This window comes from Bufo bufo, chromosome 3, assembly GCF_905171765.1.
Source record: "Bufo bufo chromosome 3, aBufBuf1.1, whole genome shotgun sequence".
Classification (NCBI taxonomy): domain Eukaryota; kingdom Metazoa; phylum Chordata; class Amphibia; order Anura; family Bufonidae; genus Bufo; species Bufo bufo.
In genome coordinates this window covers 131,490,623-131,554,008 of record NC_053391.1, presented here as the reverse complement: position 1 = coordinate 131,554,008, position 63,386 = coordinate 131,490,623, and the positions used below count along the sequence as shown (strand labels likewise).

The 63,386-nt window shown below is 45.5% G+C and overlaps 1 protein-coding gene across 2 annotated transcripts; it reads left to right on the top strand.

Annotated features, from left to right (window-relative positions):
* The first annotated feature begins 6,527 nt into the window (after positions 1-6,527).
* TRIM50 (tripartite motif containing 50) lies at positions 6,528-42,661 on the top strand. Of its 2 annotated transcripts, none has more exons than XM_040423590.1 (6): positions 6,528-6,932; positions 9,688-9,783; positions 26,819-27,049; positions 30,325-30,347; positions 30,426-30,550; positions 42,060-42,661. In XM_040423590.1, exons 1-6 carry the CDS (start codon positions 6,528-6,530, stop codon positions 42,623-42,625), a joined length of 1,446 nt encoding a protein of 481 aa, XP_040279524.1. In that variant the 3' UTR covers positions 42,626-42,661. The 2 variants fall into 2 exon arrangements, with proteins under 2 accessions (XP_040279524.1, XP_040279525.1); XM_040423591.1 differs by lacking the exon at positions 30,325-30,347 and adding an exon at positions 27,395-27,424 and having other exon boundaries at positions 30,433-30,550.
* Positions 42,662-63,386: the final 20,725 nt, after the last annotated feature.

Below are 63,386 nucleotides of genomic sequence, written 5' to 3'. Positions count from 1 at the left end.
CCCCCCCCCCCCCTCCCCCAGTGCCAATTTCTTAACCTAACCCCTTTGCCACAATGAAAGCGCTCATTGCCCATGGCCCTTCTGCTGCCCCCCTCTTGCCCCTACCTGGTGCTGCCTGAGGTCTCACCTGGCCTCATTGGTGGTGCACCCCTGGCCCAGGGGCCACTGAAGCCCTCTTGATGGTCGCAGGCCAGGTACATAATGATGATCTGATGTTCAACAGCTGCAGGTGCCCTCCTGAACTCAGCTGTATTACCGTCCTCATGGTGGTGATACAGTTGAATACTATGGTGAGGGCGGCAGTATGTTGTGCTGTCCTGTGGTATTTGGTTCTGCTGGAATGGTATTCTGCACTTCACTACAGTCTAGCAAGCCCCGCCTACTTCGGTTGTCCCCACCTACTTGTTTTGGCCCGTCTTCTGTCAGTTTGAACCCACCTACAACATGGGGCCACTTTTAGGTTTTTTTCCAGGGCCACTTTAAGTTCCCAATCCGCCCCTGAGAGGAACTGTAGGTGAAAAGTATATTTGATGGAAGTTTGCATGTACACGGCCAAGTCTGTATTTTGTGGTCTGCAAACTGCGGATTTGCAAAATACAGATAACAGCTGTGCGCGTGCCACAACTTCTTTGTAGAAATACCTGTGTTTGTCTGCCAAACGGACAAGAAGCGTTAATTTTAACGTATATTTGTTTTCCCTTAGTCCTAACAGCAGCACAAGTGGGGAGTTCTCCCCTGTCAAACTGGTAGGACAGGTGGAATTTTTATTGATAAAAATTTTTACTACCAAGCTAATTAAACAATTAACCCACCCCCTATAAAGGGACGCCTGCCCTTCTACCAGTGCTTTATCACCAAGTACACAAACAAAAACTGGGTGGGAAATTTGTGTGCTGCTGTTAAGACTAAGGGAAAACAAATTTATGTTAAAATTAACGCTTCCCTTACGTTCTAACCAGCAGCACAAGTGGGGACCTAGCAAGAAGCAACAGACAAATTGGGAGGGTCCCACCATTTTCTTTTTTTTTTTTTTTTTCGTACGTTCAAATGCCACTCCCTCAGAGCACCTAGAATCTAGGCGGTAATGCTTCATAAAGGTGCTGTGGGAGCTCCAAAAGCTGCAGCACAGATTTGTTCTAGCGGAACCTGAGCTAGAAAAGCTTCATGGATTGCCTCTTACCCATCTACTCAAAGAGGGTTTAGAGGCTTTTAGACCTTTGCTCTTCCCTGACAAGGACAGCAGGAGGTGTTCGGATCTTCTGAAGTCCGCAGTTCTGTTCAGGTAGCTTCTGAGATTTCTTGAAATGTCCAAGGAATGGAGGGCTTCTTCCTCCGGAGATGAGGGAGAGGGATATAAAACCGGTAAGGTGATGGTCTGGTTAGTATTTCTGAATGATGGCACCTTGGGGAAAAAGGTCGGTAGAAACCTCAACAGAACTCTGTCCTGGAGGAAGAGGGTATAAGACTCAGCGGCTGCCAAGGCCTGAAGTTCTCCAATCCTCTTGGCCGAAGTTATAACCAGTAGGAATGTGACCGTCAAAGATAAAAATCTAAGGTCCACATTTTCCAAGGGTTCAAAGGGGGGAGAGGATAGCCCCTTCAGAACAACAGATAAATCCCATTCAGGGATAGGTCTCAGGATTCTAGGTTTTAATCTTTCGGCTCCTTTGAGGAACCTCCTGAGTAGGGAGTCTTGAGCTAAAGGTCTGCCTAAAAAGGCAGAAAGAGCACTGGTATGAACTCTGAACGTTGACGGGCTTAGACCCTTGTCCAGGCCGTCCTGCAGAAACTGTAAAATAGCTGAAAGAGGAGGATCTGAGGGTACTACCTCTTTAACAGCACACCACTGGAGGAAGACCTTGTATATCCTAGAGTAGGCTTTGTTTGTAGACTCCGCCCTGGAGTGTGAAATGGTTCTCAAGACCTCCGCAGAAAGCCCTCTAGCTTCTAGTAGGGACCTGTCAATCTCCAGGCTGTCAGATTGAGTCTCCTCAGATCTAGGCAGGGACCTGTGTCCTGATACACTAGGTCCTGCGTTAGGGGAAGTTTCCAATATGTGCCCTGACTCATCTTCATGAGCTGGGTGAACCAAGACCTCTTCAGCCAGAATGGTATTATCGCAATGACCGGGGTCTGGTCTTGTTTGATTTTCGTCAATACCCTTGGTATCATGAAAATTGGAGGGAATATGTAAGCCAGCCTGAACCTCCATGTTATGGACAGAGAGTCTATCCCCAGAGGCATTCAAGCGGGTCACCATCAAGTCGATCTCTGGAGTACCCCACCAGAGAGTGATCTGGGTGAAAACGTCTCTGTTCAATGACCATTCGCCTGGAACTGGCAGACCCTGACTCAGCCGATCTGCAACTATGTTGAGATTCCCTCTGATGTGAACAGCCGAAAGGTGGGATAGACTGGTTTCTGCCCAAGCAAGAATTAGACCAACTTCCTGGAGGAGAGGTTGAGATCTTGTGCCTCCCTGTCTGTTGATGTAAGCGACTACTGTCGTATTGTCCGAGCAGACTCTTACCGCCTTCCCGCGGCTAAGAGGAGCAAAATGGTAGAGAGCGAGACGAACTGCTCTCAGTTTTCTCAGATTGGATGAGAGAAGTCTCTCCTGCTGGTTCCAGGTACCTTGTACTGGATTCTTCTCCAGATGGGCTCCCCAACCTAGAAGGGAGGCGTCTGTGGTCAACGTGATCCAACGAGGTTGAATCAAGGACCTCCCATCTAATAGGTTCCTCCACCATCTGAGGGAGGAACGGACTTCGGCTGACAGGGTGTGAGTCTTGTTCTACCCCTTGGGGTTGCAATTCCAGACTGCTAACACTTCTTCCTGAAGTCGATGTAGGTGCCATAGGGCCCAAGAAACTTCTTCCGCAGATGCTGACATGTTGCCTAACATCTTCATGAGAGTTCTGATGGACACCCGCCGAGGTACCATGAGGAAATGCACGGCTGTTATCACTCGATCCTTCCTCTCTGGAGAAAGAGAGAGAGTCATCCGTTTGGAGTCCACAATAAAACCCAAGAACATCCTGGAGGTAGACGGAAGGATCTCAGATTTTTCCCAATTAATGAGCCAGCCCAAGCGCTGGAGAGACTGAAGAGCCAGCTGAAGATGAGATAAAAGAACGTCTAGAGTAGCGGCTTTTAGAAGCCAGTCGTCTAGGTATGGCACGATCTCTAGCCCTTGAAGCCTGAGTTGGGCAACAACCGGAGCCACAACCTTGGTGAAGGTGTGGGGAGCGGAAGAAATGCCAAAAGGCAGCACAGCAAACTCCTCCTGTGAGCTGGGTGAATAGGGATGTGAAGGTAAGCATCCTTCAGATCTAAGGTGATCACGCAGGTCTATAATCATGCGCCAATCGCCCGACGGCTTCGGGACTAGTCTGGTGTCTCCAGAACTGACGTACTAGACCAGTTCAAAACCTTACTCCTAGGAACTGATTTTCTGTGTGACGCTTCCACACAGCACCTGAAGTTAGCGGCTAACTTCAGGTGCTGTGTGGAAGCGTCACACAGAAAATCAGTTCCTAGGAGTAAGGTTTTGAACTGGTCTAGTACGTCAGTTCTGGAGACACCAGATTCCAGGTCTGACTGGATTCTGAGAATGCGGGACCGAAAAAACTCAGCGACCTCTGAGGAAGCAACTGAAGCAGAGGCTGCAGCTGCGGAATAGCTGCGCCTCAGAGTACATTCAGCCCTGCAATCTAATGGATCCTGAAAGTTGCTTCCATCATCAGAAGGAACTAAGGTCCTTTTAGATAACTTGGAGATCGCCATATCAACCCTCGGAGGCGGTACCCAAAGTTCTGATTCCGACCCCTGGAGGGGAAACATCAGCTTAAATCTCTTAGTGAGAACCGGACCTTTTTCAGGATGTTTCCATTCTGTTAGCATTAGTTTCCTTAAATTTCCATCCGCTTTAAAGGCCCTTGGCCCCCTAGAGGTGGACGGTGGAGCTTCCCCTTGCTCAACATCATGATCCCTTGATCGGATGGAGCGTAGAAGTCTTTGCGTCTTCTCGGCAGGAAAAAGGTAAGTGGCATCATCTTCATCCGAAGAGGAGGAACGGTCTTCTATAGAAATGATGTCTTCTGCCATTGGTACAGGACCTGGCGATGAAACTCTGGCCCTTTTAGAAGAAAGGGCACTTTTGATCTCCATAATGGAATTCCCCATAAATTCTTTCATCCAACTGAACATGTCACCCAAAGTGGGTTGCGTCGGGGAAGGACGGCATAAAGGACACCTATTATATTCATAGGAGTCCGGCATCGGCATCTCACAGTTGGCACAGGTTAGGTGCTTCTGTTTATGGGAGGATTTCCCATGCTGATCACCATTCGGAGACGCCATCTGAAAGAAAACTTTGAAGAGAGAGTAAGTACTGAACAACTCACTGCAGGGCAGAGAGGGAGAGTCTGGCGTCTGACTTATATAGCTGACAGACCCCCCACCCTAGCATGGCTCCCCCCCTCTGCAAGTGACCCACGGTCACTACCTTATAATTAAATTAAAAGGGGGCCCCCCAAATAGGGTATGAACCCTGCCAGGTAAGAACCTGCAAAGGAAGAAAAAAAAAGGGGGGTGCACGCAGCCAGAAACTAGGTCAGATGTACCGCGCGCCGACCCGGAAGTCGTCATCTGAACGCTGAGCGCGGCAGGACGGAATCCGCGCACGACATGCCGGTGATGACAGCGCCCTCTGCCGAAGTGCTGGGCTGTAACCCACAAGTGCGGGACTTGGCAAGTAGACTGGAGCTGCGTGCTCCATTCAGGATCGAGGCATCCCCGGCCGAATATAAAAAAAGGACAAAAAGGGTCCAAGTTGGCAGCAAAAAAGAAATATCAATAAGGTAACCGGCAGGTCCACCTGAACCTGTCCTAAGTCCACAGGACAGAGAAAAAAGCACTGGTAGAAGGGCGGGCGTCCCTTTATAGGGGGTGGGTTAATTGTTTAATTAGCTTGGTAGTAAAAAATGTTATCAATAAAAATTCCACCTGTCCTACCAGTTTCACAGGAGAGAACTCCCCACTTGTGCTGCTGGTTAGGACGTAAGGGAATAGGACATGTTCTATAATTTGCAAAACGGCCGCACGGAAGTGGACAGCACACAGATGACATCCATGTTCAGTCCAATTTTTTGTGGCCCCATAGAAATGAATGTGTCCATAAAAAAATGTTGTGTGCATAAAGCCTTGCTGCAGTCTTCATTTAGAAAACCAAATCAATGATAGGGTTAATAAAGCTGGTGTTCTACTAATGCCTGGTTCCTCGCAGTACCTCCCCGCCACTATTAGCTTACAAAACAACTGCGCCCGCCTCACATGACTGCTAGATAAGGAGCACACCAGTACAATACGTACATTCCCAAGGACCATGCTGGGGGCTCGCTGACCATACAGCAGGTATGCTCTTAAGATTAGGGGTAAACCATGTATTTCTCATAAATGTCACCAGTTTGTTATGTAAAGTTGATCGACAGATCACATATACATACACACTGGGAACAATGGAAGGAACTCTGGGGGCAAACTGCGAATGAATATTCGTAAAGAAGTCTGTCACTGGCGACTCTTGTTTCAAGGCCTCTGGTCTGCTGGCGGTACTGTTGCAATTGGGGGTCCCATGCTCCAATATATTTTTCAATATGTTAAAAAAATATTCTACATGTGAAATTAAGTGCTGCACGTGTACTGCTACTAGTGCTTTTTATGTGTAGGGGAAGTGAATAGAAGTTTTTTTTGTAATATACTTTCTTAGATGATTTTGTTAACTTCTATAAAAAAACAGGCTTTAAAGTTTTTAATTATCAACGTTCTAAATGAGCAGGAAATAAGGAAAATCCGTCTTTAGTGCGTATTGTACACCCTGAAGACTGCTCACTGTTACATGCAGAGGTAGGCTTATGCAGCGCTCTTTTACAAATTAAAGGTGTTTTCCGGGAGGAGAATATTGATTGTCTATCCTCAAGATAGATCATCGATATTTGATTGGTGGACCCCCGCCGATCAGCTGTTTGAAGAGGCCACAGTTCTCAGACCAGTGATGTTATGTATATCGGTCACGTGGCCTATGTGAATGTGTGAATGGACCTGGTCTGCAATACCAAGCACAGCCACTATACAATGTGCAGCGCTGTGCTTGGTATGTGTGTAAATCTTATTTAAAAAGGTTTTCCGTGATTTTGATACTGATGACCTACCCTCAGTGCCTTCTCAAATAGCTGATCGACGGGGGTGCCGGGAGTCACACCCCCACTGATCACATATTGATGACCTATCCTATCAATATTGTACTCCTGGAAAACCACTTTAATCCTTTAAACCCCATTAATCCTGATGACAATTGAGACTGAGGCTCCAAACTGGACCTTCGATGGAAATGAAAGAGACACAGGAATTTTTCTTCTTATAATCTAAATAATCTTAGAATTCCTCTTCATGTACTATTTTCCATTATTATCTATGGAGGTTATGCCATGTTTGTAATGTTCTGTAACAGATCCATATTAAGAAGAATGGCTTGTAATATAAGGCTTCCTGTCCTGGAAAACCAGTTGACGTGTCCGATCTGCCTGGAGGTGTTTAAGGACCCCGTTATGTTGCAGTGTGGCCACTCGTACTGCAGGCACTGCCTGTTGGGACTGATGAAGGAATCGCACATACACCTCCTATGCCCTGTGTGTCGGCAAGAAGTGGACTACAGCTCCTCTCCTCCTAACGTTTCACTGAACCATCTTATTGAGACCTTGAAGATACTGAGCGAGGAGCAAACCACAGCAGAGATGTGTCCTAATCATAATAACCCACTCTGCCTATACTGTGAACAGGACCAGGAAGTCATCTGTGGCTTATGTGGAACTATTGGGGACCACCGACAACACTCAGTCACACCACTGACCAGTGTGTATAGCAGAATGAAGGTAAATTTGACATTTTGTGACTTGCAATACACTGGAACACAACTTTTTACTTGCGGTAACAAATCAAAGTACTCTTAAGGGGAACCTGTCGACAGTGACCCCCCCCCATTCAGCTATTTCCATAGACACATACCTGTAGATCATCTGATTAAAATCATGCTTTTATTTTGTTGATCTGAGGCTCTATTCCGGAGTTATGATACTTTTTCTGAATATGCAAATTGGGCTTTTGGTGCAATGAGGACCAAACTGTTGCTCTTGTTGCACCCTACCTCCACTCCTTTCTGTAGCCAGTCCCCTCCCTGGCTGCTTTACCACTACCTGGCCCTGTTAGGTCTCTTGCACACGACCGTATGGCTTTTTTAATATTTTGCAATCCGCAAAAAACGGACCCGCAATAAATACGGATGACATCCGTGGGCATTCCGTAATTTGCGGAGCGGAACAGCTGGCCCCTGATAGAACAGTACTATCCTTGTCCGTTATGCAGACAATAATAGGACATGTTCTATCTTTGAACGGAAATACAGAAACGGAAGGCATACGGAGTACCTTCCATTTTTTTTTTGCGGATCCATTGAAATAAATGGTTCCGTATACGGACTGTATATGGAAAGCTAAAAACGTAACAGAATCGGAAAAAAAAAACGGTTGTGTGCATGAGGCCTTAATCAAAGCAGCCAGGGAGGGGTTGGCCACAGAAATTAGTGAAGCTTGGGTACAAGAGCAATGGTGACGCCCTGATTGCACCAAAGGCCTAATTTGCATATTAAGAAAATGTATCATAACTCTGGAAAGGAGCCTTGAAAAAACAAAAGCAAATATTGTTTTAATCAGGTGAACCACAGCTTGATAAGGAGGTCACTGGTGACAGATTCCCTTTGAAATAATTTTAATATAAATAGAACCTTACTTACAATTTTGTGAATAACAAAATCAGTAAGGCTATGTTCACATTGCGTTGCTCTACTCCATCCTAGAAGCAGAACCAAAAAAATGACAAAGTGCTGGATGTGACCCCAAAACCAAAGGTACCTCATGGACTCCATCAGTTATAATGGGTCCGTCAGGGAGACTGGCATTTTTCCAGACAAAATAGCCCAGAGGGAAGGGCGGGCCCAAGTTGCTCTGTGCACCTCTTTTCTAGCCCCTCCCTCTCCAGATGAGATGCCCATTTAGGAACCTGGCCCTGTCATTGAAGCAGAGGGAGGGACTGGCGAAGGAAATAGGAGGTGCAAGGGTGCACAGAGAGACTTAGGTCCGCCCTCTGTGCACTTAACTGCTCATTTGCATATGGATTAAAAGTACTTTTTTCCTAGAATGAAGCAAAGGATCACTAGGTGAAAGGTATCGTTACATTCAGCAGACCTAGCCCTACAAGGCAGAGTGCACAGTTTACCAGTGAATCTCCTGGTGACACACTGCCTTTAAAACTGCAGCCTATAGGAATTTTTATACTGTGATGATAAAACTATAACTATGTTTTATATCTTAGCCTAGCTCTACAGTTGAAGGCCCCATTCAACCAGTGTATGGGTTATGTATTCATTGGAGACCGTCGATCTTCTCATCTGTAGGAACAGTAACAACACACGCTGGATGTGTGCCTACAAAAATGGCCGACTAAAGACCTCTTCTCCCATGAGAAAAAGGATCTGGCATGTTAAAGTTCAACATGCCTGATCCTTCTTCCCCCCAACATCTTCTGTTGGAAGAAAGTCTATACACATTAGGGTACTTTCACACCTGCGGCAGAGGATTCCGAAAGGCAGTTACGTTGCTGGAACTGCCTGCCGGATCTGGCAATCCGGACCAAACATGGCATTTGTCAGACGGATCAGGATGCGAATCCGTCTGACAAATGCATTGCAATGCCGGATCCGTCTCTCCGGTGTCATCCGGAAAAACGGATCCGGTATAAAAAAAAATCTGCATTTTTAAAGGTCTGCGCATGCCGGACCCGTTTTGCCGAAACACTTAATGCCGGATCCGGCACTAATACATTTCAATGTAAATGAATGCCAGATCCGGCATTCCGGCAAGTGTTCAGTATTTTTGGCTGGAGATAAAACTGCAGCATGCTGTGGTATTTTCTCCGTCCAAAAAACTTAAAAAGGACTGAACTGATGCATCCTGAACGGAATGGTCTTCATTCAGAATGCATTAGGATAAAACTGATCAATATTTTATTTTTTTTACTTAAAGGGGTGGTGCATCTTTGGGGGGGTTGGCAAACCCCCCGTCTTATGCAGATCTGCATAAGGGAAACATACCTATCTGCTTCCCAGCACTGGCTCCCCAATCCTTCTCTCCCCAGCCTCGGCTGCTCCGCTGCGCTCCCAGGATGTAAAGTTCCGTTTTGACGCTGCTGCAGCCAATTACTCTTGTGTCATGTGACACAAGGGCAGCAGGACACTGCTGCGGCCAGCAACTGTCTCCAGCGGTGTCAAAACGTAAGTTTACAGCCTGGGAATGCAGTGGAGCAGCCATATCCAGGGAGAAAAGTAGCGGGGAGCTAGTGCCAGGAAGCAGGTAAGTATAGTTCCCTTCACAGGTCTGCCCAAGAGAGGGGGGTTGCCAAAAAACCTCCCAAAGGTTCACAACCCCTTTAAAATTCTTAACTTCTTGGGATGTGACAACAATTCATTAGTATTTGTTAGCCCAGAAGATCATGGTATCGCTGCCCTGTGCTGTTATGACGTTGCTTTTTTTCCAGTTGCCGCAGAATACATTATTCTGTCATGATGCTTTACAGGAAGAAGTGTCTGCACTGATGACCGAGCTGCAGAAAGAGAGAAGAGGTCTGGAGGAACAGATAAGCAAACTTACCAACAACAAGACCCGGATCTTAGTGAGTGGGGCGCATTAACCTGGGGTACAAGGACCAGAAGCAGCAGGGTTTTGAACAGATGACTTGTTTTTTTTCTTTTTCTAGTCATAATTTTTCTTGGGGGTCGGACAACCCCGTTAATTACACCCAATAACCTAAGGGAACATGCACATGAACGTTAAAAATGGCCGTGTGACGGTTGTTTAAGTAACGGACGTCACACGGCCATTTTTAGTACCAATTAAATTCTATGGGGCTATTCACATGGCCATTTTTTTAATGGCCAGTGAATGGTGGCGGTCAAAAAATAGGACATGCCCTGTTTTTGGCCGTTTTCATGACCAGACAGACCCTATTGAAATCAATTGAACAATTTTTAAAGGGTTTCTACCACCTCATTTGGACCTAATTAGCTGTCAGACACTAGCGATCTGCCAGTGTCTGCTCTACCTAACTATGCTATTCTAAGACCTTTCTCTGCAGCCGTTACACTAAAAAACCAACTTTTATTGCTATGCAAATGAGCCTCTAGGTGCTATGGGGGCGTCTTTTCAGCACCTAGAGGCTCCATCTACTCACCCTGTATTCCGCCCCGCTCGTCCGTCAAGCCCGCCCATTTCTAGATTGCCAGCCTCCATCTCATCCATTGGCCTTATTCTCGCGCCTGCGCCGTGTGCGTCTGTATTCGGCGCAGGCGCAGTGACTGTCTGACCGGCCGGGCGTCATCTGTTCGGGAGCGGTGCTGAAAAGACGCCCCCATAGCACCTAGAGGCCTAGTTTTTTTTGTGTAACGGCTGCAGAGAAAGGTCTTAGAATAGCATGGTTAGGTAGAGCAGACACTGGCAGATCGCTAGTGTCTGACAGCTAATTAGGTCCAAATGAGGTGGTAGAAACCCTTTAATGGCTGCTTAGACAGGAGTGCACCCGTCTAACCGCTGCTAAAAACGGGTACACTAGTTCAAAATGGCCTTTTAGGGGTTGAAAAAAAAAGTAGAAATCACTCACCTCATCCATTTGCGCGCACAGAGGCAGTCGCTCCTTTCTTGATTGTGAAGGGTCTGCACTCAGTGTGATGACGTCACCACGCGATCATGCTGGGAGCGTGCAGTGACGTCATCACGCTTAGCAGAGGTCCTTCACAATCAAGAAAGGACTGGATGAGGTGAGTGATTTTTTTTTTTGCTAAAAAAAAACATTACAGATGAGGACCACTATAAGAGACATTGGGGGCACTATGTGGGACATTAATCCTGCTAGGGCCACTATGAGGAACGTTGGAGGCCACTATGGGGGACATTATTACTGCTGGGGCCACTATGGGGGACATTATTACAGCTGGGGGCCACGATGAGGGACACTGGAGGACACTATGGGGGACATTATTACTGCTGGGGCCACTATAGGGGACATTATTAAAGCTGGGGGCCACTATGAGGGACATTATTTCTGCTGAGGCCACTATGGAGGACATTATTACTGCTGGGGCCACTATGGGGGACATTATTACAGCTGGGGGCCACGATGAGGGACACTGGAGGACACTATGGGGGACATTATTACTGCTGGGGCCACTATAGGGGACATTATTAAAGCTGGGGGCCACTATGAGGGACATTATTTCTGCTGAGGCCACTATGGAGGACATTATTACTGCTGGGGCCACTATGAGGGACATTATTACTGCTGGGGGACATTATATATATTGAGGGCACCGCAGGGGCTGGGATTTTATTAAAAAAGCCAATAAAATGCATCAGTTTTTGATGGCCATTTTTAACGGCTATAAAAAACAGATGCAAAACAGCCATTAAGAACGGACAGACAGACAGAAAATAAATGGTTGAAAAACAGCCGTGACAAATTGATAGTTTGTCTGTTTTTAACAGCTATGTGTGTGTGAGAATTGCTCCAATTACAAGCTTCAACATATCTAATAGCTTGCGTGTATTCACCAGCACACATGGCAGCCTGTATTTTATGAATGGTAATGTAGAGGGTAACGCAGACAAAAAGCTGATTTTGTACTCAACTGTAAAATGTGTACATGTACACACATGGACAAAATTGTTGGTTCATAAAGGATGAAAAACCCACAATAGTCACAAAAGTAATAATTAGGAATGAGGGAATCGACTTCGGATGAAACGCTCTGTACAGTAATAGAATGTATTGGCTCCGATGAGCCGAAGTTATTGCTTCACAAAGTCTTGCGAGACTTTGCGCAATAACTTCATAAATTAATTTGTACTGGAAAAAAACATTTCCTTGGAACCAAACTAATGAAACTGGCCTGGACAAAAATGGTGGTACCCTTATGCCTCGTTCACACGTCAGTTTTGATCAGTGATTTCCATCAGCCAAAACCAGGATTGGAGCCTCCCCAGACATAAGGTCTAAGGCTGGGTTCACACATGAGCGTACTGGATGGAACGCTCTGTATGCGTGATTCTACGGGCGTCTCACATACGCGGCTCCTGTGCAAGCGAACGCCCATTGTCGCGCGTTCCTGGAAGTCTATGTACGGGAACGCGCGACACTACGCCCCAAAGAAGCTCCTGTACTTCTTGGGGCGTAGGGCGTTTTACAGCGCGTTCGTACGCGCTGTAAAACGCTCAGGTGAGAACCATTCCCATAGGGAATCATTGGTTCTTGCCTGTTGAGCGTTTTACAGCGCGTAGGAACGCGCTGTAAAACGCTCAGGTGTGAACCCAGCCTAAGGCTCAATTCACACCTGAGCGTTTTACAGCGCGTTCCTACGCGCTGTAAAACGCTCAACAAGGAGAAACCAATGCTTCCCTATGGGAATGGTTCTCACCTGGGCGTTTTACAGCGCGTACGATCGCGCTGTAAAACGCCCGACGCTCACACAAGTTCGGTAGCGTTTTTTTGGGCGCTTGTCGCGCGTTCCCGTACATAGACTTTCGGGAACGCGCGACACTGTGTGCACACTTGTCTCTGTATGCGCGCTTGTAAACGCCCGTACAATCGCGCATACAGAGCGCTCGTTTCAGAACGCTCAGGTGTGAATTGAGCCTTAGGGAAAGATCTGCACCTGTTCTGTGTTTAGAGCCGCACCTGGTTTTGGCTCAAAATCACTGGCTGAACACTGACATGTGAATTAGGCTTTGAGGCTTTAACTTAATATTTTGTTGCACAACCTTTTGAGGCAATCACTGCAATCAAGCAATTTCTGTAACTCTCAATGAGACTTCTGCACCTGTCCACAGGTGTTTTGGCCCACTCCTTGTGACAGACTGCTCCAGCTGTCTCGGGTTTGAAGGATGGCTTCTCCAGACTGCATATTTCAGCTCCTTCCACAGATGTTCAATAGGATTTAGATCAGGGCTCATAGAAGGTCACTTTAGAATAGTCCAATGCTTTGCTCTTAGCCATTCTTGGATGTTTTTAGCTGTGTGTTTTGGGTCATTATCCTGTTGGAGGACACATGACCTTCTACTGAGACCAAGTTTTCTGACACTGGGCAGCACATTTCGCTCCAGAATGCCTTGATAGTCTTGAGATTTCATTAGACCCTGCATAGATTCATGACACCCTGTGCCAGATGCAGCAAAGCATCCCCAAAACATAAGCGAGCCTCCTCCATGTTTCACAGTAGGTACAATGGGGCACATTTATTAAGGCCAGCGTTTTAGAAGCCGGTCTTAATAACCCCTAAACCTGGCGGTGGATCCGACAGAGTTATAAAGAGTCGCCGGCCTCTACATAACTTCGGTGGATTCACCGTCGCTTGTAAATGTAAGACAACTTCTTAGCTGTCTTACATTAAGACCATTTTCTACACCTAAAACAGGCGTTGAAAATGGTAAATGAGACCGGCCTGCGCCATAAATACGCCTCATTCGGGGGTATTTCTATTTGATAAATGACCCCCAATGTTTTTTTCTTTGTATGCTTCATTTTTGCGTCTTTGAACATATAGCTGATGTGATTTGCCGAAAAGCTCCAGTTTTGGTTCATCTGTCCAAAGGACATTATCCCAGAAGTTTTGCGGCTTGTCAATATGCATTCTGGCAAATTCCAGTCTCGCTTTATGATTTGTTTGTAACAGTGGTTTCCTCCTCGGTAATCTTTTATTAAGTCCACTTTGGCTAATACAGCGACGGATGGTGCGATCTGACATTTATTATTACTTTCGTCAGTTTCAAGTTACTTCAGTGACCATTGTGGGTTTTTCTTTGTGTGTGTGTGTATGTATATATATATATATATATATATATATATATATATATGTGTGTGTGTGTGTATTTGTATGCAATTTCACGACTGGACTATACTAGAGATTATAATTTCTATATATACTGTACAATATTACATTTAGGAATACTTTGACTAATGTGAACTACAGTAAGCTATAAGATATTGCCTAGTTAAGGCTACTTTCACACTTGGGTTTGGTGCGGATCCCTCATGGATCTGCACAGACGGATCCGTTCAGATAATACAACCGCATGAATCCATTCACAACGGATCCATTTGTATTATCTTTAACATTGCCAAGACAGTTCCGTCTTGAACACCATTGAAAGTCAATGGAGGACGGATCCATTTTCTATTGTGTCAGATTGTGTCAGTGAAAACAGATTCGTCCCTATTGACTTACATTGTGTGTCAGAAAGGATCCGTTTGGCTGAAAGCAGCGTTTTGGTGTCCGCCTCCAAAGCGGAATGGAGACGGAACGGAGGCATTCTGAGCGGATCCTTTTCCATTCAGAATGCAAACTGATCCGTTTTGGACCGCCAAAGCCAAAACGCCAGTGTGAAAGTAGCCTTAGAAGCCCATCATTGTGAGAACATACATGCCTGCCCTGCCAGGGTGATGTCTGTAGCATCATCTGCATTTCTGAATAGCTCTGCACAGGTAGTCATTACCATTATATACATTTTATCAGTGTCCGCACCTGGCAGGCATACACCTTAGATAGCGGTTTGCTGAATGCTCATCCGACTAAGGGATACTCCTTCGAAAACACCCCATTCCCCATACACATGTATTCTCGGCCAAGCATGGGTGCAATCTCAATTGAGAGAGAATAAACTGCTTCCAGCTGCTGCTAAAAAATCTGGCATTGGCTTATATCCCCTGAGAACAATAGGATCGGGCATGTTGAAATCCTTTCCTTACTGATTCCTTTTTTAATGCCACACCTGCAGTTTTGGGAGAGTTGGGATACTTCAATACACGAAAGATGTTTGCCGAGTCCTGCCAAAATCAGCCCCCCATTAGTGATAGGTAGCCTGTATGTGTTATTCCATTACATTGTACTGCAGATATTGTTCATACCACATATATATTTCACCTTAAGGTTCATTTGCATGGAACAATTATTCCGTCTTTGCATCTCCAATGCGTGCAGATAACAAGATCCATTGGAGGGGGGTTTACAACCAATGGCACTGATCTGCACCAGCAAGTAATTTTTTAATGGGAAATGACATAGGTGTCTCCCAAAAGCTAATAAGACGATGTACAAGAGGCATTATTGTGGGAAAAAACACATTTCTCAGCTTATATTTACATTTGAGCAAAAAGTGTCCAGTCCAAAAATATTCATACCCTTCTCAATAATCCATAGAAAAGCCTTTATTGGCTATTACAGCAATCAAACGCTTCCTATAATTGCAGACCAGCTTTTTGCATGTCTCCACAGGTATTTTTGCCCATTCATCTTTAGCAATGAGCTCCAAATCTTTCAGGTTGGAGGGTCTTCTTGTCATCACCCTGATCTTTAGCTCCCTCCGCAGATTCTCAATTGGATTCAAATCTGGACTCTGGCTGGGCCACTCCAAAACGTTAATGTTGTTGTCTGCTAACCATTTCTTCACCACTTTTGTTGTGTGTTTTGGGTCATTGTCATGCTGAAATGTCCACTGGTGCCCAAGGCCAAGTTTCTCTGCAGACTGCCTGATGTTGTCATTGAGAATCCTCATGTATTGCTCTTTTTTTCATGGTGCCGTTTACTGTGATTAGGTTCCCTGGTTCATTGGCTGAAAAACACCCCCAAAGCATAAGGTTCCCACCACCATGTTTGACAGTTGGGATGGTGTTCTTTGGGTTGAAGGCTTCTGCTTTTTTACGTCAAATGAAGGAAACATCATTGTGACCAAACAATTAAATTTTTGTTTCATCTGACCATAAGGCCTCATGCACACGACCGTTTTTTTTTGCGGTCCACAAAAACGGGTTCCGTTTTTCCGTGATCCGTGACCGTTTTTTCGTCCGTGGGTCTTCCTTGATTTTTGGAGGATCCACGGACATGAAAAAAAAAGTCGTTTTGGTGTCCGCCTGGCCGTGCGGAGCCAAACGGATCCGTCCTGAATTACAATGCAAGTCAATGGGGACGGATCCGTTTGACGTTGACACAATATGGTGCTTTCAATGTAAAGTCAGGAGTTAATATATCATAGGATCAGAGTTTTCTCCAATCTAATGGTATATTTTAACTTGAAGCGTCCCCATCACCATGGGAACGCCTCTATGTTAGAATATACCATCGGATTTGAGTTACATCGTGAAACTCAGATCCGACAGTATATTCTAACACAGGCGTTCCCATGGTGATGGGGACGCTTCTAGTTAGAATATACTACGAACTGTGTACATGACTGCCCCCTGCTGCCTGGCAGCACCCTGGGCTGTGATCAGCACAATTAACCCTTGGCCTATTGTAATATCATTGGTGGCCAGTGTGCGGCCTCCGTCGCCCCCCCCCCCCCTCTATTGTAATATCATTGGTGGCCAATGTGCGACCTCCCCTCCCTCCCTTTATTGTAATATCATTGGGGGCCAGTATTCAAACTGGGGAGGGAGGGGGGTCTGCCCCCTGCTGCCTGGCAGCCCCTGATCTCTTATAGGGGGCTATGATATGCACAATTAACCCCTCAGGTGCAGCATCTGAGGGGTTAATTGTGCGGATCACAGCCCCCTGTAAGAGATCGGGTGCTGCCAGGCAGCAGGGGGCAGTCATGTACACAGTTCGTAGTATATTCTAACTAGAAGCGTCCCCATCACTATGGGAACGCCTCTGTGTTAGAATATACTTTTGGATATGAGTTTTTCTCTGAAAAAGCTTTTATGCAGACGGATCTTCGGATCCGTCTGTATGAAAGTAACCTACGGCCACGGACGCGGATGCCAATCTTGTGTGCATCCGTGTTCTTTCACGGACCCATTGACTTGAATGGGTCCGTGAACCGTTGTCCGTCAAAAAAATAGGACAGGTCATATTTTTTGGACGGACAGGAAACACGGATGCAGCTGCAAAATGGTGCATTTTCCGATTTTTCCACGGACCCATTGAAAGTCAATGGGTCCGCGGAAAAAAAACGGAAAACGGCACAACGGCCACGGATGCACACAACGGTCGTGTGCATGAGGCCTAACACAGAAGACCAGACGTCTTCTTCTTTGTCCAGATGAGCTTTTGCAAAGGCCAAGCGAGCTTTTGTGTGCCTTATCTGGAGAAGTGGAACCCAGCAGTGTGCAGTGTCCGTTGGATTGTCTGCCTTGAGACATTGCCACCAGCAGAGCCCAGATTCACCAGGATGACCTTGGTGGTGATCCTTGGATTCTTTTTCACCTCTCTAACTATCCTCCTGGCCAGCACAGGTGTCACTTTTGGCTTCCGACCACGTCCTCTGAGATTTTCCACAGTGCGGAACATCTTGTATTTTTTGCTTAAAATGTAAATAAAAGCTGAGTAATGTTTTTTTCCCACAATAATGCCTCTTGTACATCGTCTTATTATCTTTTGGGAGACACCTATGTCATTTCCCGTCAAAAAATGACTTGCTGGTTGAATAAAAGTAACTTTAAGTCAAAATTTGCCTGGGGTATGAATAATTATGGACAGCACTGTATATGGAGATGAGCGATCACAGCAGCGATTGTTCTTCCCCATACAGGGGAGGTGATTGCTTCATGGAAATGCATCTCTCTCCTCCTCTTATGAGCTGACAAATAACAGGTATAAGAATAGTTCTTTCCTGATAACTGCCTGGACAGTTGTCCTGTGTAAATGGGATTTTAGTGCTCAATACCTAAATGACTGGTAGATTTGTAGATTCATTAGGTTGTATTTCCAGTTGGAACTTTCCATTTCACCGTTTCCTGTTATTTAGCAGAATGCCTTGTTTGTGCTAGTATAACGTGAGCTCATTGTGTGCTTTCTAGAAGTTTACACAATCGTGCTCCCACATGGTGATTAGGTTACAGTCACACTGAATCAGGGAGGTAAGTGTCCTTGTGGCTTGTCCTTCATAGGGATTGAGATAAGGCTGCTCTGGTACATTAGCAGAGGTCCTACACACAGACTGACTCCCCCTTTCTAAACTCAAGACTATAGAAGAACAAGCAAATCAATGACTCATGTCCTGTGCTAGCTGATATCATTCATAATATCATCTCTGGGCACGTGGTCACTTGAGGAAAGCAGTATCCTCATAACAGCGCATTTAGTTACACCTAGATTACCTTTATACAGGGACAGGTGGAAATGAATGGATCTACTGAGATCTGTGGAAAAAGCTGATGATCTTATGGCATCTGCCCCAATGGGAAAGAAGGATCGCTGGGTATGATACATTTCAGTCTACCTGAGCCTCTAAATGTGTCTGGAATCACCTCATTCACCAATTAAACAAATAAGCATGCTCGGCTGAGCTGAGTACGCATGTTAATAGTGGAACTGCAAGAAATAGTAGTCAGCCGACAACTATTTCATGTGTATGGCTGTCGGACCTCAGAAATGTCACTAGTCCTTCATAGTTCTGCCATCCTCTTATTTGACAGAAAAAAATGTGTGTAGCTGCAACTTCTGCTCCCCTTAGGCCAGATACACATGAGCAAGTTCAGTGCGCGAAACTCAAAAAGTATGAGTGTGAGGTCCCGTTCTGACCTCCGCTCCTCCGACAGGATTACACAGCATTATGCCTCATTCACACGTCAGTGTTCGGTCAGTGATTTCCAGCAGTCATTTTGAGCCAAAACCAGGTGCGGCTCTAAACACAGAACAGGTGCAGATCTTTCCCTTATACCTTATGTCTGTGGAGGCTCCAATCCTAGTTTTGGCTCACAATCACTGACCAAAACACTGACGTGTGAATGAGGCTTTATAATGATTTATAATGCTGTGTGTCCCTCCGAGACCTGGAATGTATTCTATTACACTGATGGCATTATGTCAGTGTAATTCAGTAGATTTCAGGACTCTTAGGGTCACAAAGCAGTATAAATCGTTATAAGGCCTCATGCACACGACCGTAAGTCAGGACGGGTTCCGTTTTTCCGTGATCCGTGTCCGTTTTTTCTTCCGCGGAGGATCCACGGACATGAAGAAAAAGTCGTTTTGGTGTCCGCCTGGCCGTGCGGAGCCAAACGGATCCGTCCTGACTTACAATGCAAGTCAATAGGGACGAATCCGTTTGACGTTGACACAATATGGTGCAATTGCAAACGGATCCGTCCCCCATTGACTTTCAATGTAAAGTCAGGAGTTAATATACCATAGGAGTTTTCTCCAATCCGATGGTATATTTTAACTTGAAGCTTCCCCATCACCATGGGAACGCCTCTATGTTAGAATATACCATCGGATTTGAGTTAGATCGTCTAAACTCAGATCAGACAGTATATTCTAACAGAGAGGCGTTCCCATAGTGATGGAGACGCTTCAAGTTAGAATATACTAAGAATGTGTACATGACTGCCCCCTGCTGCCTGGCAGCACCCGATCTCTTACAGGGGGCTGTGATCAGCACAATTAACCCCTCAGGTGCCGCACCTGAGGGGTTAATTGTGCGTATCATAGCCCCCTGTAAGAGATCAGGTGCTGCCAGGCAGGAGGGGGCAGACCCTCCTCCCCTGTATTTAACTCATTGGTGGCCAGTGCGGCCCCCCTCCCTCCCCTGTATGTAACTCATTGGTGGCCAGTGCGGCCCCCCTCCCTCCCTCCCCTGTATTTAACTCATTGGTGGCTAGTGCGGCCCCCCTCCCTCCCTCCCCAGTATTATAATTATTGGTGGCCAGTGCGGCCTACCCTCCCCCCCCCCCTAATTAAAATCACCCCCCCCCCCCCATCATTGGTGGCCAATTTTAGAAGCATTATACTTACCTTCGCTGTCTGTGACCGGCCGTGCGCTCCTCCTACTGGTAAGTGAAAGGTCTGTGCGGCGCATTGCTTATAGCACAGACCTGTCACTTACCAGTAGGAGGAGCGCCCGGCCGGTCACAGACCGGCCACGGATCACGGACGCGGATGCCAATCTTGTGTGCATCCGTGTTTTTTCACGGACCCATTGACTTGAATGGGTCCGTGAACCGTTGTCCGTCATAAAAATAGGACAGGTCATATTTTTTTGACGGACAGGAAACGTGGATCACGGCCGCGGATGAACAACGGTGCATTTTCCGAGTTTTCAAGGGACCCATTGAAAGTCAATGGGTCCGCAGAAAATCACGGAAAATGGAACAACGGCCACGGATGCACACAACGGTCATGGGCATGAGGCCTAATGCTGTGCAATCCTGTCAGAGGAGCGAGGTCTGAACGGGACCTCACACTGACACACGCTGCGAGTTTCACATGCTGAACTCGCTCATGTGTGTCTGGCCTTATAGCTGCCGGAGGTGTGCTTAATTTATGACGAGGCGCACACCTCGTCATTAATGAGGTGCATCCTGTGGCAGCGGCTAGAGGAAATCAAAGACCGGCATAAAACGCAGTTCTTTGTAAATGACCCCCACTGTCTTATATCTGAGTTAAAGGGAACCTGTCACCGGGATTTGATGTATAGAGCTGAGGACATGGGTTGCTAGATGGCCACTAGCACATCCGCAATACCCAGTCCCCATAGCTCTGTGTGCTTTTATTGTGGAAAAAAAATGATTTGATAGATATGCAAATGAACCTGAGATGAGTCAGAGCTTGAAAATATGACTCTTCTCTGGTCACACAAGTAAGATATGACTCTTTTATGTTAATTTGCATATGTATCAAATCACTTTTTTTACACAATAAAAGCACACAGAGCTATGGGGACTGGGTATTGCAGATGTGCTAGTGGCCATCTAGCAACCCATGTCCTCAGCTCTATACACAAAATCCCGGTGACAGGTTCCCTTTAAGGTATTTCCAAGACCCAAACAACACCACCATGGGAGAGCGCAACATGTGACTGAGATTAGCAGGCGGAGAGAGGTACTGGTACAATTCTAGGGGTGTGGTACACACACCTGCAGTGACAGAGGGTAATACACTGATTATTTACATAGGAACTCACTTAGAATAATCTCTCCCAGATGACTTTGAAACTTTACATGGTTGCCAACTTTCCCTAATTTCCAGGGACATTTCAAGGTTGCAGAGACTTATTTCTCTCATCCTGTATATAGATTTTAAGGAAATGTCGATATATTTTCCAGCAGTTTAACACCACTTTGTTACTATCCTGCCGGGTGATTGTATCATATACAGCTTTACTACTTTTGTATAACAAACTCTGGTTGGCATGATGTAATACAATTTTCTCTACAAGGCTTCAGAGGATTGGTAACCGACAGCTCATAATTTTTGGGCGATGTTCACGCCCGGATGCTGTGCAAGTGTAGTAAATGCAGCACCCGGACTGCACAACTGACACATTATAGTCTATTCATATGTGTGATTATGCACCATTTAGGTCAGATTTATAGGTCCGACGATGCATGGCCTCAGTCTGCCACGACATCTGTCGGTGTCGCTATAAAGAATTGTCCTTGCCCATGATGTAATCTGTGATAAGATGATCAGTGAAGATGTCCTTCAAGGATCCGTGTGTCTGTTTTTTGCTCTCCGTGTTTCACGAACACTGTACAGCTCAAAATAAATTTTCATGGCATCTCCTCCTAATGGTCTGTGAAACGTGGATGAAACACTGATGGCATCCATGTTTTTCATGGATCCATAGACTATAATGGGCGTAATGGATCCGTGAACAGACAAAATAGAGCATGCTTCCGTGTTAAAACCACGGACTGTGCTAAAACACGGATGTGTGAATACACATATTAACATGAATAGGTACATGTGCTGTCTGTGGAGAACACGTACAGCACACGTCCATGATTCACTGGCATGTGAATGAGGCCTATTGAAGGGGGTTTAACAACTCTCAGAGCACTCCTGCACTAAGAACGAAAAGTTACTAATAGCTAGGATTCCTAATGCAGGCCTCTGCTTCACAACTCAGGTTGGCTGTTAACCTTTTGATTGCTGCTGTCATACATACTTTGGGGTGATCAAAGGGGACACCCTCTTACAATAAGGTCACTGGGTTTCCCCCAGGGCTGTCTGTGCAGTAGGCTTGCTGTTAGGCCTCTTTCACACAACCGTATGGCTTTTTCAGTGTTTTGCGGTACGTTTTTCACAGATCCGTTGTTCTGTTTTTTGTTTCCGTTGTGTTTCCGTTTCCGTTCTTCCGTATGGCATATACAGTATAGAGTAATTACATAGAAACAATTGGGCTGGGCATAAAATTTTCAATAGATAGTTCCGCAAAAACGGAAGGGATACGGAAGACATACGGATGCATTTCCGTATGTGTTCCGTTTTTTTTCAATGACCCATTGACTTGAATGGAGCCACGGAACATGATTTGCGGGCAATAATAGGACATGTTCTATCTTTCAACGGAACGGAAACGAAATGCATACGGAGTACATTCCATTTTTTTTGCGGAACCATTGAAATGAATGGTTCCAAATACGGAACAAAAAAAAACGGGCCGTAAACGGGAAAAAAAAAGCGGTCGTGTGAAAGAGGTCTCAGGCTTGTGATGTCCTAACAACAGCCTGTGTCATAGAGAAACAAGGGGTCATTTATTAAAGGGGTTTTCCAAGATTTTCATGCTGACTGACCTATCCTCAGGATTGAGGTGAATGGGGCTGAGTGCGATACCATGCAAAATCGCTATATAATGTACGGTACTGTGCTTGGTAAGCTGCGAGAAGGCAGTGGCACTCACAGGAGCTCCGCTGCCTTCTCAAAACAGCTGATCGGCAGGGGTAACGGGTTTTGGACCCCCACCGATCAGATACTGATGTCCTATCCAGAGGATAGGTCATCAGTATAAATGTCCTGGAAAACCCTTTTAAGGGCTCATGCACATGACCTTTTGCCAGCCGGGCCCGTGCTGTGGACCGCAAATTGCAGTCCGCAATGTAGGGTCACCGACTGTGGGGCCGCCGCATGTGGATTGCGGACCCATTCACTACTTTTTTGCGGTGCGTTCCGCACCGACCTTCCGGATTGCGGACCCGTTCAAGTGAATGGGTCCACATCCGTGATACGGGCCCCAGACATTCTGGCACTGCATTTTGTGGACCCGAAATATGCGCCCGGCCGGCACACGGTCGTGTGCATGAGCCTTAAAGGGTTTCTGTCACCCCACTAAAGGGATTTTTTTTTTTTGGGCTAGTTAAATTAGTTATATAGCGATATCTGAAAATATAATAGTGTTCCTTACTTTGATCCAGCAGTTTAGTCAAAAAACGAAGTTTTATCATATGCAAATTCGGTCTCTACCAGCAAGTAGGGCGTCTACTTGCTGGTAGCTGCTGCAGAAATCCGCCCCCTCCTCTTGTTGATTGACAGGGCCAGCCGGGATCTCCTCCTCCTCCGGCCAGCCCTGTCGGCATTTCAAAAATCGCGCGCCCGTGTTGAATCTGCGCAGGCGCTCTGAGATGAGGAGGCTCGTCTCCTCAGAACTCCCTCAGTGCGCCTGCGCCGATGACGTCTTCTATTTCGATGATGTCATCGGCGCAGGCGCACTGAGGGAGCTCTGAGGAGACGAGCCTCCTCATCTCAGAGCGCCTGCGCAGATTCAACACGGGCGCGCGATTTTTGAAATGCCGACAGGGCTGGCCGGAGGAGGAGATCCCGGCTGGCCCTGTCAATCAACAAGAGGAGGGGGCGGATTTCTGCAGCAGCTACCAGCAAGTAGACGCCCTACTTGCTGGTAGAGACCGAATTTGCATATGATAAAACTTCGTTTTTTGACTAAACTGCTGGATCAAAGTAAGGAACACTATTATATTTTCAGATATCGCTATATAACTAATTTAACTAGCCCAAAAAAAAAAAATCACTTTAGTGGGGTGACAGAAGCCCTTTAAGACCTTCATTTTTCGACTATCTTTTTCTTTTACGCCGGCGTTGCTGCCAGAAGATGTGCCTAATTTTTTCTAGCCTAAAAGTTGTAAATTAGCCCTAATTTTACGCTCCTTGAAAGTGGCGTAAAAATGCGCATGTGACAAATATTGTCGCACGGGCATATAAGAAGTTGCAAAATAGGAATAGTGTAACAAATTGATGCCAAATAGAAGCATAGAATTGTTAGTAAATGACCCCCCACAGAGCATAATGTATTAGCATAGAGTATGCTGATACATTGGGGTAGATTTATCAAAACTGTTGTAAAGTAGAACTGGCTTAGTTGCCTGTAGCAACAATCAGATCCCACCTTTCATTTTTCACAGCTCCTTTGGAAAATGAAAGGTGGAATCTGATTGGTTGCTATGAGCAACTAAACCAGTGTTCCTTTAGACCAGTTTAATAAATCTCCCCAATTATGTGTGAAATAAAGTTATAAAAATAGTAATTCCATGATGGTATTAAAATTTTTTTTTTTAGAAATAGTATAATAAAAAATGTCAAAAATCTGTGAAAAAAATGGAAATTAAAAATGTTATTTGGTATTAAACACATTTTATTGTGCACACATTAAAAAAAACTTCACATATTAGGCTACTTTCATACCTGCGTTAGGTGCGGATCCGTCTGGTATCTGCACAGACGGATCCGCACCTATAAATGTAAACGATGGTATCCGTTCAGTACGGATCCGTCTGCATAACTTAGTCAAAAAAATTCTAGGTGTAAGGCTGGGTTCACACGGGCGTTGCGGGAAAATGTGCGGGTGCGTTGCGGGAACACCCGCAATTTTTCCGTGCGAGTGCAAAACATTGTAATGCATTTTGCACTTGCGTGAGAAAAATCGCGCATGTTTGGTACCCAAACCCGAACTTCTTCACAGAAGTTCGGGCTTGGGATCGGTGTTCTGTAGATTGTATTATTTCCCCTTATAACATAGTTATAACATCAGTTCTGAATACAGACTGCATAGTAAACTAGCGCTGGAGGGGTAAAAAAAATAATAATAATAATTTAACTCACCTTAGTCCACTTGATCGCGTAGTCCGGCATCTCCTTCTGTCTCCTTTGCTGAACAGGACCTGTGGTGAGCATTCATTACAGGTGAAGGACCTTTGGTGATGTCACTCCGGTCATCACATGATCCATCACCATGGTAAAAGATCATGTGATGGATCATGTGATGACCGGAGTGACGTCACCAAAGGTGGACTAAGGTGAGTTAAATTATTATTTATTTATTTTTTTAACCCCTTCAGCGGTGTTTTGCTATGCATTCTGTATTCAGAATGCTATTATTTTCCCTTATAACCATGTTAGAAGGGAAAATAATAATGATCAGGTCTCCATCCCGATCCTCTCCTAGCAACCGTGCGTGAAAATCGCACCGCATCCGCACTTGCTTGCGGATGCTTGCGATTTTCACGCAGCCCCATTTACTTCTATGGGGCCTGCGTTGCATGAAAAACGCAGAATATAGAGCATGCGTGAAAATCACCGCTCATGTGAACAGCCCCATAGAAATGAATGGGTCGGTATTCAGTGCGGGTGCAATGCGTTCACCTCACGCATGGCATCCGCGCGGAATACTCGCCCGTGTGAAAGGGGCCTAAGTCAAACGGATCCGTCCTGACTTTACATTGAAAGTCAATGGGGGACGGATCAGTTTACAATTGCACCAATATTGTGTCAATGTGAACGGATCCGTCCCCATTGACTTACATTGTAAGTCAAGACGGATCCGTTTGGCTCCGCACCGCCAGGCGGACACCAAAACGCTGCAAGCAGCGTTTTGGTGTCCGCCTCTAGAGCGGAATGGAGGCGGAACGGAGCCAAACTGATGCATTCTGAATGGATCCCCATCCATTCAGCCTTGAAACGGATCTCACAGGCGGACCCTGAAACAGCAGTGTGAAAGTAGCCTTAGGTATTCATGTGACCGTAATAACTTGAAAAAATCATTTATAAGGTTATTTATTGTGAAACATGAACAGCTTATAAAATAACCAAAAAAAACTCCAATAATTGCTTTTTTTCTATATTTCCATAACAAAAAAATCATAAATTACACTATAATTTAAACTTTTCCCCCTAAATGGAAAAAATGTGGCTGGTCATTAAAAGGGTTTTCCAAAATGTTATAACTGTGGATAGGTCATCAGTATCTGATCGGTGAGGGTCCGACACCATTTATATTGATGACCTATCGTCGGTATAGGTCATCAATATCTGATCAGCAGGGGTCTAACACCCGGCACCCCTGCCGATCAGCTGTTTGAAGAGGAGCGAGGCTTCCTCTTCATCACACTGCACTTTGTTTCGGAAGTGCAGTTTAAGCACTCACTCCATTCTCTTGAATGAATCAAGTGCTTCTAATTACACTACGCCACCACTAAAGACAAGACAATACATGTAATGACGAGGAAGTGCCACCTCCTGGTCAAACAGCTGATTGGCGAGGGTGCCAGTAGCCGGACCCCCGCCGATCTGTTTTTGATGACCTATTCTGATAATAGGTCATCAATATAAATGGCTTGATATTAAGGGGTTAAAGAGGTTGTCCATAAAAACATGGCTGCTTTCTTCCAAAAACAGAAATTATCCTCTACAAAATAAAATTTATAGTCAGCCACTCAGACCATAGTCAGAGCTCCTTTGAAAAATGAAAGGTGGAATCTGATCGGTTGTTATGGGCAACTAAGACATTATTATTTTTTTTTTTTTACTTTACACCAGTTCAACGGCAGAGTTGCTGAGTGATCAAGTTGGGCCCATGGAGCAACAAATCTACATGATAATGGCAATCACATACAGTGCCTACAGAATAACGAGTGCTGTCTTTCTTTGCAGAATGAATCAGACGTGTTTCAGCGATTAATCTGCAAGGAATTCCGTGAGCTCCAGCGATACATTGCGGAAGAAGAGGCCCATTTTGTCAAGCTGGTATCCACAAAAGCTACAGAACTCATCAATTCCATTGAGATCCAGTTACAGCAAAGAAATGAGATTCTGAGCATTGTACAAGACAAAGAGAAGCAACTGGAGAACCTGGGAAATGAGAATCACTTGCATTTCATCCAGGTGAGACATTGCCCTTCAGGTCTGTGTATTACAGGGTAGAAAGACGAAGGACCCGCACAACTACCAAAACCCTGAAGTATCATGGTATCGCAATTGCACTGGTTTTCTCACTGATGTCAATGGCCACATTGGGGATTCTGTGTCTTGCTGTAACCACTTCTTCACATATGTCTGGCTATCCGGCCCCGTTTCCCTCCGGGGTGGTGCAGAAAATGTCAGAGGGAAACTAAAGCTAGAACTTATCCCATAGTTTTCCCTGGGAATGTTCATATTCCTCTGGCGCATTTGTTGCGATGCCAAATACACCAGACAGAAAAACCCTGTATTCTACATTTTGCAGTCCAGCGCTATCAGGCTACAGATGCCGGACCTGAAGTGCACATACACATATATCAGTTGTGTCCGGCACCAGAAACCCCCCCTCCTCTACAAAACTGATATATGTACACCTAGCCTAAGTTTTAAAGAGGACCTTTCACCTGTATAAACTATAAGAACCGAGTATGCGGCCATATAGAGCGGCGCCCGGGGATCTCACTGCACTTACTATTATCCCCGGGCGCCGCTCCGTTCTCCCGTTATAGGCTCCGGTACCTTTGCTTCTTAAGTTATAGTAGGCGGGTCTTCCCTTGTCCTGTGGGCGTCTCCTTCTCCTAGGCTGCAGCGCTGGCCAATCGCAGCGCACAGCTCACAGCCTGGGAGTTTTTTTTTCTCTGTGTATCACAAAAAATCCAAACCTTACATAAATGTAAGACTACTTTCACACTGGCGTTTTGGCTTTCCGTTTGTGAGATCCATTCAGGGCTCTCACAAGCGGTCCAAAACAGATCAGTTTTGCCCTAATGCATTCTGAATGGAAAAGGATCCGCTCAGAATGCATCAGTTTGCCTCTGATCAGTCACCGCTCTGGAGACGGACACCAAAACGCTGCCTGGAGCATTTTGCTGTCCGCCTGACAAAGCGGAGACAAACGGATCCGTCCTGGCACACAATGTAAGTCAATGGGGACGTATCCGTTTTCTCTGACACAATAGAAAACGGATCCGTCACTCATTGACTTTCAAAGGTGTTCAAGAGGGATCCGTCATGGCTATAGAAGACATAATACAACCGGATCCGTTCATGACGGATGCATATGGTTGTATTATTCTAACTGAAGCGTTTTTGCAGATCCATGACGGATCCGCAAAAAACGCTAGTGTGAAAAGTAGCCTAAATGAGAATTACAGAAATCGTATTCACATTTTGCTTTTGAAAATCACATGTCTTACAGGGCTTTGCTTTTACAAGCAGTACCTATAAAAAAAACATCTCTAAGAACATGTTTTTACCCCTTCCCAAAATCCACCATACATAGATTTTTAGTCTACTTTCACACTAGCGTTTTTGCTGGATCCGGCAGGGTTCAGCAAAAACACTTGCGTCATGATAATACAACTGGCTGCATCTGTTATGTGTTCAAAAAAACGGATCCGGCACCATTGACTTACATTGTGTTTCATGCCGGATCCGTCTTGCTCCGCACCCCGTGATGGGATGGTAATGCAACCAAACGGAACAGAATGCATCCTGTTTTTTTCCATTCTGTTCAGTTTTGTCCCCATTGACAATAAATGACAGATCTTAATACTGGAAAGGAAAACCGCTGATGTGAAAGTAGCATATTTGTAAAATTCCTGTGTGTGTACAGGCAGGTAAAGCCCAGGCCTTACAGCCAGGCCCGTAGCCCCGCAGTTCCGTCCCTGGTGTATGGGTAGCTTTCTGTGGCTTTGTGGTGTACTTTACAGTAATAATGTATTTTCTCCATTAGAAGTTACTCATACTTACTACTGCTTTCCACTGCCCCCTAGTGGTCATTTAATCCAATAAACTACCGTAGAAATTGATGAAAAATGGCTTAGGCTACTTTCACACTAGTGTTTTTTGCGGGTCCGTCGTGGATCTGCAAAAATGCTTCTGTTACAATAATACGACTGCATGCATCCGTCATGAACGGATCCGGTTGTATTATGTCTTCTATAGCCATGACGGATCCCTCTTGAACACCATTGAAAGTCAATGAGAAAACGGATCCGTCCCTATTGACTTACATTGTGTGTCAGGACGGATCCGTTTGGCTCCGCTTTGTCAGGCGGACAGCAAAACACTGCAGGTGTCTGCCTCCGGAGCGAAATGGTGACTGAACGGAGGCAAACTGATGCATTCTGAGCGGATGCTTTTCCATTCAGAATGCATTAGGGCAAAACTGATCCATTTTGGACGGCTTGTGAGAGCCCTGAACGGATCTCACAAACGGAAAGCCAAAACACTAGTGTGAAAGTATCCTTAGGCTACTTTCACACTAGAGTTTTTCCTGGATCCGGCAGGGTTCAGCAAAAACACTTCCGTTACTGATAATACAACCATCTGCATCCGTTATGAACGTATCCGGCTGTATTATCTTTAACATCGCCAAGACGGATCCGTCATGAACTCCATTGAAAGTCAATGGGGGACGGATCTGTTTTCTATTGTGTCAGATTGTGTCACTGATCCGCCCCCATTGACTTGCATTGGGGGTAATGCCGGATCAATCTTGCTCCACATCCCAGGACGGAAAGCAAACTACAACTTGTTGCGGTTTGCTCTCCAGTATGGGAACGCAACTAAACGGAACGAAATGCATATTAGAGCATTCTGTTCAGTTTTGTCCCCATTGACAATGAATGGGGACAAAACTAAAGCGTTTTTTTCCGGTATTGAGCCCCTATGACGGATCTCAATACCAGAAAACTAAAACGCTAGTGTGAAAGTAGCCTTAGAGATAAAGAGGTTAATGTTGCCAGATAATAATGCACTAGATAAATAATGGCTTTTGTGGGAAAAACTACTGTTTTACTTTGTAAAGCAAAAAATCCCAGTGTCCAGCTGCTGGCAGCTAGAAGAAGAGAGATGGGAGGGATCCTCGGGTGTTCTGATCTATGTGTTCATTCACACTCATGTTCACACTGCAGAGCATGTAAGCAGGGAATTTCGTAAAAAGGTTCATGCTGTTTGCCCTGTTGCAAAGAAGCCTTGCTATTAGACCTTCTTGATGTTATGCCCTGTGTGCCATGACAGATTCCAATGAAATGAAAAGCTAACATGTACATGTTCTGTATAGATGGGGACATGTCCCATGGAGGCCCCATACTGATTGTAGCTGACAGTCAGTGATAATAGTGATTGTTATGCTGATAAATAACTATTTGCTTCTTTTTTAAATATCTTGTAACTACTTTTGTTTCTGTTGACAGAACTATGCCACAGTGACATCCATGTGAGTAATACAATTACCTGGAACTTTTTAACATGAAGCAAGTGACTATTAAAGTAAAGTTATATTTTTCTCTCGCAGTTGTCAGCCCCCGCTCCCTCGCTGTGCCGACACTTCTTATAGTGCCGTGTCCTTTAAGCCTGGATTCCGACAAGATGACATTAAACTGACAGTCTGGAAGCGCCTGCACCGTCGGATTCTGCCTAGTAGGGATCTTCAAGTACATTGAATAATCTACAAGAAATGAATATTCTATTACAATTAAAGGGGTTTTCCAGGATTTTGATAACAATGACCCATCCTCAGGAAAGGTTATCAGTATCTGATCGGTGGGGGTCCGACACCGGGGACCACTGCAGCCTTCTTCTTGCTCACCAAGCACAGCGTCGTACATTGTATAGCGGCTGTGCTTGGTATTCATGCTCAGCCCCATTCACTTTAGTGGGGCTGAGCTGCGCCTCGGCCACGTGACCGATGAACGTGTCGTCACATGGCCTAGGAACAGCTATGAGAAGGCCACGACGCTCACTGGAGCTCCGGTACCTGAAACAGCTGATCAGCGGGGGTCGGACCACCATCGATCAGATACTAATAACCTATCCTGAGGATAGGTAATTAGTATAAAAATCCTGGAAAGGCTCTTTAAAGAAGCCCCCACACAAAAATGTTATTCTCTGGCCTGTTAGAAAGGTACAAGATGTTATCTGTAGTGAAGGTAATCTTTTTTCCCCTGTGGCTGTAGTGAGTAATCTACTGAGCACTGACACCATATGACTGACACTCTGACTCTCCAACTGACACAGCTAGGGGCGGACTAGCCATAGACCCTACAGGGAAATATCCTGGTGGGCTGATGGACAGGGGGCCGCCAGAGCACTCTTCATTGCTGCCTGCAGGTACATAACAATCTGATGTGCTCAGTATTAATTAATGGTAGGAGCATCAGGTCCTTAGGCACCTGTATGGGAGCCCTAGGTCCCCTCATGAATTCAACTGTATTGCCATCCTCAGGACAGTGATACAATTGAATAGCCGTATTTGGTTCTGATGTGGCAGCATTTTGTGCTGGACTATAGTATTGCTGGCCCTCCCTACTTCTGTTGCCCAACCTTCTGTCTGTGGACCCACCTACAACATAAGGCCACTTTTAGTTTTTTTTTCCAGGGCCACTTTAAGTTCCCAGTCCACCCCTGGACACAGTGTCTGCCATGTTGACAGGAAGTTTCTCCTATCATTCCTATGTGACTCACATGGAGTTTCTTATAGACATGAACAGAGAAACTGACTTCCTGTCCATACATGTTGAAGAGTCAGAGTTGGTCACATGACAAAGCTGAGGACCAGAATGAGGTGGATAACTCACAAACATAGCCACTGGTATACAGATTACATTCACTACACTCATGGACATTTTTAATGAGCCAGAGAACAAAATGTTTTGTGTGAGTGCTTCTTTAAAGGAGTTTTTGCGTTAAAAAAGACAAATGTATTAGAGCAGTGATAACTTGTTTGGCTAACCAAAAAAAATAATCTGTTTGCAAGCTTCAGAGCACAGAGGCTCCTTCATCAGGCAGCATACAAATCTATGAATGAATACAAGTGAATTACCTGTATAGCACCTGATGAGGAGTCTCTGTGCTCTGAAAGCCTTTTGGTTAGCCAATAAAGTATCACTGCTATAATACATTTGTCTTTTTTAATGTATAACACATTACATCACATTGATTTTTGTGGCTAACACGGTGCCACACTATTTTTGCTATACATCATAACTAACATTGGTAGGGATCTGCCCAAATGGCATTCCCCTCTGTTCCCCCACTATCAGCATTTAAAGGGAAAAAAATAATAAAAATGAAGCAACACAGGTTCACTTGTAGACTGTAACTATGGCGGTGCATAGGTCGTTACTGGAGCTGCATACATGAAATATTGTTTTTGTGGGAAAAACTACTGTTTTACTTTGTAAAGCAAAAAATCCCAGTGTCCAGCTGCTGGCAGCTAGAAGAAGAGTGTTGGGCCAATGAAAATTGGTTGAGAAAGTGTGCTTAGCTTTTAATGAAAGTTCAAGTTTTGTTGACCACAAATCGCACCCCCCAACAGTACTTTTTACAAGGGCCAATTTTCTTAAGAATTCCATCACATGCTGTTAAGCTAGACATGTCGACTGCTGAAGGTAAATGCACACAGTGGTGTCACTGCACAGTTATGACTTAAAGGGGTTCTACAGTTTGTTTTAACTGATCATCTATCCTCTGGATAGATCAGCAGCATCTGATCGGCGGGGGTCCGACACCCGGGACCCCCGCCGATTAGCTGTTGGAGAAGGCAGCGGCGATCCAGCAGCACCGCGGCCTTCTCACTGTTTACCACTGGCCCAGTGACGTCACGACTAGTATCACTGGCCTGGGCGGGGCTAAGTTCTGTTCACTTGAATGGAGCTTAGCCCCGCCGAGGCAGTGAGAAGGCCTTCTCAAACAGCTGATCAGCGGGGGTCCCGGGTGTCGGACCCCCGCCGATCAGATGCTGATGATCTATCCAGAGGATAGATCATCAGTTAAAACAAACTGTAGAACCCCTTTAAACATGGATAGTGCAAATAGTCATATCCCACCACAGGAATAGCAACCACAGTGAAGCCACGGTACAAAACACAGTCATGTGATGGCACAGAGCAGGGACGCTCAACCTGCGGCCTTCCAGCTGTTGTAAAACTACAACACCCACCCTGCCCTGCTGTAGGCTGATAGCAAGTATGCATGATGGATGTTGTAGTTAAGAGGGCTGGAGGTTGCTCATCTCTGCTCTAAGGCATCTCATGTTCAAAGCCTTTCTTGTCAATAGGTTCCCTTTAAAGAGGCTGTGCCACAAAAAAATATTCTATAGTTTTCAAACCAGCACCTGGATCTGAATACTTTTGTAAATGCATGTCATTAAAATTGTAGTATTGCCACTGAGTTATTCAATGAAATCCTTATGTATAGCGCCACCTGCTGTTTGATCTTTTTATTTCTCTGTCCACCTCACTGAGAAAGCCGCACATGCTCAGTTCCATCCTTCAACTGCCTCCTGAGCTGTGATAGGGAGAAAGCTACAGCAGAAAGGACATACCCCTTGAGCTGCCAGCTTGAAACAAATCTACCAGAACAATTGAATAGGGAGATCTCTGGGTCCATGAGAGATACAGGAATATACACTGCTCAAAAAAATAAAGGGAACACTTAACCACCTCCGGACCGCCTAACGCAGGATTGCGTTCCGGAGGTGGCAGCGCTGCGCAGAGTCACGCATATACGCGTCATCTCGCGAGACGCGAGATTTCGCTCAAAGCCGACCCGCGCATGCGCATCGCGGGCCGGCAAAATTAAAAGAAGTATTTCGTCACCAGCCTGCCAGCAACGATCATTGGCTGGCAGGCTGGCGATTTTCAAAAAATCCAATCACAAGTCATATAACAGATCATATTAGTAAATATGATCTGTTATATGGCTTGTCTGCTCCTGTGCTGGTCCTTTTCGTCGGTTGGATCCAGCACAGGAGCAGACTGAACTGTGAGTACACCAAACACTACACCTTAGCCCCAGATCACCCCCCTGCACCCCAATTAACCCTTTGATCACCCCTTTGATCGCCCCTGTCAATCACTAGTGAAAGGAAAAAAAGTGATCAGTGTAAACTGTCACTTTTTTTTTTTCACTGGTATTGGCTGTTAGGTTTTAGGGATAGTTTAGGCCCCTTGGTTAGGTAGTTAGCGTCAGTTAGCGCCCACCCCACCGCACCGCAGTCACTTTTATTCGCTGTTTAGCGTATCGCTAATCAGCATTTGTACTTTTATAGTATCTGTAAGTGATCAAAACTGATCACGGTCAGATCTATAATAGTATTAGTGTCACCTTAGGTCGCCCTCCACCCAAAACGCAGTGTTTGCCCGATCAGGCCTGATCGGTCGCCCACACGTGCGTTCACCCACGCCCGCCCCACCGCAGTGACAAAAAATATATATTTTTTGATCACTGCACATTCATTTTACACGCACTGCGGCGATAAAAAAATCAGTTTTGATATTTTTTATCAACCGCAGCAGCCTCCGGTACTTCGCTAGCCTCCCCTTTGTAAGACAGGTTTGCTTTTTTTCTTGGGTAGTCTCAGGGAATACCCCTAAATTTAGTAGTCCAAGATGTCAAACAGGGGGTATTCTTCTGAAGAGGCCTACAGGATTCTGACCCAGTCGGATGAGGAGTGGGAACCCTCATCTGACGAATCTAGCGGGTCAGAATATGAACCTGTGGAAAGCAGTGGCTCTCTGACCCAAAGTTCGGACGAGGAGGTGGAGGTCCCTGGCAGCACCAGGCGTACCCGGCCCCATGTCGCTAGACCACAGGTTACGCAGGATCCGCTTCAAGAGCAGCAGAGTGGGGCTGTCGCTGCCGGATCACGTGGTGAGGCATACACCAGCAGCGCAGCCCTTCCTGGACCTAGTACCAGCACTGCCGTACAACCTGGTGAAGTAGCGAGCACCAGAAGGGCAGTTGAAGCTGGTACGGTGGCACGTGCACTAGTTACCCCGTCGCAGCCACCGCACAGACAGGCCCGTAGAGCCCCTAGAGTCCCTGAGGTGCTGGCAAATCCTGATTGGCAGTCACCAACTTCAGCCGCACCAGTAGTTCCCCCTTTCACCGCCCAGTCTGGAGTTCGGGTTGAGACGGCTCAAATCGGTTCGGTCCTGGGATTTTTTGAGCTGTTCTTGACTGCGGAGCTCTTGGACTTAGTCGTGGCAGAGACCAACCAGTATGCCACACAATTTATAACCGCAAACCCGGGAAGCTATTATGCCCAGCCTTTCCGGTGGAAACCAGTCCAAGTTTCCGAACTTAAAATTTTTTTGGGCCTTCCCCTCAACATGGGCCTGACAAAAAAGCATGAATTGCGGTCATATTGGTCAACGCACCCAATTCATCACATGCCCATGTTCTCTGCTGCTATGTCCAGGACACGATTTGAGACCATCCTCCGTTTTCTGCATTTTAGCGACAACACCACCTCCCGTCCCAGAGGCCATCCTGCTTTTGACCGGCTCCACAAAATTCGGCCCCTCATAGACCATTTCAACCTGAAATTTGCGGATTTGTATACCCCTGAGCAAAACATCTGCGTAGACGAGTCCCTAATACATTTTACCGGGCGCCTTGGCTTCAAACAATACATCCCAAGCAAGCGTGCCCGGTATGGGGTCAAATTGTATAAGCTCTGTGAAAGGGCCACAGGCTATACCCACAAATTTCGGATCTATGAGGGAAAAGATCAGACCCTGGAGCCGGTCGGTTGCCCTGACTACCTGGGGAGCAGTGGGAAGACAGTCTGGGACTTGGTGTCACCCTTATTCGGCAAGGGGTACCATCTTTATGTGGACAATTTCTACACAAGTGTGGCCCTCTTTAGGCATTTGTTTCTAGAACGGATTTGCGCCTGTGGCACCGCGCGAACTAGTCGCGTGGGCTTCCCCCAACGGCTTGTAACCACCCGTCTTGCAAGGGGGAAGAGGGCTGCCTTGTGTAACGAAGAACTGCTCGCGGTGAAATGGAGAGACAAGCGTGACGTTTACATGCTCTCCTCCATTCACGCAGACACGACAATCCAAATTGAGCGAGCAACCCGTGTCATTGAAAAGCCCCTCTGTGTCCACGACTATAATGCGCTCATGGGAGGGGTGGACTTCAATGACCAGATGTTGTCTCCGTATTTAGTTTCCCGCAGAACCAGACGCTGGTATAAGAAGGTGTCTGTATATTTGATTCAATTGGCGCTGTACAATAGTTTTGTTCTCTACAGTAAGGCTGGGAGAACAGGATCCTTCCTCAAATTCCAGGAAGAGATCATCGAGAACCTCCTTTACCCAGGAGGTTCCGTGGCCCCATCCACCAGTGTAGTTAGCCGTCTACACGAGCGACATTTCCCCAGTGTCGTTCCTGGTACCTCAACCCAACCGTCACCCCGAAAAAGATGTCGTGTCTGTAGCAGGAGTGGAATAAGGCGTGACACCCGCTATTTCTGTCCTGACTGTGCTGACCACCCTGCCCTATGCTATGGAGAGTGTTTCCGGAAGTACCACACACAGGTACACCTAGCATAGGGATTGCATCTCACAGGACAGGCACACAGGGCTATTAGGGCCCATTCACTCACAGCTGCTGCAAACCTCTCCTTTCACCTGGGATAAAGTGCATAACGTACTTCGCCACATCTTTGGGCGATTTGCGCTTTGCACATTGTCCCATGGGGAAGGAGAGGTTTGTTCTATAAAGGTAAAAAAAACTAAACAAAAAAAAAAATACCGGTAAGTAAAAAAGTTAAACGTTCAGTTAAAAAAGTTTAAAAAAAGTTTCTATGTTCTGTTCAACAGTTAATAAAGTTATTGCTTTGCGGCCTGGTTTTTTCTTTTTTGTTTTGTTTTTTTTACCTTTCAGGTGGACCAACCGATCGACTAGCTGCAGCACTGATGTGCATTCGGACAGAAGCATTGCGCTGCTGTCAGATTACACGCAAGTCGGTGTATGCGGCGCTGCAAGACGAGATTTCTCCTCTGCAGTAAAAGATACGTTTGCCGAGGCATATGAGCTGAGGAGGTGGCGGTGTTCATATACTTTGGCAAACACTTTGTATATATAAAAAAAAAAATCCCGGCAATGATTTATTCATCCACATCGATTGATGTGAATGGAGAAATCTGGTTTGCCAGGGCATACGAGCTGAAGTGGGTATGGATGTTGGGCGGAGCTCCTATGTCCTGGCAGACGCCTTTCCCCTCCTTTTTCTTTTTTTGGCAGAGATTTTTTCATCCACATTGATCGATGCGAATGAAGAAATCTGTGCCGTTCATTTTTTTCTTTCAGCCCAGAGGCTGAACGGAAAAAAAAAATCTCATTACCCGTATGCTCAATATAAGGAGAATAGCAGAAACTCCTAATGCTGGGCATACATGTAATGATTGCGGAGACCCTCAAATGCCAGGGCAGTACAAACACCCCACAAATAACACCATTTTGGAAAGAAGACACCCCAAGGTATTCGCTGAGGGGCATATTGAGTCCATGAAAGATTGAAATTTTTGTCCCAAGTTAGCGGAAAGGGAGACTTTGTGAGAACAAAATCAAAAAATCAATTTCCGCTAACTTGTGCCAAAATTATTTTTTTTCAATGAACTCGCCATGCCCCTCATTGAATACCTTGGGGTGTCTTCTTTCCAAAATGGGGTCACATGTGGGGTATTTATACTGCCCTGGCATTTTAGGGGCCCCAAAGCGTGAGAAGAAGTCTGGTATCCAAATGTCTAAAAATGCCCTCCTAAAAGGAATTTGGGCCCCTTTGCCCACCTAGGCTGCAAAAAAGTGTCACACATCTGGTATCTCCGTACTCAGGAGAAGTTTAGGAATGTGTTTTGGGGTGTCTTTTTACATATACCCATGCTGGGTGAGATAAATATCTTGGTCAAATGCCAACTTTGTATAAAAAAATGGGAAAAGTTGTCTTTTGCCAAGATATTTCTCTCACCCAGCATGGGTATATGTAAAATGACACCACAAAACACATTCCCCACCTTCTCCTGAGTACGGAGATACCAGATGTGTGACACTTTTTTGCAGCCTAGGTGGGCAAAGGGGCCCACATTCCAAAGAGCACCTTTCGGATTTCACAGGTCATTTACCTACTTACCACACATTAGGGCCCCTGGAAAATGCCAGGGCAGTATAACTACCCCACAAGTGACCCCATTTTGGAAAGAAGACACCCTAAGGTATTCCGTGAGGGGCATGGCAAGTTCCTAGAATTTTTTATTTTTTGTCACAAGTTAGTGGAAAATGATGATTTTTTTCATACAAAGTCTCATATTCCACTAACTTGTGAAAAAAAATAAAAACTTCCATGAACTCACTATGCCCATCAGCGAATACCTTGGGGTCTCTTCTTTCCAAAATGGGGTCACTTGTGGGGTAGTTATACTGCCCTGGCATTCTAGGGGCCCAAATGTGTGGTAAGGAGTTTGAAATCAAATTCTGTAAAAAATGACCTGTGAAATCCGAAAGGTGCTCTTTGGAATATGGGCCCCTTTGCCCACCTAGGCTGCAAAAAAGTGTCACACATCTGGTATCTCCGTACTCAGGAGAAGGTGTGGAATGTGTTTTGGGGTGTCATTTTACATATACCCATGCTGGGTGAGAGAAATATCTTGGCAAAAGACAACTTTTCCCATTTTTTTATACAAAGTTGGCATTTGACCAAGATATTTATCTCACCCAGCATGGGTATATGTAAAAAGACACCCCAAAACACATTCCTCAACTTCTCCTGAGTACGGAGATACCAGATGTGTGACACTTTTTTGCAGCCTAGGTGGGCAAAGGGGCCCACTTTCAAAAGAGCACCTTTCGGATTTCACAGGTCATTTTTTACAGAATTTGATTTCAAACTCCTTACCACACATTTGGGCCCCTAGAATGCCAGGGCAGTATAACTACCCCACAAGTGACCCCATTTTGGAAAGAAGAGACCCCAAGGTATTCGCTGATGGGCATAGTGAGTTCATGGAAGTTTTTATTTTTTGTCACAAGTTAGTGGAATATGAGACTTTGTATGGAAAAAAAAAAAAAAAAATCATCATTTTCCACTAACTTGTGACAAAAAATAAAAAATTCTAGGAACTCGCCATGCCCCTCACGGAATACCTTGGGGTGTCTTCTTTCCAAAATGGGGTCACTTGTGGGGTAGTTATACTGCCCTGGCATTCTAGGGGCCCAAATGTGTAGTAAGGAGTTTGAAATCAAATTCTGTAAAAAATGACCTGTGAAATCCGAAAGGTGCTCTTTGGAATATGGGCCCCTTTGCCCACCTAGGCTGCAAAAAAGTGTCACACATCTGATATCTCCGTACTCAGGAGAAGTTGGGGAATGTGTTTTGGGGTGTCTTTTTACATATACCCATGCTGGGTGAGATAAATATCTTGGTCAAATGCCAACTTTGTATAAAAAAATGGGAAAAGTTGTCTTTTGCCAAGATATTTCTCTCACCCAGCATGGGTATATGTAAAATGACACCCCAAAACACATTCCCCACCTTCTCCTGAGTACGGAGATACCAGATGTGTGACACTTTTTTGCAGCCTAGGTGGGCAAAGGGGCCCATATTCCAAAGAGCACCTTTCGGATTTCACAGGTCATTTTTTACAGAATTTGATTTCAAACTCCTTACCACACATTTGGGCCCCTAGAATGCCAGGGCAGTATAACTACCCCACAAGTGACCCCATTTTGGAAAGAAGAGACCCCAAGGTATTCGCTGATGGGCATAGTGAGTTCATAGAACTTTTTATTTTTTGTCACAAGTTAGTGGAATATGAGACTTTGTAAGAAAAAAAAATCAAAAAAAAAAATCATCATTTTCCGCTAACTTGTGACAAAAAATAAAAAGTTCTATGAACTCACTATGCCCATCAGCGAATACCTTAGGGTGTGTACTTTCCGAAATGGGGTCATTTGTGGGGTGTTTGTACTGTCTGGGCATTGTAGAACCTCAGGAAACATGACAGGTGCTCAGAAAGTCAGAGCTGCTTCAAAAAGCGGAAATTCACATTTTTGTACCATAGTTTGTAAACGCTATAACTTTTACCCAAACCATTTTTTTTTTACCCAAACATTTTTTTTTTATCAAAGACATGTAGAACAATACATTTAGAGCAAAATTTATATATGGATGTAGTTTTTTTTTGCAAAATTTGACAACTGAAAGTGAAAAATGTCATTTTTTTGCAAAAAAATCGTTAAATTTCGATTAATAACAAAAAAAGTAAAAATGTCAGCAGCAAAGAAATACCACCAAATGAAAGCTCTATTAGTGAGAAGAAAAGGAGGTAAAATTCATTTGGGTGGTAAGTTGCATGACCGAGCAATAAATGGTGAAAGTAGTGTAGGTCAGAAGTGTAAAAAGTGGCCTGGTCTTTCAGGGTGTTTAAGCACTGGGGGCTGAAGTGGTTAAACAACACAATATAACTCCAAGTCAATCACACTTCTGTGAAATCAAACTGTCCACTTAGGAAGCAACACTGAGTGACAATCAATTTCACATGCTGTTGTGCAAATGGGATAGACAACAGGTGGAAATTATAGGCAATTAGCAAGACACCCCCAATAAAGGAGTGGTTCTGCAGGTGGTAACCACAGACCACTTCTCAGTTCCTATGCTTCCTGGCTGATGTTTTGGTCACTTTTGAATGCTGGCGGTGCTTTCACTCTAGTGGTAGCATGAGACGGAGTCTACAACCCACACAAGTGGCTCAGGTAGTGCAGCTTATCCAGGATGGCACATCAATGCGAGCTGTGGCAAGAAGGTTTGCTGTGTCTGTCAGCGTAGTGTCCAGAGCATGGAGGCGCTACCAGGAGACAGGCCAGTACATCAGGAGACGTGGAGGAGGCCGTAGGAGGGCAACAACCCAGCAGCAAGACCGCTACCTCCGCCTTTGTGCAAGGAGGAACAGGAGGAGCACTGCCAGAGCCCTGCAAAATGACCTCCAGCAAACCACAAATGTGCATGTGTCTGCTCAAACGGTCAGAAACAGACTCCATGAGGGTGATATGAGGGCCCGGCGTCCACAGGTGGGGGTTGTGCTTACAGCCCAACACCGTGCAGGACGTTTGGCATTTGCCAGAGAACACCAAGATTGGCAAATTCGCCACTGGCGCCCTGTGCTCTTCACAGATGAAAGCAGGTTCACACTGAGCACATGTGACAAACGTGACAGAGTCTGGAGACGCCGTGGAGAACGTTCTGCTGCCTGCAACATCCTCCAGCATGACCGGTTTGGCATTGGGTAAGTAATGGTGTGGGGTGGCATTTCTTTGGAGGGCCGCACAGCCCTCCATGTGCCTGCCAGAGGTAGCCTGACTGCCATTAGGTACCGAGATGAGATCCTCAGACCCCTTGTGAGACCATATGCTGGTGCGGTTGGCCCTGGGTTCCTCCTAATGCAAGACAATGCTAGACCTCATGTGGCTGGAGTGTGTCAGCAGTTCCTGCAAGACGAAGGCATTGATGCTATGGACTGGCCCGCCCGTTCCCCAGACCTGAATCCAATTGAGCACATCTGGGACATCATGTCTCGCTCTATCCACCAACGTCACGTTGCACCACAGACTGTCCAGGAGTTGGCAGATGCTTTAGTCCAGGTCTGGGAGGAGATCCCTCAGGAGACCGTCCGCCACCTCATCAAGAGCCATGCACAGGCGTTGTAGGGAGGTCATACAGGCAAGTGGAGGCCACACACACTACTGAGCCTCATTTTGACTTGTTTTAAGGACATTACATCAAAGTTGGATCAGCCTGTAGTGTGTTTTTCCACTTTAATTTTGAGTGTGACTCCAAATCCAGACCTCCATGGGTTGAAAAATTTGATTTCCATTTTTAATTTTTGTGTGATTTTGTTGTCAGCACATTCAACTATGTAAAGAACAAAGTATTTCAGAAGAATATTTAATTAATTCAGATCTAGGATGTTATTTTTGTGTTCCCTTTATTTTTTTGAGCAGTGTATATGTACTATATGATGTCTGATTTTCATTTTTTACAATAATCATGAGATAACGCATTTAAGGTATTTTATGAACTTCCAGAAAAATCTTATACTATATGTATTTTTAACAATCTGCTTACCTTCTGTTCTTTCTGTAGCTCCAGAGGTTCTGAAACTAGACCCCCTCACAGCGCATCCACTTCTGGAGCTGTCCAGAGGAGATACCGTGGTGCAGTGCAAGTCACTCGCTGGCCGTCGTGGCAGCAATCCAGAGGGCTTTGAAAACAGCAGCTGTGTGCTGGCAACCCGTGGCTTTTCCACAGGCAAGCATTACTGGGAAGTAATCGTTGGCGCCAAACAGAAGTGGAGAATCGGCGTGGTGAAGGGCACAGTAAGCCGTAAAGGAAAGATGATTCGATCGCCAGAAGCAGGAGCATGGCTCATTGGCTTTAAAGAAGGACGTTATTACGAAGCCTTCACATCTCCCAGTGTCTATCTGCCCATCCAAACCCGTCCGCAGCGCATTGGCATTTTCTTAAATTATGAGAAAGGGGAGCTTACATTTTATAATGCAGACAGCCCGGATGAACTGATACCTCTATATACATTTCGTGCCGAATTCCACGGAAAGCTTTACCCTGTTCTGGATGTTTGCTGGCAAGAGAGGGGAACCAATCCTCAACCTCTGATACTGCCTATGTCAGCAGCCATCAAAGCTCCATGATTGTGTTAACAGTTCACCTACAGTTGCAAGAAAAAGTATGTGAACCCTTTGGAATGATATGGATTTCTGAACAAATTGGTCATAAAATGTGATCTGATCTAAGTCACAACAATAGACAATCACAGTCTGTTTAAACTAATAACACACAAAGAATTAAATGTTACCATGTTTTTATTGAACACACCATGTAAGCATTCACAGTGCAGGTGGAAAAAGTATGTGAACCCTTGGATTTAATAACTGGTTGAACCTCCTTTAGCAGCAATAACTTCAACCAAACGTTTCCTGTAGTTTCAGATCAGACGTGCACAACGGTCAGGAGCAATTCTTGACCATTCCTCTTTACAGAACTGTTTCAGTTCAGCAATATTCTTGGGATATCTGGTGTGAATCGCTTTCTTGAGGTCATGCCACAGCATCTCAATCAGGTTGAGTTCAGGACTCTGACTGGGCCACTCTAGAAGGCGCATTTTCTTCTGTTTAAGCCATTCTGTTGTTGATTTACTTCTATGCTTTGGGTCGTTGTCCTGTTGCAACATCCATCTTCTGTTGAGCTTCAGCTGGTGGACAGATGGCCTTAAAGAAGACCTTTCACCAGAATAAAGTATCTAAACTGACTATACAGACGTGTAGAGCGGCTGCCCAGGGATCCCCCTGCACTTACTGTTATCCCCGGCGCCGCTCCGTTCTCCGGTTATAGCCTCCGGTATATTCATAGTTAGGCTCCACCCAGTGGAACCTGCCGGCGTCTCTTTCTCCTATGCTGTAGCGCTGGCCAATCGCAGCGCTCAGCTCATAGCCAGGCTATGAGCTGAGCGCTGCGATTGGCCAGCGCTACAGCATAGGAGAAGGAGACCGCTGCAGGTTCCACTGGGTGGAGCCTAACTATGAATATACCGGAGGCTATAACCGGAGAACGTAGCGGCGCCCGGGGATAACAGTAAGTGCAGGGGGATCCCTGGGCGCCGCTCTACACGTCTGTATAGTCAGTTTAGATACTTTATTCTGGTGAAAGGTCCTCTTTAAGTTCTGCAAAATGTCTTGATAAACTTGGGAATTCATTTTTCCTTCGATGATAGCAATCCGTCCAGGCCCTGACGCAGTAAAGCAGCCCCAAACCATGATGCCCCCACCACCATACTTCACAGTTGGGATGAAGTTTTGATGTTGGTGTGCTGTGCCTCTTTTTCTCCACACATAGTGTTGTGTGTTTCTTCCAAACTCAACTTTGGTTTCATCTGTCCACAGAATATTTTGCCAGTACTGCTGTGGAACATCCAGGTGCTCTTGTGCAAACTGTAACCGTGCAGCAATGGGTTTTTTTTGACAGCAGTGGCTTCCTCTGTGGTATCCTCCCATGAAATCCATTCTTTTGTAAGTCTTTAGCTGACACTCTAGGATTCTTCTTCATCTCATTGAGCAGTCTGCGCTGTGCTCTTGCAGTCATCTTTACAGGAAGGCCAGTCCTAGGAAGAGTAGCAGCAGTGCTGAACTTCCTCCATTTATAGACAATTTGTCTTACCGTGGATTGATGAACAGCAAGGCTTTTGGAGATACTTTTATAACCGTTTCCAGCTTTATGCAAGTCAACAATTCTTAATCATAGGTCTTCTGAGAGCTCTTTTGTGCGAGGCATCATTCACATCAGGCAATGCTTCTTGTGAAAAGCAAACCCAGAACTGGTGTATGTTTTTTTTATAGGGCAGGGCAGCTGTAACCAACACCTCAAATCTCATCTCATTGATTGGACTCCAGTTGGCTGACACCTCACTCCAATTAGCTCTTGGAGATGTCATTAGTCTAAGGGTTCAAATACCTTTTTCCACCTGCACTGTGAATGTTTACATGGTGTGTTCAATAAAAACATGGTAACATTTAATTCTTTGTGTGCTATTAGTTTAAGCAGACTGTGATTGTCTATTGCTGTGACTTAGAAGAAGATCAGATCACATTTTATGACCAATTTGTGCAGAAACCCATATCATTCCAAACGGTTCACATACTTTTTTTGCAACTGTATTGCATTCCGAATATTAGGGCTTGTACAGGAAGAAGTATATTAAAATCTAACTCTACAAATTTATGTTAAAGGGAACCTGTCATCAACTTTATGCTGCCCATACTAATGGCAGAATAAAGTAGAGACAGGTGAGCTGATTTCAGCGGTCTGTCATTTATAAGTAAAAAGTAAGTGGTTGCCGAGAACCAACATCACAATCATTGCAGACTGGGCCTGGAAAAGAGTCCTGGACACCTGAGAAGAGTCATGGTTATTCATGAATTCCTGCTCTCCCTGCTGATGACTGACAGTCTTCTACCAAGTTTTCTCCCTTTCTCTCTAGGAGAGAACTGCCAATCATCAGCAGATGGGCGAGAGAGCAGGAGATTAGGAATAACCAGGACTCTTCTCAAGTAGTTTTGACTCTTTTCAAGGCCTGAGCTGCAATGATTGTGATGCAGGTTCTCAGCAACCACTTAATATTAGCTCATGAGTGACACACCACTGAAATCTGCATTTCTGTCACTATATTGATATATTTTGATATACTGATTAAAATATATTGGCTAAGAGTCTCAGATTTTATTGCATCAGAGTGAGGGCTTAGTCCATATATAATGCTTGCATCTATTTTGTTGCATTATTATCTCTTTTTTTTGTGATTTTTTTCATAAATGTAGCCAGGGACATCCGCATATTTATTTATCATATTGTGCAGGATGTGTTTATCTTTTTCTGTGATTTACCCTCAGTATAGGTCACTAATAGGAGATAGTCGGGGATCCGACTCCTGGCACCCCCGCTGATCATTTAAATAGACGGCGCTGTGCTTGGTAAGCTGCTCCACTGCCTCACCGGAGCTGATCCTGAGGATAGCCCATCAGTATTAAAATCCCAGAAAACCCCTTTCATAGATCACATACAAACACAGAAGATTATATCAGAATTGCAGCCAAGCAGATGAGTCTCATCTAGGTACCCCATATACTGTAGATCGCACTGCTCTTTAGGTAACATAAAACCATCTATATATGCATAGAGCCTGGTCTAGGAGAGGGCCTGTCCTGTCCCCTGTCCTGACATCTCTGTTCAGTAACTTGCATTCCCCCTGTAATAACAATTCTGGACCATCTCTTCTTATGACTCTATGTTCTGCCATTCCTTTATTATTCCTGTTAGAAGTTCTGAATGAATTACTAGCAGTTTGCAATGAAAGTCTAGATGGGTGTTACCAGTTGGGGGTCCCTGCACAGTCTGACACTCAGTCCTGATTGGATAGTGTCAGACTGTGCAGGGACAAATCCCCAACTTGTAACACCCATTTGGACCTTCATTGCATATTGCTAGTAAGTCATTCAAAACTTCTAGCAGGAATAATAAAGGGATGGCACATCATAGAGTCATATGAATAGATGCTCCAGAACTGTTCTTACATGGGCAATACATGTTATTGCTAAAACAGACGTGTCAGGAGAGGAAGCAGGTTCTCTGCTTATGGGACTGATGGTGTATACCACTTTTTATGGGCACATTAGGTACAAGTTAGTGATCGGGCTCGCACGCCTTGTGTGGAAAAGGTGGTATTCATAAACTGTATCTCATTTGGGTGAAGATCTGAAGCTAAATTTACAAATGTTGCTGCTCCACAATGTGATCAATGCTGTACTGTAACCTATAGCTAAACACGATAACTCCATCAAGAACTAGTAATGTCCGCACATAGAAGAATGTCATTCCTGCATCTATATCTTGTGGACACTACCGCTGTAATAAATAGCAGTAAAGAAATGGCATCTGATTATAAAACCAACAGAAAAGGATACCGCTGTATAGCACAATCTCTGTATATATTTCATGATATACACCACTGTTAGGAAATCAACCTGTCTGTAAAATGTGTAATATTCACTGTAATATAAAGGCCATTCATAATTAAAAACAATGGTGTTATTCACTGAATTTTATGGGTTTACAGTTGATTTCAATGGGAAAGGCAGTCGCTAATGATGACTAGAGGTTGTCAGGCTCCGTTTCCTGATAGGTGAGGGTGTTTATAGCATAAATGTCTAAGATATGAACACCCCTTTAACAATCTTATGTATGGGTTCTGGCAGACCATAATCCATTGTCTGGAAATAAGTGGATTGGCTGTACTGGAATTTTTTTATCCAGTCCCCGTTTGCTTATGCACAAAACTGCAATCAGAAGTGGACAGGACGTAGCTATGGCGGCTCCCTAGTTCAAGATAGAATCACAAGTCACAGTTTTTCATGCACATTTTCTGAGCAAAGTCAGGAGTGGATCCAAAAAGAAAGAAAAGTATTACAAAAAAACAGATACATGTCTACTCCTGTGTTTGGCTGAAGAAAAAAAATGCACGTGTGATTCCAGAGCACTGGCCGTACGTTAGCCAATATTAATTAATTGGCCTAAAGGCCTCCCGTGTCTCTGGTTATCCCATTCAAAGCAGAAAATTAAAAGGGGCTGTTCCATTAAAGGGGTTGTCTGGTTTCAGAGCTGGACCAGGCCATATCCCCATTTTCACCCAGGCAGCCCCCTAACATTTCATGCTCCTATGCTCTCCTTTGCCCAGCGCTGAATCTCAGCTTTTTATGGAGATCCGGTGATGTACCGGGCTCTCCATAGGGACTGCTAGAGGGAGGCTTCCACCTAGCAGTGAGCCTGGTGATGTCACCGGCACTTATGGGCAGGCTTTAGCGTTGCCCTAGCCTGAAAAACAGCTAGGGCAGAACTAAAGGCGGCCCATCAGTGTCGGTGACGTCCCCGGAAACACTGCTAGGCAGAAGCCTCCGTCTAGCAGTGTGACGGAGCTCCGATGCTCATGTTAGAGGGGCCGGAGGGGTGAAAATGGGGATATGTCCGGGTTCAGCTCTGAACCCGGACAACCCCTTTAAGATATCTTATTTCCAATTCATCAGCGAGAGTCTGACCACTAGGTCTGATCACAAGATCAGGGGCCCATGTTCACCCATTTAAATGGAGCAACGGCCACACCCGAGTGCTGCCGTCCATTGCTCTATAGGACTCCCTAAGATAGCCAAGCGCTTGTACTCGGCTGTCGCCAGCATTCCCGTAGAGTTGGAGTGGCAGACATGCATGCGTGTCTGCTTCTCCGTTTAAACAGGGGAGCACAGGTCCCTGTTCTCATGGTCAATAGGAGACCCAGGGATCAGACCCCCATCAATAAAACAGCTGTCTTAAAGGGGTTACACCATTATTGATGTAAAATATGAAAATCATACATTCTCTAGTACATGACAATACCATTCTAACAAAGCTAGAACTGGCCCTGCACCTCACATGCATCCAGAGATCTCCACATTCATTGCTCCAATTGCTGTGTTAATTATCTTCAGCCTGGCAGCTCAGGGGTGTGTCCTTTCTTAGGTAGCTCTCTCTCTCTGTAAGGCCCCTTTCACATGGGCGAGATTTCCGAGCGGGTGCAATGCGTGAGGTGAACGCATTGCACCCGCACTGAATCCGGACCCATTCATTTCTATGGGGCTGTGCAGATGAGCGGTGATTTTCACGCATCACTTGTGCGTTGCATGAAAATCGCAGCATGCTCTATTTTGTGCGTTTTTCACGCAACGCAGGCCCCATAGAAGTGATTGGGGCTGCATGAAAATCGCAAGCATCCGCAAGCAAGTGCGGATGCAGAGCGATTTTCACGCACGGTTGCTAGGAGACAATCGGAGACACGGTTGCTAGGAGACAATCTTAAAACAGAATGCATAGTACAATAGGGCTGGAGGGGTTAAAAAAAAAATATATTTTTTTTTTTTACTCACCTTAATCCACTTGTTCGTGCAGCCCGGCTTCTCTTCTGCCTTCATCTGTGAGGAAAAGGACCTGTGGTGACGTCACTGCGCTCATCACATGGTCCGTCACATGAACCATCACCATGGTAATGGACCATGTGATGAGCGCAGTGACGTCATCAAAGGTCCTATTCCTACTGCACAGCAAAGATGAAGACAGAAGAGAAGCCTGGCTGCGCGAACAAGTGGATTAACCACTTCCCATCTGGGCCCTTTGCCCCCTTCCTGACCAGGCCAAATTTAGCAAAACGGACATATCTCACTTTATGTGGTAATAACTTTGGAACGCCTTTTTTTATCCAAGTCATTCAGAGATTGTTTTCTCGTGACACATTGTACTTCATGATAGTCATAAATTTGAGTCAAAATATTTCACCTTTATTTATGAAAAAATCCCAAATTTACCCAAAAATTTAAAAAAATCGCAATTTTCTAAATTTCAATTTCTCTGCTTTTAAAACAGAAAGTGATACCTCATAAAATATTTATTATTTAACATTCCCCATATGTCTACTTTATGTTGGCATCATTTTGGAAATGTCATTTTATTTTTTTAGGACGTTAGAAGGCTTAGAAGTTTAGAAGCAATTCTTCAAATTTTTAAGAAAATTGCCAAAACCCACTTTATAAGGACCAGTTCAGGTCTGAAGTCACTTTGTGGGGCCTACATAGTGGATACCCCCATAAATGACCCCATTGTAGAAACTACACCCCTCAAGGTATTCAAAACCGATTTTACAAACTTTGTTAACCCTTTAGGCGTTCCACAAGAATTAAAGGAAAATGGAGATCAAATTTTTAAATTTCACTTTTTTGGCAGATTTTCCATTTTAATCAATTTTTTTCTCTAACACATCGATGGTTAACAGCCAAACAAAACTCAATATTTATTACCCAGATTCTGCGGTTTACAGAAACACCCCACATGTGGTCGTAAACTGCTGTATGGGCACACGGCAGGGCGCAGAAGGAAAGGAACTCCACATGGTTTTTAGATGCCATGTCCCATTTGAAGCCCCCTGATGCACCCTTACAGTAGAAACTCCCAAGAAGTGACCCCATTTTGGAAACTAGGGGATAAGGTGCCAGTTTTATTAGTACTATTTTTGGGTACATATGATTTTTTTATCATTCAATATAACACTTTATGGGGCAAGGTGACCAAAAAATTGGTTGTTTTAGCACAGTTTCTATTTATTTATTTTTACAGCGTTCACCTTAGGGGTTCAGTCAAGTGACATTTTTATAGAGCAGATTGTTACGGACGTGGCGATACCTAATATGTATACTTTTTCTCATTTATTAAAGTTTTACACAATAATAGCATTTTTGAAACCAAAAAATTATGTTTTAATGTGTCCATGTTCTGAGAGCTATAGTTTTTTTATTTTTTGAGAGATTTTCTTATGTAGGGGCTCATTTTTTGCGGGATGAGGTGACGGTTTTATTGGTACCATTTTGTGGGACATACGCGTTTTTGATCACTTGGTGTTGCACCTTTTGTGATGCAAGGTGACAAAAATTGCTTGTTTTGACACAGTTTTTTTTTTTTTTTTTTTACGGTGTTCACCCGAGGGGTTAGGTCATGTGATATTTTTATAGAGCTGGTTTTTACGGACGCGGCAATACCTAATATGTATACTTTTTTTTATTTGTTTCACTTTAACACAATAATAGCATTTTTGAAACCAAAAAAATTATGTTTTAGTGTCTCCATGTTCTAAGAGCTATAGTTTTTTTATTTTTTGAGAGATTTTCTTATGTAGGGGCTCATTTTTTGCGGGATGAGGTGACGGTTTTATTGGTACCATTTTGTGGGACATACGCGTTTTTGATCACTTGGTGTTGCACCTTTTGTGATGCAAGGTGGCAAAAATTGCTTGTTTTGACACAGTTTTTTTTATTTATTTTTTACGGTGTTCATCCGAGGGGTTAGGTCATGTGATATTTTTATAGAGCTGGTTTTTACGGACGCGGCAATACTAAATATGTCTATTTTACTTTATTTTTTCTATTTTAATTTTTTTTTTTTTATTCCTAACTTGGGAACTTTTTTTTTTTTACATGTGAAACTTTATTTTATTTTATTTTTTCAACCCTTTATTTTTTTTTATTTTTTTTTACACTTTTCGTCCCCCATAAGGTCATACAAGACCTCTGGGGGACATTTGCTTCACTTTTTCTTTTTTTTTTCACAGTTGATTTCTCCTGTAACTGGGGCTGAGATAGTAGCCCCAGTTACAGGACAAATGCACCCCTATAGAGGCTGTACAGCAGCAATCCTGCGCTGTACAGCCTCACAGCAGGGCTGATCGAGGTCTCTGAGAGACCTCACACAGCTCCTGCACTCTCCGGTCCCGGCGGTCACATGACCGCCGGGCCGGAACAGGAAGCGCACAGCGCTTCCTGCTCTGCAGACACAGCGCTCGGTGAGCGCTGTGTCTGCAGCGATCGTGAAGGCAGGGACACCTGGGAACTGTCCCTGCCTTGTGTTAGGGTTGCCCTGCTGTCACTGACAGCGGGCAACCCGATCAGCAGCTGCACGATTAGCGTGCAGCTGCTATTTCTGACAGGACGTTCTAAAACGTGCTGTCAGAAATAGACGTCCACCCATAGGACGTTTATATCCTATGGGCGGACGTGAGGCGGTTAAGGTGAGTTAAATTTTTTTTTTTTAACCCCTCCAGCCCTATTGTACTATGCATTCAGTATAAAGAATTCTATTATTTTCCCTTATAACCATGTTATAAGGGAAAATAATAAAATCTACACAACACCTAACCCAAACCCGAACTTCTGTGAAGAAGTCCGGGTTTGGGTCTGGGTACCAAACATGCCGATTTTTCTCACGTGCGTGCAAAACGCATTACAATGTTTTGCACTCGCGCGGAAAAATCGCGCATTTTCCCGCAACGCACCCGCATCTTATCCGGGCCAAAAACATGACGCCCGTGTGAAAGAGGCCTAAGGCCTCCTGCACACAAGCGTGACGGATTAGGTTCAGATGCGTTCAGTGAAACTCGCACCATTTTGCAAGCAAGTTCAGTCAGTTTTGTCTGCAATTGCGTTCAGTTTTTTCCGCGCGGGTACAATGCGTTTTGATGCGTTTTTCACGCACGTGATAAACAACTGAAGGTTTACAAACAACATCTCCTAGCAACCATCAGTGAAAAACGCATTGCATCCGCACTTGCTTCCGGATGCAATGCGTTTTTACTGAAGCCCCATTTACTTCTATGGGGCCAGGGCTGCGTGAAAAAACGCAGGATATAGAACATGCTGCGTTTTTTTACGCAACACAGAACTGATGCGTGAAAAACGCTCATGTACATAGACTTATTGAAATTAATGGGTGAGGATTCAGTGCTGGTGCTATGTGTTCACGTCACGCATTGCACCCGCGCGGAAAACTCACACGTCTGCAAGGGGCCTAACTGCCACAGCTTCCAACAGAACATATGGCTAATGGCAGTTGAAGATTTAAACTGAGAGTGGGCGACCAGCTCAGTGAGACGGACAAAAAAAATAAGGAAAAGAACAAACAGCAGGTGGTGCTATACAGACACATTTTTGGAATAACTCAATGGCTAAAGTACATTTATAATTACATGCAATTACAAAAGTATTCAGACCCAGGTGCTGGTTTAAAAAATGTAGAATATGTTTTGTGACACAACCCCTTTAATGGGAGATCCCTTTTAAACTCTTAAAATGAAGAAGTGGCAGTGTTCCACTGAAGTCTATGGAAATAGACAATGCAGCACACCCCTTTGTGGTACGACCACGCACGGTGGGTCCACAACAGATTTGCCTATGTGGAAAATCCACAGTATATCTGCAGGAATTCCATAGCAGCAAAAAATGATGCAGATTTTATGTTGAATGTGTTGTGGTCAGGTTATGTGCACGTTTTGTTGGGAAATTTTCCACAGCTTGTATATATTTTGTAAAATCCCATACAATTTGGTGGTGGTGTAAATGAAGCGGATATTTGGAACGCAGTTCTGCTGCTGAAAATCTGTATCATATATGCCTTAGGACCATATCCTTAAAGGGGTTGTGCAGTGTCAGGATATTGATGACCTATAATCAAGATAGCAAAAAAGCAAGTGGAGATAGTATACCAAAATATCAATTTATTATCAAATATAAAATATGGGGAAAAGACAGGATGAAAAACAGTGTACAGAGAAGCAAAGGGCAGTTTGCACGACTGAGTTCACATGTATATCCACACAGCAATAAGCATTAGGTGGCTACCAGGTAGGGGGGCTGTAGTTCACGGACACCCAAATCTGCATGATTAATATAAATAATCCCAAAAATGGGCCATATAGTATGTTTGCAGAAAGGAAAAGAAAATAGCTAGATGTCCGTGAGTTACACCACACCGTCCGAGGATCATAGACAACAGAGACTGACAATCCAATACAAAATATCTACAGTCTAATCTGTGACTCAATTCCAAGGTATAGCAATGATCTAAAAAACATGAAAGACCTGATATGGATGTAATAAGGGCCATATATAGGTATCAAGCTATGCTACACACGGGACGTACCTGAAGACATGACAGGAACACAGGAGGATACTAAACCCTAAGCGCAAGACCTCGACGCGCGTTTCACCTCTGCGGCTTCGTCAGGAGGTACTAAGTAATAGGGAAGTAGGGTATATATAGTCTACAGAAAGTGGGGAGGGGGGGGAAGGTGGGGTTTACCTGGGTTGCGAACACCTGCGGTCCAGTGGAGCGGGCGCGGGAACACCATGGTCCACGGAGCCATCTCTCAGCGCGTCCCCGCCCGTGTACCGCACATGCGCGGCGCATACAGGCATCATGGAGCACGTTGAGATGACGCCGTGCAGCGCATGCGTGGTCTGCGACCCAATGGAACGCAGGTGACCCGCAAACTCCAGCGGATGGATCCTGTTAGGGAGGACTGCAGAGGTAACTCAAATCACATGATGAATGAGGATAATAGCAATCCGGGAAGAGATAAAAGAGTGCTTATACATGGGGGACATCCATATTAGGCCTATGACCATCTCCATATATCGCAATACAAATTGGATAAAGCAATCATACAGCAATCAATTCATATATCATATGGAATTGTGTCTTAAGTCTCCATAATAACATGATGATATAAAACATAATCAACCATAAATAAATTTCTATGTGAAAAAGAGGAATATATATTGATAAAAAATTATTAATAAATAATCATTAAATAAAGTATATAATCAACACCATATTGATCATGAAAAAGAGAGGAGAGAAACAAATACCAACATAATTCATAAATATCATAATTAATGTGCAGCTCAAATTCATAATCATCAATGCATAATTTACACTAATGCTTACTATACTGAAACCCAAATGGATTGATCAGTCTATCCTGTGTATACAATGTTAAAAATAAATATTATATGGAATTAATTAATCCTAAATAAATGATAAGTGCATCCTATTCATACAATCTGTGATAATATGGCTTACACCCCAACAAAGGAGATGATCGCATAATAGTGGTAACATATCTACACTGAAAAAATGCTAGGCGCATATCTCTCCCATAAAATGTATACTAAACATCAAACGATGGGGCGAGAGTGACAGGGGCGACCCCAACGGCGGCAAAAGGCCGCCCCTGGGGTCGACCGTGACACTTACGACCCACCATCCATAAAAATCTTAACAATAGACCATGCAGAGACCATCGCCCCCAAAATTAAAAGCCGTGAACTAACAACAATAACTTCAATGGTAGTGTGGGAGAGAGACACACACAATACACATAATCTTGCATATAATACATTCTCCTATATGTATGTTCAATGTTCATCTCCAATCTTGTCATTCATCCTGAACACATCCTCCCTTGGTTGGTTGCTGGATCCATCACCACCATATCCCAGAGATAAGGAAATAGTGAATCTCAAAGAAGAAGAAGAAGGAAAAATATTATAATAAAGAATAAATAATACCCGTATAAAAAACATACTATACCCTACTGATTAAAATTCGCGCTTTTCTTATAGGAAGGAGGAGAAGCTGTTGGATTCATTGAGGCCATACGGGGTGACAGTATCTAGGGTCACTATCCATCTGGTTTCTCTGCGAAGCAGGGCTAATTTGACATTACCACCTCTGGACCCTAGATTGATTCTATCAATACCTCTCACTTTGAGACCCCGTGAGTCAGACCCATGGAATCTACGGAAATGTCGTGGAACTGCTTGTAATGTGTCCCAATCTTTCTTGGGTACTTCCGAGGCTGCATGAATCTTACTGATATGTTCCAATACCCGGACCTTAAGGGCCCTAGTTGTCATACCAATGTAAATAAGATTGCATGGGCATGTAATCAGGTATACCACTGCCTCTGTGTTGCAAGTGATGTTATGTGCGATCTTAAAATTCTTTTTCCCAGAGGAATCACAGAAGGCAGTGGAACGGACCATGTATTTACATGCCACACATGATCCACAAGAAAATGATCCCCATCTAGGGCCCTTACTACCAAATATGCCTCCTTTTGCCGCCGTTGGGGTCGCCCCTGTCACTCTCGCCCCATCGTTTGATGTTTAGTATACATTTTATGGGAGAGATATGCGCCTAGCATTTTTTCAGTGTAGATATGTTACCACTATTATGCGATCATCTCCTTTGTTGGGGTGTAAGCCATATTATCACAGATTGTATGAATAGGATGCACTTATCATTTATTTAGGATTAATTAATTCCATATAATATTTATTTATTTTTAACATTGTATACACAGGATAGACTGATCAATCCATTTGGGTTTCAGTATAGTAAGCATTAGTGTAAATTATGCATTGATGATTATGAATTTGAGCTGCACATTAATTATATTTATTATTTATGAATTATGTTGGTATTTGTTTCTCTCCTCTCTTTTTCATGATCAATATGGTGTTGATTATATACTTTATTTAATGATTATTTATTAATGATAATTTTTTATCAATATATATTCCTCTTTTTCACATAGAAATTTATTTATGGTTGATTATGTTTTATATCATCATGTTATTATGGAGACTTAAGACACAATTCCATATGATATATGAATTGATGGCTGTATGATTGCTTTATCCAATTTGTATTGCGATATATGGAGATGGTCATAGGCCTAATATGGATGTCCCCCATGTATAAGCACTCTTTTATCTCTTCCCGGATTGCTATTATCCTCATTCATCATGTGATTTGAGTTACCTCTGCAGTCCTCCCTAACAGGATCCATCCGCTGGAGTTTGCGGGTCACCTGCGTTCCATTGGGTCGCGGACCACGCATGCGCTGCACGGCGTCATCTCAACGTGCTCCATGATGCCTGTATGCGCCGCGCATGTGCGGTACACGGGCGGGGACGCACTGAGAGATGGCTCCGTGGACCATGGTGTTCCCGCGCCCGCTCCACTGGACCGCAGGTGTTCGCAACCCAGGTAAACCCCACCTTCCCCCCCCTCCCCACTTTCTGTAGACTATATATACCCTACTTCCCTATTACTTAGTACCTCCTGACGAAGCCGCAGAGGTGAAACGCGCGTCGAGGTCTTGCGCTTAGGGTTTAGTATCCTCCTGTGTTCCTGTCATGTCTTCAGGTACGTCTTGTGTGTAGCATAGCTTGATACCTATATATGGCCCTTATTACATCCATATCAGGTCTTTCATGTTTTTTAGATCATTGCTATACCTTGGAATTGAGTCACAGATTAGACTGTAGATATTTTGTATTGGATTGTCAGTCTCTGTTGTCTATGATCCTCGGACGGTGTGGTGTAACTCACGGACATCTAGCTATTTTCTTTTCCTTTCTGCAAACATACTATATGGCCCATTTTTGGGATTATTTATATTAATCATGCAGATTTGGGTGTCCGTGAACTACAGCCCCCCTACCTGGTAGCCACCTAATGCTTATTGCTGTGTGGATATACATGTGAACTCAGTCGTGCAAACTGCCCTTTGCTTCTCTGTACACTGTTTTTCATCCTGTCTTTTCCCCATATTTTATATTTGATAATAAATTGATATTTTGGTATACTATCTCCACTTGCTTTTTTGCTACGACATTGGACATTGTTCAGGTGGAATGTTTTGCTGTCTGGTTTAGGCCTCATGCACACGGACGTTTTTTTTCACGGTCCGCAAAAACGGGGTCCGTAGGTCCGTGACCGTTTTTTCGTCCGTGGGTCTTTCTTGATTTTTGGAGGATCCACGGACATGAAAAAAAAGTCGTTTTGGTGTCCGCCTGGCCGTGCGGAGCCAAACGGATCCGTCCTGAATTACATTGCAAGTCAATGGGGACGGATCCGTTTGACGTTGACACAATATGGTGCCATTTCAAACGGATCCGTCCCCCATGACTTTCAATGTAAAGTCTGGAGTCCCTTTTATACCATCGGATCTGAGTTTTCTCCAATCCGATTGTATATTTTAACTTGAAGCGTCCCCATCACCATGGGAACGCCTCTATGTTAGAATATACTGTCGGATATGAGTTAGATCGTGAAACCTCATTTCCGACAGTATATTCTAACACAGAGGCGTTCCCATGGTGATGGGGACGCTTCTAGTTAGAATATACTACAAACTGTGTACATGACTGCCCCCTGCTGCCTAGCAGCATCCGATCTCTTACAGGGGGCCGTGATCAGCACAATTAACCCCTCAGGTGCTGCACCTGAAGGGGTTAATTGTACTATCATATCCCCCTGTAAGAGATCAGGGCTGCCAGGCAGCAGGGGGCAGACCCCCCCCCCCTCCCCAGTTTGAATATCATTGGTGGCCAGTGCGGCCCCCGCCCCCTTTCTCCCTCTATTGTAATAATTCGTTGGTGGCACAGTGTGCGCCCCCCCGCCCCCCCCCCTCTATTGTAATAATTCGTTGGTGGCACAGTGTGCGCCCCCCCCCTTCCTCCCTCTATTGTAATAAATCGTTGGTGGCACAGTGTGCGCCCCCCATCGGCCCCCCCTCCCTCTATAGCATTAACAACATTGGTGGCCAGTGTGCGGCCTCCCATCTCCCCCCCCCCCCCCCCCGATCATTGGTGGCAGCGGGTTACTAGCAATAGTACAATAGTAAAAGATTCATACTTACCTGGGAGCTGCGATGTCTGCTTCCGGCCGGGAGCTCCTCCTACTGGTAAGTGACAGTTCATTTAGCAATGCGCCGCACAGACCTGTCACTTACCAGTAGGTGGAGCTCCCGGCCGGACACGAACATCGCAGCAGCCGGTAAGTATGAATCTTCTACTATTGTACTATTGCTAAGTAACCATGGCAACCAGGACTGTAGTAGCGTCCTGGTTGCCATGGTTACCGATCGGAGCCCCAGCGATTAAACTGGGACTCCGATCGGAACTCCGCTGCCACCAATGATGGAGGAGGGGGGGGGGAGATCGCACACTGGCCACCAATGTTGTTAATGCTATAGAGGGAGGGGGGGCCGATGGGGGGCGCACACTGTGCCACCAACAAATTATTACAATGGAGGGGGGGGGGGGCGCACACTGTGCCACCAACGAATTATTACAATAGAGGGAGGGGGGGGGGCCGCACTGGCCACCAACCTATTATTACAATAGAGAAGGGGGGGGGGGGGGGGCGCACTGGCCACCAATGATATTCAAACTGGGGAGGGGGGGGAGGGTCTGCCCCCTGCTGCCTGATCTCTTACAGGGGGCCGTGATCAGCACAATTAACCCCTTCAGGTGCCGCACCTGAAGGGTTAATTGTGCTGATCACGGCCCCCTGTAAGAGATCGGGTGCTGCCAGGCAGCAGGGGGCAGTCTTGTACACAGTTTGTAGTGTATTCTAACTAGAAGCGTCCCCATCACCATGGGAACGCTTCTGTGTTAGAATATACTGTCGGTTCTGAGTTTTCACGAAGTGAAAACTCAGCTTTGAAAAAGCTTTTATGCAGACGGATCTTCGGATCCGTCTGTATAAAAACTAACCTACGGCCACGGATGCCAATCTTGTGTGCATCCGTGTTCTTTCACGGACCCATTGACTTGAATGGGTCCGTGAACCGTTAGCCGTGAAAAAAATAGGACAGGTCATATTTTTTTCACGGCCAGGAAACACGGATCACGGATGCGGCTGCAAAACGGTGCATTTTACGATTTTTCCACGGACCCATTGAAAGTCAATGGGTCCGCGAAAAAAAACGGAAAACGGCACAACGGCCACGGGTGCACACAACGGTCGTGTGCATGAGGCCTTAGACAGAGAGGTTTTTTGTAGGTTTAATCCTATAATCAAGATAGGTCATTTTTGTCAGATTGGCAGGGGTCCGACTCCTGGCGCCCCCAACGATCAGCTGGTTGAAGAGGTCGCGGCGCTTGTGCAAGCACTGCATCTTCTTAAAGGGGTTATCCAAAATGCTCCCCCATATGCCCGGGCCCCTCACACGGATTCTACTTACCTGGCTCTCCGCTCCGAATCCCCGCACGGCCGCCGCTGCTTCTCCATGTGCACGGATGAAAACATCCGGTGTTGGGATGGGGGAAGGGGTCAGCCAATGTCAGGCGCTGACGGGGACGAGCCTCCCTAGTGTCACCTGCGATACTAGACTGGCTCGTCCCCATCTGCCATTGGCTGGTCCCCCCTCCTCTCCCGACACCGGATGTTTTCATCCGCGCACGGGGAAAAGCAGCAGTGGTGAACTCTGCCTTAGGCCTCATGCACACAAACGTTCCGTTTTTTGCGGTCCAAAAACAGCGGATCCGCAAAAAACTGAAGCCGCCCGTGTGCCTTCCGCAATTTGCGGAACGGAAGACCCATTTTAGAAATGCCTATTCTTGTCCGCAAAACAGACATAAATAGGACGTTCTATTTTTTTTTGCGGGGCCACGGAACGGAGCAACGGATGCGGACAGCACACGGAGTGCTGTCCGCATTTTTTGCGACCCCATTGAAGTGAATGGGTCTGCATCCGAGCCGCAAAAACGGTGGCTCGGTTGCAGACCCAAACCACGGCCGTGTGTATGTGGCCTTAGGTTACATTCACACAAACGTACCTTGTTTCCATTGTTCGTTCTGTTTTTTTGCGGATTGGATGAGGACAGATTCATTCAATGGGTCTGCAAAAATGCGGACAGCACCGTAGCCTCGCAAATAAAATAGAACATGTCCTATTCTTGTCTGTTTTGCGGACAAGGATAGTCATTTATAGGCCTTAGGGTTGTTGCGGGTATCGAAATTTCGATACCCAATCGATACTTTTGTCCCGGTATCGATACGATACCGGGATTTCCGTTTTTTCGATACTGGGCTGCGCTTCTGCGCAGTCTAGTATCTCTGAACATGAGCGCGCTGCTATCGGCGCGCTCATGTTCTCTCTCAGCAGCACGGGGAGAAGGAAGCTGTCCTCCCTCCCCCTGTGCTGCTGCCGCTGCCACCAATGAGAAGAGAGGGGCGGAGGAGGGGCGGCAATGAGAAGAGAGGGGGTGGAGGAGGGGCGGCAATGAGAAGAGAGGGGCGGAGGAGGGGCGGGCGCACTGCGCCCCCAATGATAGGATTACTATCGGAGCGATGGGAGGAGACATCAGCTTCACTAGTGGGCGTTCCTTTTCCCTGCGCTGCGATTGGACAGCGCTACAGCCAGGGAGAAGGAACGCCCACTAGTGAAGCTGATGTCTCCTCCCATCGCTCCGATAGTAATCAGCAGCATGTGGAGCAGGAGAGGAGACAGTAATGGGGCACTGCGGGCGAACGGAGCGGCGCCCAGGACTAAATGGTGAGTGCTGAGACATCGCTGGGCGCCGCTCTGTGTGGCCTAATAGTGAAAGTCTGGACTCATACAGTAGTCAGTCTTTAACACATACAGGAGGCGGGTGCCGGCAGCAGAATCGCATTGCCGGCACCCTGCCCCTGACAGGGAGCTGCGATCAGCGGCAGTTAACTGCCGCTGATCTGCTAGTACCCGCCTCCTGTATAAAGGGGTAAAATCATTGGTGGTGCAGTGTGCCCCCCCCCTCAATCCCCCCATCCCATTAAAATCATTGGTGGCACAGTGCGCCGGCCCCTCTCAACCCTCCAGTATTAAAATCATTGGTGGCAGTGGCCACAGGGACCTCTCCCCTCCCCCTCATTGGTGGTGCAGTGGCAGCTTCTGATCGGAGCCCCAGCTGTGTAAGCCTGGGGCTCCGATCGGTTACCATGGCAGCCAGGAAGCCCTGGTTGCCATGGTAACATCCCTGATGCTGTGTGCACAAAGCACAGAGCAGCAGGGACAGTGTGGAGTCCTATTCACCCTGATAGAGATCTATCAGGGTGAATAGGAAAAGGGATGAAAGATCCCAGGTTCTAGCCCCTAAGGGGGGAAATAGTTATTAAATAAAAAGTGAAAAAAAAAAAACCACTAAAATATGAAGTATAAATCACCCCCCTTTTCCCAATTTCACATATAAAATATATAAATAAACATATTACATCGCCACGTCAGAAAAGTCCAAACTATTAAAATATAAAAAAAAAATCTAGGTGGTGAATGCCGGAACAGAAAAAATAAAATAAAAACTGCGCGATTCGCCATTTTTAAAAATGAGGAATGCACGTGGCTTTTTTTGTTTATTTTTTTCGCGTGGTATCGAATGGTATCGAGTATCGCAATACTTTTTCATGGTATCGAAACCGAATCAAAAATTTGGTATCGCAACAACTCTAATAGGCCTCATGCATACGGGAGTTTTGCACCCCGCAATAGACAGGCAGCGGCCGTGTGCGGCCCGCATCACTGAAGCGGACCCATTCACTTGAACTAGAATAGAACATGTTCTATTTTTTTTACGGTGCGGACGGATCACGGACCCATTCAAGTTGAATGGGTCTCGATCTGTCCCGGCCCGCCGCACGGATGTTGCAAATTGCGGTCCCCAATGCACAGAACAGCCGCACAATGGCCTTGTGCATGAGGCCTTACAATGGATCTGCCACAAAAAAATGTCATCCGTTTTTATTGCGGATCCACAATTTGTGAACCGCAAAACACATACGGTCGTGTGAATGTAGCCTTAGTCTATTCTGTGGCCCCACCACAGACAAGAATTTGGCATTTCTGCAGGAGTAAAATATGGCGGATGTGTGGCGGTTTTGCGGAACCGCGATTTGTGGAACGAAAAACACTTACAGCCGTGTGCATGAGGCCCCTTGTTGCAGCAGTGCAGTGGAATCACAATTGCTCTGTACCATTCAAGTGAAAGGGAGAAGTTGTTATAACACTGCACTGCTGCAGATAGGGAGCTCCTGCGCAGGTAAACACTGCAGAGGACACAGCGCAACCGCAAATGTGCTTTTCCAAAAAGAACAGCTAACGTTTTTAGGGACAAATTGAAAAACCACCGAGAATGATACATGTCCATAGCTTAAGAACTCATTATTATTTTACAGTTCCCAATAAATACTGGGTGGCAGCCTAGGCAACAGCCGGAGCACAGATTGGCGTACCCTCAGCTTTGGCTGGGGGTTGCCACTTGTCCCAGTCCCTTGGTTACCTACACCCCAGAATCCGATATTTTAACTTGAAGCGTCCCCATCACCATGGGAACGCCTCTATGTTAGAATATACCATCGGATTTGAGTTAGATCGTGAAACTCAGATCCGACAGTATATTCTAACACAGAGGCGTTCCCATGGTGATGGGGACACTTCAAGTTAGAATATACTGAGAACTGTGTACATGACTGCCCCCTGCTGCCTGGCAGCACCCGATCTCTTACAGGGGGCTGTGATCCGCACAATTAACCCCTCAGGTGCTGCACCTGAAGGGGTTAATTGTGCATATCATAGCCCCCTATAAGAGATCAGGGGCTGCCAGGCAGCAGACCCCCCTCCCTCCCCAGTTTTAATTTCATTGGTGGCCAGTGCGGCACCCCCCCCCTCCCTCCCTCTATTGTATTATTTTATTATTTTCATTGGTGGCCAGTGTGCGCCCCCCCTCTATTGTATTAATATCATTGGTGGCCAGTGTGCGGCCTCTCCTCTCCCCCGCCCCCCCCCCGATCATTGGTGGCAGCGGAGAGTTAGAAGCATCATCCTACTTACCTGCGATGTCTGTGACCGGCCGGGAGCTCCTCCTACTGGTAAGTGACAGGTCTGTGCGGCGCATTGCTTAATGATCTGTCACTTCCCAGTAGGAGGAGCTCCCGGCCGGTCACAGACAGCGCAGCTTCTAACTCTCCGCTGCCACCAATGATCGGGGGGGGGGGGGGGGAGAGGGGAGGCCGCACACTGGCCACCAATGATATTAATACAATAGAGGGGGGGGGGGGGGGGGCGCACACTGTGCCACCAATGATAATACAATAGAGGGGGGGGGGGGGCGGGGGGGCCGCACACTGTGCCACCAATGAAAATAATACAATAGAGGGTGGGCGGGGGGGGGGGCGCACTGGCCACCAATGAAATTAAAACTGGGGAGGGAGGGGGGTCTGCCCCCTGCTGCCTGGCAGCCCCTGATCTCTTATAGGGGGCTATGATATGCACAATTAACCCCTTCAGGTGCAGCACCTGAGGGGTTAATTGTGCGGATCACAGCCCCCTGTAAGAGATCGGGTGCTGCCAGGCAGCAGTCATGTACACAGTTCTCAGTATATTCTAACTAGACGCGTCCCCATCACTATGGGAACGCCTCTGTGTTAGAATATACTGTCGGATTTGAGTTTTCACGAAGTGAAAACTCAGCTCTGAAAAAGCTTTCATACAGACGGATCTTCTGTGTGAAAGTAGCCTACGGCCACGGATCAAGGACGCGGATGCCAATCTTGTGTGCATCCGTGTTCTTTCACGGACCCATTGACTTGAATGGGTCCGTGAACCGCTGTCCGTCAAAAAAATAGGACAGGTCCTATTTTTTTGACGGACAGGAAACACGGATCACG

Coding starts and splice junctions, on each gene's coding strand:
- TRIM50 (XM_040423590.1), top strand. CDS start 6,528: ATGGCTTGTAATATAAGGCTTCCTGTCCTGGAAAACCAGTTGACGTGT. Junction 6,933..9,687: donor GTGTGTATAGCAGAATGAAG/GTAAATTTGACA, acceptor GATGCTTTACAG/GAAGAAGTGTCTGCACTGAT. Junction 27,050..30,324: donor ATCACTTGCATTTCATCCAG/GTGAGACATTGC, acceptor TTCTGTTGACAG/AACTATGCCACAGTGACATC.